The 72,089-nt window shown below is 37.2% G+C and overlaps 6 non-coding genes across 6 annotated transcripts; all 6 read left to right on the plus strand.

The window, feature by feature from the left end:
• Positions 1-31,281: 31,281 nt before the first annotated feature.
• MIR17 (microRNA mir-17) lies at positions 31,282-31,365 on the plus strand. The gene has a single exon (NR_032070.1). It is a non-coding gene; the product is annotated as a microRNA mir-17 (primary transcript).
• A 62-nt stretch (positions 31,366-31,427) lies between these two features.
• On the plus strand, positions 31,428-31,498 carry MIR18A (microRNA mir-18a). Its single transcript, NR_032071.1, has one exon. It is a non-coding gene; the product is annotated as a microRNA mir-18a (primary transcript).
• Positions 31,499-31,567: 69 nt separating this feature from the next.
• On the plus strand, positions 31,568-31,649 carry MIR19A (microRNA mir-19a). The gene has a single exon (NR_032072.1). It is a non-coding gene; the product is annotated as a microRNA mir-19a (primary transcript).
• Positions 31,650-31,741: 92 nt separating this feature from the next.
• On the plus strand, positions 31,742-31,812 carry MIR20A (microRNA mir-20a). Its single transcript, NR_032073.1, has one exon. It is a non-coding gene; the product is annotated as a microRNA mir-20a (primary transcript).
• Positions 31,813-31,868: 56 nt separating this feature from the next.
• MIR19B-1 (microRNA mir-19b-1) lies at positions 31,869-31,955 on the plus strand. Its single transcript, NR_032074.1, has one exon. It is a non-coding gene; the product is annotated as a microRNA mir-19b-1 (primary transcript).
• Positions 31,956-31,990: 35 nt separating this feature from the next.
• On the plus strand, positions 31,991-32,068 carry MIR92-1 (microRNA mir-92-1). The gene has a single exon (NR_032075.1). It is a non-coding gene; the product is annotated as a microRNA mir-92-1 (primary transcript).
• Positions 32,069-72,089: the final 40,021 nt, after the last annotated feature.

Raw genomic sequence — 72,089 nt, forward strand, 5'->3', positions numbered from 1 at the left:
ACCCCTGAGCATGCTAGGGCTACGATTTCTCTGAAAAGAAATCTATTTGAAACTGGTTAAACAATAAAATTGTGAAATGCAAAAATAAAATAATAGAAATGAATATGCTGTTGATCGTGGAACAAAAGGGGTTTAAACTGCGGGGGTCCACTTACATGCAGATTATTTTTCAATAAAAGTTACACCAGTGTGTCTGCCTCTCCTACCTCTCCTTTCCCCTCTTCCACCTCCTCCTCAGCCTAGTCAATGTGAAGACTAGGAAGATAAAGACCTTTATGATGACCCATTTCCATTTAATATGGCAAATACATTTTCTCTTCCTTTCGATTTTCTTAATAACATTTTTTCTCTAACTTACTTTACCATGAGAATACAGTATATAATACATATAGCATACAAATTATGTGTTCGTGGACTCTTCACGTTACCTTTAAGGAATTGGGGGAGTCAGGTTCTTCAGGGATTTTCACGTCTGTGGGACTCTGCATCCATAACTCCCATTTGTTCAAGGGCCAACAGTATTGTAATAAATTTTAAAATAAAGCCATATAAAAGTAAAACAAGCAAGGCTGGTACACACACACACACACACACACGCCCCTTTTCCTGGTCAGGATCAGGTAGAAGGGAGAGGGCCCGGGAGCTTCCCATGGCCAAGGGCACAGGTGCAACTCTGGCCAAGGAGGTGCCCAGCTGTGCCTAGCGAGGTCCAGTGCTGTTCTCTAAGAGAACCTGGCCCAGAAGCGAAGCTTGCCTCTGTGCCTGGGACCATGGATTCTCCTAACCATCCAGGCCTGCAAGCCCCACCTCTCAGAATCTTCAAGTCTTGTTCCGCCGGCTCATCCCTTGGGGCTGAAGACTGGTGGACTCTAGTTGTGTCCGAATACTGTGCTGGACCCGGATGCACACCACGCGCAAGCTGCACAGGTTTCCAGCTCTCCTCTCACCCTGCCCACCCCACTGAACCTTTTTTCACTGACCTGCTTTGAGTTGTTGAAATACTCTTTGATTTCTCCTGAAGTACTTGAACCCAGATTTTTTAAAAGAACTTTATAGCTTCCTTTTACTATTTCTTCCCTTCAGGTCATTTTCTACCCACCTGGTGTAGGCATGTGCAGGTATTCACACATCTCACCTCGGCAGGCTATTTCCCTGCAGATCCTCCAATGATGGTCTCTACAGTTTACCTTAATTTTGCTATTGTTTTTTTCAGGAGGTTGCAATGCAATGGTGTTTTCCATAGATGTAAAGAGATGAATGCTACTTATGGACTGTGTATGAACCTGCACCTAGGATCATGTCCTGGGAGACTTGGAATTTCTGCTGTCTTTCTCAGACTGCTGTGAGCCGGCTATAACTGGCCAATTGAACTCCAGCTTAAAACGAAAACTTCCCGATAACACACCTGCCACCAGATGTGTAGAACAAACTATCTTTGTTTGACTGATTCAATGCTTTCCTCCCCTAAACTTTTAAAAATGTTGAATGGCATAGAGTTCTGCTTTCCTTAGAAACAAATTTTAAGGCTGGGTGTGGTGGCTCATACCTGTAATCCCTGCACTTTGGGAGGCCAAGGCAGGCAGATCACCTGAGGTCAGGAGTTTGAGACCAGCTGAGACAGGAGAATTGCTTGAACGCAGGAGGTAGGGGTTGCAGTGAGCCGAGACCATGCCACTGCACTCCAGCCTCGGTGACAGATTGAGACTCTGAAAAAAGGAAAGAAAGAAAGAAGGAAGGAAGGAAGGAGAGAGACAGAGAGAGAGAGAGAGAGAGAAAGAAAGAGGAAGGAAGGAAAGAGAAAGAAAGAAAAAAGAAAGAAAGAAGGAAGGAAGGAAAGAAAGAAAGAGAGGGAGGGAGGGAGGGAGGGAAGGAAGAGAAAAGAAAAGAGGGAGGGAGGGAAGGAAAGAAGGAAGGAAAGAAGGAAGGAAGGAAGGAAGGGAGGGAGAGAAAGAAAGAGAAAAGAAGAAAGAAAGAAGAAAAAGAAAGAAGGAAAGAAGGAAAGAAAGAAACAAAAGGAAAGAAAGAAACTTTAAAATTATTGAGTTTTAAGAATTTCACATTCACTGGAATAACTAGAGACAGGCTTGTGTTGTTAAAATCAAGGTTTGGGGAGAAAAGAATCAAGGTTTGGAATCACTAGAGTGAACAGCCCTAGGCATTTTGATTTCACACTCCAATCTTTTATTCATTTACATTTTTAATTTTTATCAAACAAATAAAATTAAAATTTAAAATGTTCAGATTTTTAAATTTTTATTTTAATTTTATTCATTTGGTAAAAACAAATGCCATTCGCCAGTCATCACCATTATTGTCCTTTCTTAAAAGGTGTTTTAACCCCTCAGAAATAAGCTGGCTATAACCTCACAATAAAATCTAACACACTAAATCGTTAGACACCAAAATTTACAAAAGAACTCACTGGTGTTATGCTTATTTATTATTTATTTTTTTTACTATTTTTGCCGTAACCAATGCAAACATTGGTATGGAATGGCACCAGTGTGATGGGTGTTTATGAGCCACACTCTCCTAAATCACTTTGATGGCTGAATATGTAAAGCAAGAGCACTTTGGGGTGCACACTTCCATCCTTGCTCTCATCTGCCAGCCAACCTCACTGAGGGAAAGCTCCCTTTCCGTCTTTCCTAGATATTGGCATATATGCTACCCATGAATATGAAAAAGCTTAACAATTAGGCTACCTTCAGAGGTCTCTTCTTAAGTCTGCCTTCTAGAGGATGTGTGCTTAAGAGGAAAAGCATATTTATGGGAAATTGCTGTTAGGGTATTGTGGCTGCACCTCTTTCCATAATGGCAAGTTCTGGTTTGGGATAAGAAGAGTGTATGGCAGGGTAGCACGCCACTTGAGCAGTGCAAGTGGAAAGAAAAAGGTCTTATCTCTGGGATATTTCAACAACATGCCATGTGTTCAGGGGAGAAAGGTGACTAGATATCTAGTAATATTGTAACCCACCCCTATAGTAGAGATGTAGATCATAAATGATTCTTTTTCTTTCTTTATGCATGTTGACTTCATGAGCTGAATATTAAAATTAGTATGGTATAATGGAATTGGACAGATCTGACTCAGTCACTTGAACCTGTTGAGACTTTGTATAAAATTCTGTCACTTCTCTGAGCCTCTGTTTCATCTTTTGTGAATCAGTGATAGTAACCTTTATTTTACTAAGTCACTGTGAGAATTAAAACTGCTGTTATATGAAAGGATATTTTCTTGACATGAATATATTAGAGGAAATAGCTATATATATTTGCATAATTAACTAGACATGAGAATGAGTGTATTAGACCGTTTTCATGCTGCTGATAAAGACATACCAGAGACTGGGTAATCTATAAATAAAAGGAGGTTTAATAGACTCACAGTTCCACATGGCTGGGACAGCCTTGCAATTATGGCAGAAGGCAGAAGACACGTCTCACATGGCGGCAGACAAGAGACAATGAGAGCCAAGCAAAGGGGAAACCATCACATCTCATGAGACTTATTCACTAACAAGAGAACAGTATGGGGGAAACTGCCCCGATGATTCAATTTTCTCCCACCGGGTCCCTCCCACAACGTGTGGGAATTGTGGGAGCTACAATTCAAGACAAGATTTGGGTGGGCACACAGCCAAACCATATCAATGTGTTATAAACATTAGAAAGTATGAAGCAAGATACTTTTACCTGCACATGATATGATTGTATATCTGAATTGGAAGTATATAGAAGTCTTAGGAAACAGGCTTTCTTATCCTGGCCTTGATGAAAGAATTGGGTTTCACATTTTTCCTTGGCCAGAGACCATGAACAGTTATAGGCCAGAAGAAGAGGAACTCTCAGAGATGCAGGTAAATATGTGCATCCACAGATTTTAAAAGAGTTGAGTAAATTATAGTAGTTCCCGACTTCCCTTTACAGTTTAGGGGAAAAAAAATAAGGGAGGATGGCTCCTGCCTGTCTCTTTTACACCAGAATAATTGTTCCAGGGGCCATGACCCAGTAGCTTTCCTCTGGCTTCCCCTGGCCGCTGTGCACTATCACTTGGGAAAGGACTCATTTTCAGGTTTGTCAGAGACAACACTGTTCATTAAGCACTATCAGGGTTTTCTGGAATCTTAATGATATAAAGGTAAAGGTGGTGGCAAGAAGAACATGTGAGCCATAACGGCAGCCACAACAACCACATCCTTTGCTAAAGAAGCAGCAACATGTAGCGGACAGGAGTGCAGACTCTTCAGCCACACTGCCTGAGTGTGAATCTCAGCTCCACCGCTTCTCAACTGTATAGCCTCAGGAAAGTTAATTAATCTCTCTCAGTTTCCTTGTCTATAAAATATGGACTGTAACAATACTAAGACCTGCTTCATTTTTTTGAGAATTAAATGAGGTAATAGTTGCAAAGCACCTACAGAAATGTAAGCACTATGTGAATATTTGATAAATAATTTTTCTTAAAGAGTTACTCTTCTAAGAAAGCTATGCAATGATTGAGTGAATGAAATGCTTAAGCGTCTCTTATCTAATTGCCAAGGTCATTTTTGTTTTGTTTTGGTATTTGCATTAGCTTTTTTATTCCTAGGAGAACTATAAGAAAATCGTAAGTATGCTTTGAACTATGAGAAAGCTTAGCCTAACCTCCATCCAGTCTGGTTTTTCTACTGATTTCTCAAGTTTCTCATCTCAGAATAGAAATCATTGATATGTGTTATATTTGTTATAATTATTTTACATATGAATGATGTAATAGATAATCTTTATCAATAGTGCCCACAGCCAACTGAGGATGGATGCGGTTCCACAGAGATGCCTCTTCATTTAACTTCATTCTGTTCAACTTCATACTGAACAGAGAATTACCTTTTGATCCTCTCCCTCCTCCTCACTTGTACCTAGGTCACATAGTTGTCTATCTATTGACAGTAGCTATACTCATTCTTTTTTTTTTTTTTTTTTTTTTTTTGAGACAGAGTCTCACTCTGTCACCCAGGCTGGAGTGCAGTGGCGCCTCCCGGGTTCAAGTGATTCTCTTGCCTCAGCCTCCAGAGTAGCTTAAGATTACAGGCGCCCACCACCATGCCCGGCTAATTTTTTTTTTTTTTTTTTTTTTTTTTTTGTATTTTTAGTGGTGATGGGGTTTCACTATTTGGCCAGGCTGGTCTCCAACTCCTGACCTCAGGTGATCTAGCTGCCTCGGCCTTCCAAAATGCTGGGATTACAGGCGTGAGCCACTGCGCCCAGCCGCTATGCTCATTCTTAAAGCAAAAGCCTCATCATGCCTCTTCCTCCACGAGCAACCAAAGCTGTACAAAGCTCCCTGCATATTTCTGTTTTGTAGATTGCAGAACAAGGGTTAATCAAACTTTTCCAAGAGTCTAGTCTACCTGTTTGGATGATCCCCATGGGCCTATATCCATTTTTTTCCCCCATACGATTCCCTATAAATAAGAAAGATAAAACAGGTTATATACTGTTCCAAGAGAGCTGTTAGCTCCCTTCTCTCTACTATTGGTTGGAATAAGTATCAATCAAAAGAAAATAAAAAAGAAAAACTTCAACATAGGATATATGGAGGCTCCAAAACTTTTTTTTGCCTATTAAAGATTTTTTTAAGTTTTCATTATCTTAATTTCAAAAAAATAGTCAATTTCAACACAAAACAAGAAAATGGACATGTTTAAGAATAAATACAGTCCTTAACATGAAATACATTTAGGCTTTTAAAATAACTGCATTGTTTTTATTTTCCTCATTTCATCATGGGTTAGGAAACACTGTATCATCTGTTCAGAGACCAATGTGGGAGACACTGCTGTGGACCACATTATTGATAACACAATTTAAACACAGACAGCCTCACATCTCCTGAACACTCCCATCTTCATCCGTTCTGCCAGAGATACAAGTCTTACAAAGCGACCTCTATTTAAAAAAAAAAATAGTACAAGGAATCAGTATGCTGTTTTAAAGACTCAAATTAATCTAACTCTTTAGAAGACATCAGATATTGCCAACAAACTTACTAAATGCTATGGTAATCACTGTTTTATTGCATGCTTGAAAATAGGTCTCATAAAATTTTGACATGTAAATTAACAAACAAGGAAAATAGTATGCATTCATACACAAACAAATACAAAATGGCTAACTTGCATTCTAATTGTGTTCATGTTACATATTTTAAATACATTGACATATTACCGAAACACATTTGTGTGCATTTTATTCTGAAATCTCTGATGCAGGACCAAGGCCTGTTCCTCAAGTACAGGTTTATTGATTAGAATTGTTTCAGTTAGCTCATATCATATCTTTTGCATACACACCATACTTCTTTTTCCTTATTTATTTATTTATTTTTTGAGACAGGGTCTCATGCTGTCACCCAGGCTGCAGTGCAGTGGTGCAATCTCCACTCACTACAGCCTCAACTTTCCAAGCTCAATCGATCCTCCCTCCTCAGCCTCCTGAGAAGCTGGGACCATATGCACATGCAGCCACGCCCAGCTAATTTTTGTAGAGACAATATCTCCCTATGTTGCCCAGGCTGGTCTCAAACTCCTGGGCTCAAGGAGATGGCCTGACTCAGCTTCCCAAAGTTCTGGAACTATAGGCATGAGCCACCTTGCCCAGCCTACACACCATACTTCTAATGTATCTTCTGAGATTTCTAATATTGGCTTCCTTAAAAGTGAAAAAAATAAAAATAAAACTTTAGCAAAATAATGAGAATCTTTATGAGTTTTTGTTTTATTTTCCTCAAAGTCTTCTATAGTTTTTACACACACCTAATTTAACAGCATTTAAAAAAATCATATTGTCTTTAGAGAGTCTTTCTAAAACATTCAACTCAATTTTCCTAGAAAAAAAAATTTTCTTCCAACTCTTATTGCATCAGTTTATGTAACATTTAATGCAATTACATAATTCCAATAACAACTAAATTAAACCGGTTTGAGAGCAAACATAACTGACACTTGGCAAGACCCCAACTCTGATTGTGGGGAGCGGAAAGCTAATGCATACTGGAAGGAAGCCTACTAATTCTAGTGTATACTCTGTGGCCTTGGGTCCGGAAGTTTTGCGGAGGAAAAAGAGGAGTATGATTAATCTAGTAAGTACAAGAAAACATGTTTAAGCTAACTATTTTCTCATTTAATTTAATTAACTATTAGAAAAGTTAATCATGAAAACAATAGAAACATTTTAGCCTCGTCCTTCCTAAATGACACAGATAAAGTTATAACAATGATATTCTTTACAAACCACATAATTTTTTAAAAACAAAGGTATGAAACATCTTGGCTTAAACAAGAGATACTATAGGTCTAGGGCATCAGTATTAGAGCTGCCCTACTCCTTACTCAAGTATGCAAGCTAATCATAGGCAAACCATAAAGTAAACTAACATTGTGTCTTCCGTTCCCCACACCCCCAATTCCTCTTTGGAAAATCATTATTTGTATTTTCCTTCTCTCTTACGACTTCTTTTAATTCCATAATAAATATTTTAGAGCTGTTTCCTGGCTGGTCAAGTGCCCTTAATTTGTGACCTCCAAAATTCTTCCTCCTCAAAGTTCTCTCACATCAAAACTTAACTATTTGCTGTTGTAGTTCTTCAGATTCTGTTTTATGCTTGGTTAAAGTAGTTAAAAAGCTAAATTAACATGAATATTTCAATGGGGTTAATACCATGAATGTGTAACATATGCTCATAAGTTACTGTGTTACCCTACCAACAGATGAATTTTTGTAGGAATCTTAAGGAGATAATCTCTCACCCAAAAAAAGCTGTGATTAATAGTAGGGATTTTAACAGATGCTGTGGAAGACTTAGGAGTTACAAGAGAATTTTCGATGACTGTACTTTTTAGCTCTCTTTAAAAATTAATACTACAGAAGCCGACTAATCATTCTAATCATTAAGGCTCTTAAAGTTTTTGCATCAAAGACATAAAACCATTTTTACCAAAGAAGCAGGGTAAATTTACAAGTTGCAACCAGAAGTCAAAAATATCTTTATTTTGATCCAGAAAGTTAGTCTCTGCATGCACGCACATGTATGTGTGCTCCTGTGTGTGGATGTATATTTTTGGCATGCTTGTTAAAGTATAAGTTTCCGATGGAAAAGGAGCATGCTATATATAATTTCCAGAGGAGTACTGATCTCATTTTAGGTCCTGCCAAAGAGGTTATTCTTAATAGAATGGCTGGAGTCACACCCTGATTAATAGGCATCTGGGTAACTATAACCCACAAGCCACTGGCACCATGTTTCCCTCAAAAGTTAGAGTTTGCCTGAAACCCTTCCTTTCTCCACTCCCTACCCCAAACTCCAAAAATCAGAGGTAGGAAACCTTCAGTCCTAGGCCATGGCCATTTAGAGCAAGCACAGTTAAATCTTTGTTATGTCGGAGATAATGTCTACATTAATGGAGAATGTACATATCTTATCCCATGTATTCAGTAATTTGCAAGCATTCCTGAAGCTTTGTTTTCTTCCTTTAGCTTTCAAGTTTTGAACTGCATTTGTAATCTAAGAAAAAAATGATTCTACAAATTTTGACTGAGACCATATCACGTTTATGGTGTGTCATCATTACCTCTTTAAAGTGGATTGTTTTCAAAAGTTTTTTTCCATTGTTTAATTACTTTTAGAATTGCCTCCAGCTTCTTACTTTTCCAATTTAAAAATATTTTTCATTTGTCCTTGTCCATCAGAAACTTACAATTTAACAAGCATGCCAAAAATATGCATATGAGTATATACAGACTTTCTGGATCAAAATAAAATCAAGAGGGTTTTTTTTGGTAGTTTTAAATATAATATTTGAATCCATCCTGCTTCTTTGGTAGATAGTTTTGTGGTATGTCATCCATGCAAGGAATTAAAAGTCAGTCCTAGTAATTAGGCACCTACCAAAGTGTGCTTCTGAGCTATGTTACTTTCTAAGTTTTGAAGCCTTAGAGAAAGATTATATGTTTCCCTCAGTGTAAACCACTAAAGGGAATTATAAAATTGGTGTTTTCTAAAGCCTCTTTTAAAATGTATTGACACTGTGGTTGATGGCCTGCTTACTAATGGTTTGTAAGCAAGGTTTGCAAAGATAGCTGATTATATACACAGTTCATTTTAGAAGACTATTAAAGGCTTTTGATTGGTAAAAGTGCTATGTTTCTAAAAATACTTAATTAGGGGTCTATCAATACAAAAAGACAGTTAAAAGCCTTGTTAATTCAGATTTCTGCATCCTGTCAGGGTTGTTCTTGTCTCTGATTGTTTCATTGAATAAATACATTAACCCTTGGAAAATCAGAGGATCCAATAGAAATAACATACTGCGTAATTATGACAATTAACTGACATGTTTCCATTTTTCCATAGCTCGTTTAAGTAATAATAAATTAACATCTACCAGAAAAAGATTAGAATCTTAGACATAGTAGAGATTTTTCCTTCACGCACATGCATACACCACTTAAAATGAATTAACTTTAAGAAGATTTAACTTAAATAACATTCAGAATTTTTGTTCTTTTTTTTTATCCTTTATGCCCTTATTTGGCAAAGAGAGGAGCTGATGTGAAGGGTAATAGGGAGACTGGAGTAGAAATCACTTTGAGTAAAATAAAGTTGGGATTATGAAAAAGAGGAGTCAATAAACCAGAATCTTTAGGTTGTGAAGAATCTAAAAAAGATGACTACCTTATATTCTAGTTGAGAGAGGCAGCAAGTTAACAATGGATAAAAATATGAAATTAAGTGGAATATTTTAAGATAAGTGCTTAAAAATTGTAGAACAAGGAGAAGGTTGGGGACATTTGCACTTTTAAATGTATTCTACAAAGAACATGGGAAAACGGGACTTGGCTGCAATTATTGGGGTAGAGGTGGGGTGGGGGGGTGTTAGATAGAGACAGGTCCTGGTAAAAGAACCTCAAGAGATTTTTGGATGAGACCACTATGCTGTTAAATAAATAAGGAAAGAAATTAGTGTTCTCTGCTTTGGTCCTGCTTTCCCTTCACTCATCCACGGACAAACGCTGACATCTCTCTTAATCTCAGTTCTCTGTACAAACAATGCTGAAATGATAGAAAATCAGTGAAGATCCACTTTCGGTACATTTTTTTTTTAATGTATAGACACATACAAAGAATCCCTGTATTCAGCATCATCTCACTGCAAGGTATTGTGCTGGCTGTTTTTCCTATATAATACTTACACACATGTACATCATATGGATATTTCTCTTTGAAAACAAGCTATGTTATACATTTCTGTATCTTACTGAAATATTATTTGTTGAATGACATAAGATCTAAATTCATTCATTCATTCATTCATTCATTATTGAATATATTAGATTTAGCCAAAGGAAAAAAGAAAACAAAAAAAATGTCCTATCATGCTCCAAAGGAAGACACCACCATATTCAATATAGAGCAAGTGTATAAGTTTAGAGGTAATTTTAAAATTTGTTATTTACTCTCATAAATCTCAAACCAGGGAGAAAAGACTTTGTAAAAGAGTAAGTTTCTCTTCTCCTTTGTGCTAATTGCGTAACTAGATGCAAATGTATTTTGCTTCAAAAACACATAATTTGTTCAGTTCTGCATCTGCTGAATGTGTGTGTATGTGTGGTTGGGTATGTAGACATGAGCCTATATGGAGAGATCTCTAGTACTTTGATGGTAGAATGGACATGCTTATGGTGAAAATATTGCTATAGCATCTTTGATTACAATTTATTCATAGAAAATGGAATATTGTGAAACTGATTCAATATATATATGATTTAGCATCTATTCAACAATAAAAAGCTACATGTTGTAATCTTACAATGTATTTTAACTTTCCATTATTATTAGTAATAATAACTAATATTTATTGAGTCTTTGTATATACCTTTATGACACTCAACCACTTACATATATTATCTTTAATTCTTAGAAGTAATCAATGAAACACATATTAATAATCTGCTTTTATTTTATTTTATTTATTATTTTATTTATTTTTTTGCTTTTCAAGACAGAGTCTTGCTCTGTCACCCAGGCTGGAGTGTAATGGCACAATCTGGGCTCACTGCAACCTCCGCCTCCCGGGTTCAAGAAATTCTCCTGCCTCAGCCTCCTGAGTAGCTGGGATTACAGGTGTGTGCCACCACACCTGGCTAATTTTTTTGTATTTTTAGTGGATATGGGCTTTCCCCACGTTGGCCAGGCTGGTCTCGAACTCCTAACCTCGTGATCCACCCGCCTCAGCCTCCCAAAGTGCTGGGATTACAGGCGCGAGCCACCGCACCCAGCCTGTTATGCTTTTTAAAAATGAGGAAATTGAGAGGTAGAAGGTTGTCCAGGATTATAGTAAGTAAAAGATCTAAAACCCCTACACTGATCTCTATGGCTCTAAATTTTATTCATCAAACATTGTACTATGTTGTGCCTTCCCTGCTTTCACAAAGAGCTATGGAAATGCCAGCTATTTTATGAACCAGATATTTTAAGATGCGCCCGAGACTTCAGGAGAAACAGAAAGAGATTACTTAATTTATGTTATATTCTCAATTTTCTATTATCTAGAAATGGCAATGTGAGGAAAATCCTTGTCTTTTACTAGTAATCAGAACAATCACAACTTTGCTATTCTTTGGATATCTATTGGAACTGAAGAAAGTTAGATTTTTTTGAAATGAGTACATTTTTATTATTTTTTCTAAAGGATTACTGAAGGAGGGTTTGGTGTCTTGGAAATGTAAAGACTTAATTTTTCTTTAATATATTCATATGACAAATTTTGAATGACTAAGAATCCCATATAAAAGTAGTAATACCCTTCTACCTAGCTTGGCAGTTTTTAGATTTAAAAAACCACAAGATATTTCTGAAAAATGAAAATGAAAATGAAAAAGTATACAGAATGTTTTGAATCTCTAAGTCTCTAATTCTAGCTTAGCTGACATTATTCGAATGTCATCTAAAATGTATCAAATGTAATAGTGTCTACCTGTAAAGTACTGCTAAAATGTATCATTTAATCTTGTCTGAGACCAGTAATAGAAGCTGGAGGGAATCCAGCCTCTAGGGTCAAAGAAGGAATAGCACAAATAGAGGGGAGTTTTATGAAAGGTGGCCCCTGACGTCTCAGCTTAGAGTCCAGTCACTCTTAGTTTCTTATAACACCTTTAGTTTCAACTTCACATACCTGCTATTCCTTACTGATTTAGGACTGCCAGTGGTTAGTATACTCCCTGAAAAGGAAATACTTAAGAAACTCCTAGGTGGAACAGAATTTTACCTCTATATCGGTTTTTACCAGACACTGTTATGATTACTGGTGCTTTGCATTGACTTTTTTCATGCTGTCATCCTCACCTGATTTCCACTGTTCTACAGGGGAGGGCAGGCCTTTTGGCAGGGGGGCAAGGTTGGAGGACTCTTCTCATCCTAATATCACCTTTGCGTTCCCCATGGCCCCAATTTGATGAACTAGATATAATTCACAGATAATGATTATTGATTTCTGTTTTCATGCATGCATATAATATGTGGTTATCACTACCCGTGTGTCAGCTTCTTCAATTAGATAATGCATCCACTTAGCTTCACAAACACATACACGTGAATGAATGGTTATATTAACACAACATTCAGTTGGTCAATGATTACAGTATAATCTGCTACAATTTTGTAAGACTGTTCAGTGTTCTAATCAACTATGTTGATTAGAAATGCTCATTTCTATCCCATATCTACTTGGTCTTTTTTAAATTAGAAAAAAATTTTATGTAATTTATTTTTTATTGGCTCAGATATACATATTTTTTGGCTACAGGTGATAATTTGATACATTCATATAATCAGATCAGGCCAATTTGGGATATCCATCACCTTAAATATTTATATTTTCTTTACTCTAGGAGTGTTTGAATTAGTCCCCTGTATCTATTTTTGAAAGTACACTTGATTAATATTTTGTTTTGTTTTAAGATGAGGTCTTGCTTTGTTACCCAGGCTGGTCTCAAACTCCTGGCTTTAAGCCATTCTCCCACCTCGGTTTCTCAAAGTGCTGAGATTACAGGCATAAACCACCACATCTTGCCTTAGAATCCACTGATGTTAATTATAGTCACTCTACTCATCTATTGAACACCAGGTCTACCAGGTCTTAGTTCTGTGAAGTGTACATTTGTACCCATTAATGAAACTCTATTCATCCCTTCTTTTTTCTACCCTTCCTAGCTTCTGGTAACCACCAATCTACTCTCTATCTTCATGAGATTCACTTTTTTTTTTTTTTTTTTTTGAGATTGACTTTAGCTCTTGTTGCCCAGGCTGGAATGCAATGGCACGACCTCGGCTCACCACAACCTCCGCCTCCTGGGTTAAAGCGATTCTCCTGCCTCAGCCTCCTGAGTAGCTGGGATTACAGGCATGTGCCACCACACCCGGCCAATTTTGTATTTTTAATAGAGATGGCCAATTTTGTATTTTTAATAGAGATGTTGGTCAGGCTGGTCTGGAACTCCTGACCTCAGGTGATCCACCTGCCTTGGCCTCCCAAAGTGCTGAGATTACAGGCATGAGCCACTGCACCCAGCCAGAGATTCACTTTTTTAGCTCCCACATATGTGTAAGAAGATGCAATGTTTGTCTATTGTACTTGGCTTATTTCACTTAACATAATGACCTCCAGTTCCATCCGTGTTGCTGCAAATGACAAGATTTTAATCTTATTTAGGGTTGAATAATATTCCATTGTGTATATTTACAACATTTTCTTAATCTGTTTATCCGTTGATGGACACTTTGTTTAATTTCATATTTTGGCTATTGTGAATAGTGCTTATATTAGTCCATTTTCACATTGCTATAAAGATACTTCCTGAGACCGGGTAATTTATAAACAAAAGAAGTTTAATTGATTCACATTTCCACATGGCTGTCGAGGCCTCAGGAAACTTCAATTACAGCAGAAGGCGAAGGGGAAGCAAGGCACCTTCTGCACAAGCCGACAGGAGAGAGAGAGAACAGAAGGGAAACTGACACTTTTAAACCATCAGATCTCATAAGAACTCATTCACTATCACAAGAACAGCATGGGGAAAACTACCTCTATGATCCAATCACCTCCCACCAGCTTCCTTCCTTGACATGTGGGGATTACAATTCGAGATGAAATTTGGGTGGGTACACAGAGACAAACCATATCAGTGCTATAATAAATATGGGAATGCAAATCTCTTTGATATATTGATGTCTTTTCTTTTTTTCTTTTCTTTTTTTTTTTTTTTTTTAGACAGGGTTTCACTCTGTCTCCCAGGGTAGAGTGCAGTGGCATGAAAATGGTTCACTGCAGCCTCAACCTCTTGGGCTCAATTGATCCTCCTGCCTCAGCCTCCTGAGTAGCTAGGACTACAAGTGCATGCCACCACACCTAATTTTTGTATTTTGGGTAGAGATGGGGGTTTGCCATGTTGCCCAGGCTGGTCTTGAACTCGTGGGCTCATGCAATTCACCTGCCTCAGCCTCCCAAAGTGCTAAGATTGCAGGAATGAGCCACTGTGCCCAGCCTGATTTCTACCAACAGTGTATTTACATTTCCACCAACAGTGTATGAGGACTCCCCTTTCTCCACATCCTCACCAGCATCTGTTATTCCCTGACTTTCTGATAAAAGCCATTCTAATTGTGGTGAGATAATATCTCATTTTGGTTTTTATTTGCATTTCTGTGATTAGTGATGTTGAGCATGTTTTGTATACCTGGGGGGCCATTTCTTTGTCTTCTTTTGAGAAATGTCTATTCAAATCCTTTGCCTATTTTTTAATCAGATTATTTGTTTTTTGCTATTGAGTTGTTTGAGCTCCTTATGTATTCTGGTCATTAATCCCTTGTCAGATGGATAGTTTGTAAATATTTTCTCTATTCTGTGGGTTGTCTTTTCACTTTTTTCATTATTTCCTTTTCTGTGTGAAGCTTTTTAGCTTAATACATTCCCATTTATCTATTTTTGGCTTTGTAGTTTGTGCTTTTCAAGGTCTTAACACAAAAATTCTGTGTGTAGCCCAATGTCTTGTAGCATTGTTCCAATGTTTTCTTCTAGTAGTTTCATAGTTTCAGGTCTTAGATTTAAGTCTTTAATCCATTGTGATTTCATGTTGGTATATGGTGAGAGATAGGGGTCTAGTTTAATTCTACTGCATATGATTATTGTTTGCCTGGCACCATTTGTTGAAGAGAATCTTCTTTCCTCACTGAGTGTTCTTGGTGCCTTTGTCAAAAAATGAGTTGGCTATAACGTATGGACTTATATCTGGGTCCCGTATTATGTTCCATTGGTCTATGTGTCTGTTTTCATGCCAGCTATTTTTTTTACACCATGATAGTTTGGTTACCATAGCTTGGTAGTTTATTCTGAAGTCAGGTAGTGTGATGCCTCCAGCTTTGTTCTTTTTGCTCTGAATTGCTTTGGCTATCGGAGGTCTTAGGTGGTTCTATTTATGTTTTCGGATTATTTTTTTCCATTTCTGTGAAGAATGTCATCAGTATTCTGATACAAATTGCATTGAATCTGTAAATTGCTTTGGGTACTACTGTCATTTTAACAATATTAATGATTCTACCAATCAATGAGCATAAAGTATCCTTTTTTTTGTTTCTTCTTCAATTTTTTTCATCGATGTTTCATAGATTTCCTTGTTAAGATCTTTCACCTTTTTGGTTAAATTGCCTCCTAATATTTTATGTTCTTTGTAGCTATTGTAAAATGGGTTGCTTTCTTGATTCCTTTTACAGATTGATTACTGTTACTGTATTCAAAGACTGCTGATTTTTGTATGCTGATTTTTTTTTTTTTTTTTTTTTTTTGAGACAGTCTCACTCTATTGCTGAGCCCGGAGTGCAGTGGTGCAATCTCAGCTTGCTGCCACCTCTGCCTCCCACATTCAAGAGATTCTCCTGTCTCAGCCTCCCGAGTAGCTGAGACTACAGGCACATGCCACCACGCCCCTCTAATTTTTCTATTTTTAGTGGAGACAGGGTTTCACCATGTTGGCCAGGATGGTCTCAAACTCCTGGCCTCAAGTGATCTGCCTGCCTTGGCCTCCCAAAGTGCTGAGATTACAGATGTGAGCCACTGCACCCAGCCTTGATTGTATATACTGCAACTTTACTAAATTTATTTGTCAGTCCTAACCAATTTTTTGGTGAAGTCTCTAGGTTTCACTAAATACAAGATCAGGTCATTGCATTCAAAGCATATTTGACTTCTTCCTTTCCAATTTGGATGTTGTTTCTTTCTTTCTCTTGCTTAATTGCTTTAGGCAAGACTTCCAGTATTATGTTGAATAAAACTGGTGAAAGTGCATCCTTGTCTTGGTCCAGATCTTAGAGGAAAGGCTTTCAATTTTTCTCCATCCAGTATTATGTTGGCTATATGTTTGTCATATATAGCCTTTATTATTTTGAAGTATGTTCTGTCTATACAAAGTTTGTTAACAGTTTTTATTACAAAGGGATGATGAATTTTATTGAATGCCTTTTCTTCATCTATCAAAATGATCATATGGTTTTTGTTCTCTGTTCTGTTAATGTGATGTATCACGTTTACAGATTTGATTATAGTGAATTATCCTTGCATCCATTGGATGCATCCCATTTGATCATGTAAATGGTCTTTTTAATGTGTTGAATTTGGTTTGCTGCAATTTTATTGAGAATTTTTGCATCTATGTTCATTAGGGATATTGGCCTGTAGTATTATGTTTTTTTGTGTCCTTGGGTTTTTTTGTGTGTTTTATATATATACATGTGTGTATATATATGTATATATGTGTGTATATATGTATATATATGTGTGTATATATACGTATATATGTGTATATATATGTGTGTATATATATGTATATATATGTGTGTGTATATATACACATATATATGTGTGTGTGTTATATATATATATGTATATATATGTGTGTGTGTGTATATATATATATATATCAGAGTAATGCTGGCCTCATAGAATATATTTGGAAGTATTCTCTCCTGTTAAATTTTTTTTGATGAGTTTGAGGAGAATTGCTATTATATCTTCTTTAAATATTTGGTAGAATTCAGTAGTGATGCCATCACATCCTAGGCTTTCCTTTCTTGGGAGACTTTTTATTATCACTTTGATCTCATTACTCATTACTGGTTTGTTAAATTTTTCTGTTTCTTCAGGTTTTAATCTTGATAGGTTTTATGTGTTTAAGAATTTATCCAAGTCTTCTAGGTCTTTTAATTTGTTGACATATGATTGTTTGTAGTGGTCTCATAATTCTTTATATTTTTGTGGTTTCAGTTGTCGTTTCTCCTTTTTTTGTCTTATTTCACTTATTTTTGTTTATTTCTCTCTCTTTTCTTTTTTAGTTAGTCTAGCTAAAAGTTTATGGATTTTTTCTTTTCAAAAAACCAACTTTTTATATCATTAATTTGTGTTTTTTATCTCAATTTTATTTATTTCTGCTCTGATCTTTATTATTTCTTTCATTCAATTTTGGGGCTTGGTTCATTCTTGTTTTTCTAATTCCTTGAGGTACATCATTAGGTCATTTATTTGAAGACTTTCAACTTTTTTAATGTAGGCATTTATTGCTATAAACTTCCATCACAGTACTGCTTTTGCTGTACCCCATTGATTTTGGTATGTTATATTTTCATTTTCATTGGTTCCAAGAAATTTTTAAATTTTCTTCTTAATTTCTTCGTTGACCCATTGGTCATCTGGGAGCATGTTGTTTAATTTCTGTGTGTTTGTGTAGTTTCCAAGATTACTTTTGTTATTGATTGTTAGTTTTACTTCTTTGCAGTAAAAAAAAAAAAAGCTACTTGATATCATTTCTACTTTTTAAAATTTATTGAGACTTGTTTTGTGGCCTAAAATATGTTCCACTCTGGAGAATGTTTCATGTGCTTATGGAAAGAATGTGTATTCTACGGAAGTTCGGACAAATGTTCTATGAATATCTAGTTTGTCTAGTGTGAGGTTTTAACTCTGATGTTTCATTGTTGATTTTCTGTCTAGGTACTCTGTCCATTACTAAGAGTGGGAAGTTGAACTCCACTACTATGACTGTATTGCAGTCTATATCTCCCTTTAGGTCTATTAATGCTTGTTTTATATACTTGGGAGCTCCAGTGTTGGGTACATAGACATTTATAATTGTTATACCCTTTTACTGTATTGACACTTTTATCATTATATAGTGAATGTCTTCATCTCTTTTTATAATCTTTGACTTATAGTCTATTTTATCTGATACAAACAGAGCTACTCTTGGTCTTTTTTGTTTCCACTTGCCTGGAAAAACTTTTTCCATCATTTCTCTATGTGTTAGTCTATGTGTTTCTCTACAGGTAAGGTAGGTTTCTTGTAGGCAGCATATAGTTGGGTCCACTTCTTTATCCATTCAGCTACTCTATGCCTTTTAGTTGGAGAATTGAGTCTATTCACATTCAGTGTAATAAATAAGGACTTGCTACTGCCATTTCGTTGCTTATTTTCTGATTGTTTTGTAATTCCTCTCTTCCTTCTTTTCTTGCTATCGTCCTTTATGGTTAAGTGATTCCCTCTAGTAGCACTGTTTAATTCATTGCTTTTTATTTTTAGTGTATCTATTACAGGTTTTTGCACTGTAATTACCATGAGGCTTACAAAAACATCTTATAGATAAAACAAGTTATTTTAAAGAGATGACAACTTATCTTACATTACACACACACCACAAAACAAACAAACAAAAGCTTTTAAAGAAAACTCTACACTTTAACTTCATCCTTTTCACTTTTTGACTTTCACTTGTCTCAATTTGCATATTTTATAATGCCTATCTCTCTTAACTTGTTTCTGTAGCTATTATTGTTTTTGATAGATTTGTCTTTTAGGTCTAATATTAGAGTTCTGAGTCGATTGCACACAACAACTATAGTATTGGAATATTCTGGGGTTGTCTCTGTACTTAATTTTACCAGTGGGTTTTAAACCTTCAAAATTATTTTTGGGCATTAGTATTTTTTTTCCTTTTAGATTGTAAAACTCCCTGTAGCATTTCTTTTTAATATTGCTCCAGTGGTGATGAATTATTGTAGCTTTTGTTTGTCTGGGGAAGACTTTACCTCTCCTTCATAGTTGAAAAATAGATTTGCTGGACAAAGTATTCTTGGCTGGCAGGTTTGTTTTTTTTTTCTTTCAGTGCATTGAAAGTGTCATTCTTCCTGGCCTGTGTGGTTTCCCTTAAGAAGTCTATTGCCAGATGAATTGGAATTCCTTTCTATATTATTTGCTTCTATTATCTTGCTGCTTTTAGAATAATTTATTTGCCTTTGACATTTGAGAGTTTGATTATTACATGCCTTGGGGTAGTCTTATTTGGCGTACTGTTTGGTGTACCTGTTTGGTGTACTCTGAACTTCCTGTACCTGTATATTTATATCTTTCTTAAGTTTTGGAATGTTTTCTGTTATTATTATTTTTAAATTAAGCTTTCTACCCCTTGCTCTTGCTCAGCTCCTTCTTGAACACCAACAATTCTTTGACTTGGTGTTTTGAGGTAATTTTCTTTATCTTATAAGCAATCTACATTCCTTTTCATTCTATTTTCTTCTCTTCTGATTGTATAATTTCAAATAGCCTTCATTTAAGTTCACTTATTCTTTCCTCTGCTTGATCCACTCTGCTGTTGAGATCCTCCAATGTGTTATTCAGTTCAGTGAATGTACTTCTCAGTTCCAAGATTTCTGGGTCTTGTAATTATTATTATTTCAACCTGTTTGTTAAATTTCTCTAATATATTTCTGAATTGTTTTTCTACATTATCTTGGATATCACTAAGTTTTTCATACTGCTGTAAATTTTTTATACTGCTATAAATTTTTATACTGCTATAATTCTTGGTGAGAGAGCTCACATATTGCTCTCTTGTTAGGGTCAGTCACTGGCTCTTGCTTTGTCCATTTGGGAAGGTCATAGTTCCCTATTTGCTATCATTTCTTATGTCTTTGCATTGAAAAATTAGTTATTTATTTCAGTCTTCTGGTCTGTCTTGTTTTGATTTTTTAACAAATAAATAGCGTCTTGCTCTATCATTCAGGCAGGAGTTCAGTGGTACAATCATGGTTCACTGCCAACTCAGCTTCCTGGGCTCAAGTAATCCTTCCACCCCAGCCTCAAGAGGAGCTGAGACTACAGGCACGTGCCACTACACCTGGCTAATTTTCATTTTTTGTAGAGGCAGGGTCTCGCTATATTGCCCAAGATGATCTTGAACTCCTGGGTTCAAGTGATCCTCCTGCTTTGGCCTCTTAAAGTGCTGGGATTACGGGCATGAGCCACTGTGCCCAGCCTTGTTTGTTTTTCATTGAATATGTTTGCTTAGAGATTCTTCATAATTTACCTATTGAGTTTCTTATGTTTTCCCACACTAAGTCACTACCTCCTTTTTGGTGCTAAATGGTGCCTAAAGCCCAGGTTTGTCTCAGCTCTGGCAAATAATCAGAACACTGCCCATTCAGAGTGGGAAAGATCCCAGAGGGGATATCTGTGTAGTGTTGAAAGACTTGCTAGGGGTTTGTGCCCAGGGGACCTGTGGAACATACCCACTTCAGCATGGTGCTGCCGAACAGCCATTCTAATTTGGCGTCTCCTTTGGCTGAGCTACACAGCAGAGTTTCCAGGGGTGGAGATGCTAGTCTAGCTTCCACCCTTTGCCACTGGCTGTCCTTAGAGATATATCTCTCTTCAGGCAATCATGATGCTTCCTGTGGTTTGAGGCATGGACAGGTCTCCCGCCAAAGAAAAGATGGTGGGGAAGCTGCTTGTCCACCTCAATTTCACTTTTTCTAGTGTAGAAAACATGAGTCAAGGACAAGTTTTTGCACACTGGTGCCAGTCAGCTTGGGATAAGGAGTGTTGCATATGCATATGTGAAAATCTGATTCTCTCACAGTCTGGTTGGAGAGTTGTTGTTGTTGTTGTTGTTGTTGGTTTTTTGCTTGTTTTTACTTTTTTTTGTGTGACCCCAGGAACTGACTCATCTTCATATTTGAGTTCTGGGATATTCCTGGTGACAGTTTCAGTGCTGTATATTTGTTTTTGGTTTTCCATGGGGGAAAGCAAAGCTGGCTTGTGTCTACACCACCATTTTTGAAGCTGGAAGTTTCCTGTTTTAGTTTTTATGTCAGGGATATGTGATACAATATATAGTGCCCTAGAAATTTAATGAATCAACCTATATCTAGCCCACACAGCTGAAATTCCCCATTGGCCTACCTGTGAAGTAGTCACTCTGATATTAGAACAACTCAAATGACACATGGACAATGGAGGAAGGCAGTGTCTAATGCTCTTTAAGACAGAAAACTTTCTGCTTAGGGCCAGAGATGCTTTGGAAATCACTGAGCCTTCCCAGATAAAATGTGTTTTCTTAAGACCCACTCATGACACCAGTAATTTGTTCAGAGCTTCATCTTTGTTTCTGTTTCTCTGATTCGGAGTGTTTATATCCTGTTTATATCTTTCTGCTTCCCTGCCATTTTGATTATACCCCTTACCCCCAGCCATTATTAATATTTTATTCCTTGGTCTCAACTCCCTCCTGATTTTGTAACTCAAAAGCCTGACAATCTTAACAGATTCTTATATCAGTATCTCAGTCATCTGTTTATTCTGGTATTTTCTGATCTCTGGCATCCCACTGGTTCTTACCAAGGCTTCAAAGCTTCAAAGCTTACCAAGGCTTACCAAGCTTTGTATAATACTACATGAATGTAAATTAAACCCAAATGTGTCTCCCATTTCAGATAAGATTATAAGACATATTTATTAAATATGTCTCTAAGGATACATTAATAGAATGGTAATTGCACTCATAATTCTTTAGATAGGATTTTCATACTCATTAATTATTTCAACAAACAATTTTTGAGTACACACTTTGTGGCAATTATTTTAAGTGAACATGTATTAGATTTTAAAATAGTCCAATGTTTTTTTTACCAATATTAGGCACTAATCTTTCTTGAACACTGATTATTAAAATAACCAACTGCTACAGCTAATGTTCAATGAGGATCTAAACAATGTATATTAAAACATCCAGCTCACCTGGATAATGTAAGATGTCAGTCATCTCTTAACCATGTAGTACTGCAAAAGAGAATTCCCTTGGCTAATGTTAGAGATTAGTCTTTTCTTAAATATTTGGCATCATAAAAGCCACCTCTTCTGACTGCTGGGCATTAGTAAGTAGTTTCTTAAATATTAACTGTGATGATTTGTCCATTCTGCTAACGATTCCTTAATTGCAAAGAACACATAAAAGCCAGCAACAGCAAATATGTAAGAATTTAACTACATTGCCCTTGTGTGTATCTCATTAATCCCTGCCCTTCTGTTTACCTTGGGTTCTTACACTGATTTCTTCCTGCTTGCTGTTATTGCTGTTAGTACTATTTTGAAACTGAGAAGTAACACACACAGAAAAAAAGGCATAAAGTACACCAATTATAAGTGTGTAATGGTGACTTTCATTTACATCTATGTAACCACTTAGAGCAAAATATAGAATATTTCCAGCACCCACCTTCCTAGGCTATTTTCTATACCCTATTCCCATCCTTCGGGCTCCATCTTCCTCCTTGTTTCAATATCCTGCTTGGGTTTTTATGACTCATATGCTTCAGTTTTCCTCATCCTTTCCTATCTTGACTTGGCTTTAAATACTTCATTGGATAAATTTTACTTGTGGCTCTTAATAACAGCTACCATGACATCGCAGCCAGAGAAGGAGAACAATTTGCTCTAAATATCTTGCAAGCAAATGTTAACACTGGGCACATGTAAGCATGTATGGCTAAATCAAATATTGGCTTTTTAATTTATACCCACATAATTTTGGAAAATTCTTACAAACAAATATGTCAGACATAGCTGGTCTTCCTACTAACACAATGCCATTATGCATATATTCTCAGAGAACAAAGAAAATCATTCACATTCTCAAGGATGGTTTCTGTGACTTGGGTGGGTACTGATTTCTCCCCGGACAATTGCAGTACAGAGCTCCCACTTATTCTCCATAATGTTAATTGGTCCTTACAGTTTTATCATTTCAGACATGATTTGTCAGTACTGTTCAAATTCAGTCTTGGTTTTACCTGGTCAAAACTTTGTAATATACTTATTTGTTTTGAACATGAGTATGTGAAAAATAAGCTGGTATATTAAAATTTACTGTCTGCATAGGGGAAAGGCTTAATTAACTGGTATTTAGGGGAACTAAGGTGCACTGGTTTGCAAAATTTATCAAACGTGTATTTCCTTCACTGTAGTCTCATGTAAATAATACTTCTGAGTTTTTATAATTTTATCAGTTTATTTATTCTTTGCACACTTTTAGAAATACAGCAATTGAACCTTCATAAATATTCCTTCTGAACACGTTGCTATCCAACTTTTAAAGTGCCCCCAGAAAGGCAAATTATTAAAGACATAAATAACCAATCACAATTTACACAAAATAAAAATAAATTTTCATCATCTTGATATACATAGAAATTATTAGGCTTGATGGTTAAGATGAATATTGGTACTTAAGTATAGTTTTGTGAAATAGTATGACAACTGTCAAATCTGTGTTATTTTGAGCAATCTTAAGGACCAAATTATATAATCAATATCTTAAGTTGTTTCTAGAACTATTATCTAGCAGAATAAAGCCAGATAATAGGCTGAATCAACTTGTTTCTTCTGGGAAAAACTGAAGGTAAATCCTACATTTGAAAGCAAGAATATTAAAACAAACAAACAAGCAAACAAACAAACAAGAAAAACCTAAGAAGAGTTTAGCAAATTGAATGAAATTAACTAAAATCAGTAGTATTTGGCAATTTCTCTGCCCTGGACACTTCTTGTTGTTGTCTTTCATTATTTAAAAAAAATTTGTGGATGAGCCAGGTGATCTCTACGTAGCCCTTTTTCACTGCTAAGTGATTGAGAACAAATTCAATTTATCATATCTAAACATGTCCACTCCAGAGAATTTTTTTCAAACATATCACAATCCATGTGAGGAATAATTTTTCCACGATTAAGTATATTTGTTAGTTAAATTAAACTTCAACCCCAGATAGCAAAGATATAACAGTACTCTAATTACCAATGTGTCTTCCCAAACAAGGTTACTACAGTTTAAGGCATTAAGTTTTCAGAATTATTTCTGAAGGTTTTCTGTCTCTCTTTTTTTTAAACTTTATGCCCATAACTCCTTGATGAAGGAGTTGCAATATCCTGGGCCAGTTTCTCATTGCTTCCTTATGTGTTAATTAATAACATACATATGCAATAGAGATAAAAACAGGCACAAACATTTATCAAGATTAATCAGCTAATAGTAATGATTAATCAAACATTTTTATTTCATTCAAGAACTAAGTACCAGAGCTTGTCAGTCGTGATTCATATAAGTATGACCAGGGAATTTTTTGAAAAGGATTTTGGCCTCACTTCTTACCACCTAAATTAGAATATCTGCAAGTAAGGGTCACACATTTGCATGTTTCAAAGGCTCTTGGTTGATTGTAAAGTACAGCTGGGCTGGGAACCACTGAGTTAAGAACAAGAAATTGAAAATAAGCCATTTCCAATTTTGATGTTTCATTCTTCTAGTGAAAACAAATGAAAAACTAGTGAAACACTTTACCACGATGTACCGTAACAATATATTGCCTTTAAATGTTTAAATTCAAAATGTGTTAGTTTTATAAAAGCCATACCACTTTACATATACTGATAGACATCAATGCATAGCAATCTTCCTTAAGGGTAGAGACTGTATCCTCTTTATTGTGACAAATAATACCTATTCTGTCTATTTTTCTTAATTAAATAATAATTATACCCATCTGGTTCTACAGAGTACCACAGTAACAACTTCAAAGATATGAAAACACAGTAATTTTTTCAAATTGCTTCTTTATACAAAACCACACACGTTCATTTTTCCCTCTATAATTTATAATTTCTTAATTCCAAAACCTTAAGTCTATCAGGTTAAATGACTATGGTCTTTGTGTTCACTATAAATTTATTGTCATTAGTAGCATCTTGGAATGCCATTTGTAGTGAATAATTCATATATTCATGTTATGCAGGATTATCTACTACCATAAACAAAATGCAGATGTTCTAAATTCTAAATTAAGGATGTAAAATAACCTGCCATCAGAATAACAGTTGGATTAGACATTGGAACAAGTAAAAAAAAAAAAAAAGATTGAAGACATGAAATCTTCAGCTTATTTGTGAAAGATTCGTGGTAATCAATAATATTCTGGAGTTCCTAAACTTTTCATGGACACGGGTTCTGTCTTATCCCTCCTTATATCTTTGACCAGTGCAAGCATAGCAGACACATAATACATAATTGCTAAAGTGGACCGAACAGTTTCAATGGAAAACATAATTAATATGGGAGGACTAGACTGTGTCTTTTCAGACATTTATAGATATATATTGTAAAAAATCCCAAATTTCATCATTGAATGTGTGTCATTGATTACTGTTTGCTACATTACAAGAGTCCAAAATGTTCTCGGTTTATAACCAGTTCACTTTCTGAACTCAAAGTGGTGTTTAAATTTGTATTCCTTTTCCGTAAAATACAAATGCTGTGGGAAAATAATACATACTTATAGGCATCTATGTTAAAAATGCCAATTCGCAAAAATATGAAATAATTGCTTAGCCAATTTTTAGACCCTCTGAATTACTATTTAAATTATATATAAATACAGGTTTAAAATAACACTAGAAGTTGTCTTTAACTTAGATTCTTGCATCATTCCTATGTTTTCACATCTATAATGTGAATGTGATTATTGTTTTATTAGTTTCTTAAACCCTATAATTACGCTAAAACATAACATTTTAACTGAATTTATCTTTCAAAAATTCAACATATTTAACTCAGTTGATACTGACATAGTTAAACAATAAAAGGTAGGAAATAAAATCCTCAATATTATTTACAAGGTCAATAACTTTTCAGATCTTCTTAATTCATAACATCTATAAGACCGAAACACATGGGTAAAAAGTAAAAAATACAGATATTCTCTATTACTTTCTATATATCATGTAAACTGAGGGCTATATAGAACTCTGACGTTGAACTGAGCTTTTCATTTTATCTAAAACGTTCTGAATGTTCTGGATTGTGTAAAACAGTACTGTGTTTTAGCTGACTTGAGAAGGCTGTGTGTCTCACTTTGGCATTTCAGATTGCTTTATTTTTACATTCCTTGGTTGCAGAAGGCATTTGTTAGCAGTTCACATATTTTTGTGATCTTCAAAATCATAACCACAAAAATCTTCCCTTTAGTTATCAAGTATACCCAAGTGTGGCCCCTAAAATCGGGGAAGATAGGTTTCTCACTAGTAGTGACTTCCAAAAAACATCAAGTTGGCTAAGCTTCAAATTCATTTGGGATTAAAACGTTTTCAATTATTGTAATTATACTTAAGATAATTTATTAATTTTGAAAGGAAGTATGAGCGAAACCCTTAAAAATAAAATGCAACCTACTAATTCTGAAACTTTCTGGAATTTCCAAGTCAGTAGGTTTAAATGAATTTGCGTCTTCCAAAATCCTGATTACCATAAAAAATGTGTATACATTAAGAATTATTTCTTATACTGTAGTCACAGAAAATAGTTGCTTGTATGTCAGATTTCCATAGAAATATAGTGAGATATCTAAAAACAGCTTTTTAAAGCTAGTAGTATTTCAATGTTGACTTTAATTGGAAGGAAACTATGAGATGAATAACTCCTGCTAAGAAACCTGTATATAGGTGGGATTTCCCATGATTCAGAGAGTGTGATGAACAATCTTACTCACAACATCCCCCCGCCTCAACCATTCTAATTTGAAACAGAAGATAAAGTTTTAAAGAAAAAGGTCTTGACATATTAGTCAATGCCGACCAAAAGTAACGTAAAATTAGACTTGTAATAAAATTAGCAGTGTTTTCCTCTTTGAAACGTTCATAAATGACTATATTACAGAAATATTAGATATTGTAAAATTTCAGATTTGGCCTTTTATTTTGATTTACGAAGAAAGGAATGTCTAGAAACTAGACTCAATAAAAAAAAGAGTAGCAAAACTTTAATCCACTATTTTTTATGTCATCACTAGTTTGACAATTGGATTTAAGCAAAGCATGATAAAATGAGTCAAAAAGACAGTAAATGACAATACTGTCAAGGTTTGAATGTCAAAAATTTTAACATTGGGGCATTAAAGACATCCTTTGGTAATGTGTGTTTTACAGTTGACTTGTACAATCACGAACCAGTGATATGTGCTTTGCAGTAGCTACTTACTAGATTTAAACCAATTTATAATTGCTGTATTTCTCGTAAATGTTATGAATCCTCACTTTTAACAATTATGTTTCTGAGAATTCCGGAATTTCCTGAACCACAATGTGAAGAAGGAGGTGCTCCTGATTGGGCTTCTTTTCTCAGCTTTGTGGTTGTTTATGAGGTTCTTTCCGAGCTATGCTATTTCTACTGGAGAACCCAGAGTTCTTACTAAATGCAGCTGGGCATGAGAGGGGAGGCTCAGGTACTGCAGCTGTGAAACCTCTGCTCGGGCATGCGTTTTGGTTTACACGCGGCCAGGTTAAGGAAACACATTGCCACGAAGTGTGCATTCACAAGAGTGTCGGGTGTAATGTATTTATTTCTGGGTCTCAAACGATCTTTGCAGCGAGTAATTCTGTTTCGATGTTAAAGTCACTGGATTTTACTTCTCTGGTTCCGGTTGGCCTGGAGCAGGCCCCTAATTACCTCGGAAACCCACCAAGGGCCGGTAAAGTAATAAACTGTGATCGCATCGCGTACACGTCGAGTCCCAGGGAGAGCAGGGCTCCCAGGAAGCCCCGGGAAGCGTGCGCTTCCAGGAGGGTGTGCGGCGCGCGGGGGTCTGCACGCGCGCAGAGCTTGTTAACGGAGGGCGTGCCGGAGGCGTGGCGCGAGGTGTTCGGGCGAGGCGCTCCGCGAGGCAGGCGGCGGTGGGCGGGCCACGGGGGAGCGCGGCCCGGGGAAGGCTGCGCGGCGCCGCCAGCGGCTCCCGGCTCCCGCTCTCCCGGCCGCCAAGAACGGGCCGCCGTGGGCGGGGCCTGCGGTGATTGGCGGGCGGGCGGGGAGGTCGGAAGTACTTTGTTTTTTATGCTAATGAGGGAGTGGGGCTTGTCCGTATTTACGTTGAGGCGGGAGCCGCCGCCCTTCATTCACCCACATGGTCCTTCGAGGTGCCGCCGCCGCCGCCCGACCTGCGCCTTCGCGCCACTTCGCGCCCTCGGGCGAGGCCGAGGGGGTGGGGACGACTCCCGCAGCGCCGCCGGGGCTCGCGCTCCTCCGCGAAGCTCTCCTCGCGGGGCGGGCCGGCCGGCCGCACCCCCGGCCTGGGGCCTCCGGTCGTAGTAAAGCGCAGGCGGGCGGGTAGGCGGGAGCAGGAGCCCGGAGCAGGAGCCCGCGGCCGGCCAGGCGAAGATGGTGGCGGCTACTCCTCCTGGTGAGTCTGCCCGCCCCTCCGGCGACGGAGGGAAACCTGTTGTGTGCGGCCCGGGTCTGGCGGGCGGGGCGGAGCGGCCCGGGGCGGACTGGCCCGGGGCAGCGTGGCGGCGGCGGCGTGGCCGGGGCGGGTCTCGGCCGTTGGCCGCCCCGGCGTGTGGCAGCCGCATCTGGCTGCCCCCTCGCTCGCCCGCGGGCCGGCCGAGGGCAGGGCAGGGCCGGGGCGGGAGGGTGGGAGGGGGCGGCGTGCGCGTGGCGGCCGCGCCCGGGACCCGCGCAGACCCTGCCTGGGCCGACCCGAAGGCGGGTGGGCGGACGGCGAACACAATGGCCCCTCGGGGAGAGGACGTGCGAGGCCCGTGCCTTCTCCGGGGCCCGGGGCGCGCGCGGGGCGTGGGGTCTCTGGGTAGGAAAGTTTCTCCCGAGGGCGAGAGTTAAAGCGCCTCCAGAACAAAGCGGCGGCGGCGGCGGCACATGGGGCAGGCCGCGGGCCGGGAGGGGGCGCGCCCACGAGGTACCTGCGCGCCAGCGGGCGGCGTGGCGTGGGCGGGAGCCCGCGGTTCCCCAAACTTTGTACGCGCGAGGGTGGGCGGAGGGGCGCCGAGATCGGCGCGGCCTGGGCGCCACCCCCGCTCCGCGTGGGCTTTGTTAGCCCGCGTGGGCAGCCTCGGGGCGGGGCCCGCAACTTCCCCGCCGTGGCCCTCGGAGGAGGCCGCAGTCGGCCTCAGCTGCGGCGTGGAGCAGCCTGCGCCCGGCCGCTTGCTGGGAGTGTGGCGCGGGAGGGCCGGCCCGGCTCGGCGGGAGCGGCGTCCCCGCCGCCATGTTCCTGCGGGGCGGGCTGCACGGGGGTGAGGGCGGGGGACATGGCGGCGACTGCGCGCCGCCGCCGATTGTTCCCGGCTTAGGCCTCGGGCCGCGTGCGACGGGCACCGCGGCCGCGGAGCCCCCGCCCCTCTGGGCCGGGCTCGGGGGGGCTGGGGGACACAAAGGAGGGGCGGCGCGCCCGCGTCCCCGCCGCACTCGGGCCTCGGCGCCGCCGGTCGCCGCGCGGCTGCCGCCGGGAAACGGGTTGGGGGGGTTGCCGCGTCCGGCGGGGCCTGACTCTGACCCGCCGCCCCCTGGCGGCTACGCGGAGAATCGCAGGGCCGCGCTCCCCCTTGTGCGACATGTGCTGCCGGCCCGGGCTCCATGAGCGTGGCGGGCACTTTGCAGTCTCGGGTGTTCCTGCCTGGTCTTCTGTTCCTAAACTGCAGCAAAGGGAAAAGGAACTGAAAAAGGCAGGCTCGTCGTTGCAATATCACCAAAAGAGAAAATTAACGGCATGCCATCAGGACCACAGCAGTTGAAGAAACAACTCTTTATCCCGGCTTGCAGCCACGAGGTCTTGATTGGGGGAGGGGTGGTGAAGAATAGTCTGTGGGCTGCTTTTTTTTTTTTCCTTTTACTGGAGCTGTACAGTGGAGTCGGTGATTGCTGCTGATCATAATCAAGTATTTTAGGAGCTTATTTAGACATGTATCTGATAGTTAAGGATTTTTCAACTTTATTCTCTTACGCATTTTTCAACTGTACATTATTGGGCTTTTAAATCCTGCTGGTATTGCTCGACTCTTACTCTCACAAATGGATGGAATTAATTGCTGTTAGGAGGTTGGAAAATAGCAAATATAGATTTGGACGGTGGTAGTAATTTTGAGCAAATAATGTTTTATCTTTTTTTTCCTTATTTTTCCCTACTCCAGTCATACACGTGGACCTAACTGCACCAGTAGCTTTTCTGAGAATACTTGCTGAAAAGGAAGTTTTCTGGAATGGGTAAGTGTATTCTGATTTTCTTGAACTTTTCTTAAAAACAAATTTTTCTTGCTATTAAAGTTGAATAAATAGGATTGGTTTCTTAGAGAGTAAAAGTAGGTGTTTCTTACTTTAGACAATGTACCTTTTCTGAAAAACTAACTCATTAAGTACGGATTTGCTAATTTTAAGGTGGTAAAATTACAGTGTAAATATTCCTGTACATTTTTGGAAACTGGCTTATGCAGTTTACGAAATATAATTTTAGACCCTCTTTTAAGTTGGGTGATAAAGTAGATATAACCTGAGATGATAGATTTAAACAGGATATTTACGTTCTGCTACAATTGACTGATAACACTTAAAATGTAGTCTGAACAGTAATTTTGTTAATCATTTCGACAAGTATTTGCTAAGTGGAAGCCAGAAGAGGAGGAAAATGTTTTGCCACGTGGATGTGAAGATTTCCTCTAAAAGGTACACATGGACTAAATTGCCTTTAAATGTTTCAAAATTAGTTCTCATTTATTTGCAGTCTCATTTTGTTTTGTTTTTTTTCTCTATGTGTCAATCCATTTGGGAGAGGCCAGCCATTGGAAGAGCCACCACTTCCAGTGCTAGTTGGATGGTTGGTTATGATTGCCTTCTGTAAAGAATTCTTAAGGCATAAATACGTGTCTAAATGGACCTCATGTCTTTGAGATAATTAAACTAATTTTCTCTTCCCCATTAGGGATTATGCTGAATTTGTATGGTTTATAGTTGTTAGAGTTTGAGGTGTTAATTCTAATTATCTATTTCAAATTTAGCAGGAAAAAAGAGAACATCACCTTGTAAAACGGAAGATTGTGACCAGTCAGAATAATGTCAAAGTGCTTACAGTGCAGGTAGTGATATGTGCATCTACTGCAGTGAAGGCACTTGTAGCATTATGGTGACAGCTGCCTCGGGAAGCCAAGTTGGGCTTTAAAGTGCAGGGCCTGCTGATGTTGAGTGCTTTTTGTTCTAAGGTGCATCTAGTGCAGATAGTGAAGTAGATTAGCATCTACTGCCCTAAGTGCTCCTTCTGGCATAAGAAGTTATGTATTCATCCAATAATTCAAGCCAAGCAAGTATATAGGTGTTTTAATAGTTTTTGTTTGCAGTCCTCTGTTAGTTTTGCATAGTTGCACTACAAGAAGAATGTAGTTGTGCAAATCTATGCAAAACTGATGGTGGCCTGCTATTTCCTTCAAATGAATGATTTTTACTAATTTTGTGTACTTTTATTGTGTCGATGTAGAATCTGCCTGGTGTATCTGATGTGACAGCTTCTGTAGCACTAAAGTGCTTATAGTGCAGGTAGTGTTTAGTTATCTACTGCATTATGAGCACTTAAAGTACTGCTAGCTGTAGAACTCCAGCTTCGGCCTGTCGCCCAATCAAACTGTCCTGTTACTGAACACTGTTCTATGGTTAGTTTTGCAGGTTTGCATCCAGCTGTGTGATATTCTGCTGTGCAAATCCATGCAAAACTGACTGTGGTAGTGAAAAGTCTGTAGAAAAGTAAGGGAAACTCAAACCCCTTTCTACACAGGTTGGGATCGGTTGCAATGCTGTGTTTCTGTATGGTATTGCACTTGTCCCGGCCTGTTGAGTTTGGTGGGGATTGTGACCAGAAGATTTTGAAAATTAAATATTACTGAAGATTTCGACTTCCACTGTTAAATGTACAAGATACATGAAATATTAAAGAAAATGTGTAACTTTTTGTTTAAATACATCTTGTCTTGTTTTCATTCAAAAACATTTCACTTTTGGGGTTGCGTGTCAGATTTGGCAGTATAAATTCTGGCTATATTTTTGTTGTTAGATTTATTTGGCTGTTAAGTATTGCAATGTGACTAAACATACTGTATACCTAATGATCATCTGTAAAGTTAGAATATACCTTTTTGCTATCTTTGGAGTTAGTGTTATTCCAGGATATTTTACTTAATCTAAAAGTTAATTTATGTTGCTCATATATTACTCAAGTATTTAAATTTAGAGAGAATGCCTCTCTGTTTAAAGCAATGTGTAAAGATGGGTTTTTTAAAGCATGGAATTTAGGGTGGGGGTACAATTTGTTTCTATTAAGCAAGTACTAGTTTACCAATACATAAGTAACTGAAGTGTAACTGTTAAATGCTTGTATACTAGTTTTTCTTTCTGATTGTCAGTGATTTATAAGCTATAAATGACCAAGGTCCTCAGACTGTAAAAAAATGAGAGTTAGAAAAAGAACAAATGCTAAATAGAGTAACAGTTAAATGTATGTGTACCCTCTTCCCAAATGCCAAGAGTGCAGCGGTGGGGTGAGATTCAGATATTCATTTATTTCTAAGTCTGTAGTTAACATTTATGTTCCCTACTCCCTACGTAAGCCAGACTTTGGCAACAGTGATAGTTGATTCCAGGCTTATTTGACTTAAAGTCACTGAAGTGGAAACTAAGAAGTGGCAGTTAGTGTTTTATCCAACATTTCTGCCTTCTCTCTCTTCTTCATGTGTTTTTGTCTCTAGCCTATGTGTATATGTATAGAATAATGTGGGATACCTGAATAATAGATTTAAAAGGACAAAGTGGTAAATTGGACCCAAGCTGAAGTACAGGCAAACTTGATGTTTGAAAGATAAGTTTTGAGAAATGTCATTGTATTTTGGAGTAAAAGAGGCTATCTTAGTAATAAGAAATAAACTTCCATAACACTAAGTTAGACCACCCAATAAATCTAGATATCAGCTTTTAAAAGTATTGTGTGAAGTCTAACAAAAGTTTTCACCTCTAATGTGTTCTTTAAGAAATTTAAGGAACTTAATCTTGGATTCCTGAATAGAAAGGTAAGAATTCCATCATTCTGGAGTTGATAAAAAGATAAATTTTCAGGATGTGAAATGAACAGTGATTTATAAAATGGAAATCAAATTGTACATTAGCAGAGTTCTTAAGCTTTTTGAATTGAAGGAGACCTAATAATTGTGTCTTTTTGGTTATTTAGTGACAAGCGTGGCTTTAAAACTACGCTTAAAAAGTTCCCGCTGGACGCGGTGGCTCACACCTACAATCCTAGCACTTGGGGAGGCTGAGGCGGACGGATTACCTGAGGTCAGGAGTTCGAGACCAACCTGGCTGACATGGTGAAACGCCGTCTCTACTAAAAATATAAAAAATTAGCCGGGTGCAGTGGCGTGCACCTGTAATCCCAGCTACTCTGGAGGCTGAGGCAGGAGAATCACCTGAACCTGGGAGGTGGAGGTTTCAGTGAGCTGAGATCCTGCCACTGCACTCCAGCCTGGGTGCAAGACCAAGACTTCAACGCAAAAAAAAAAAAAAAAGTTTCATAATACAGCATGGTCTGGTAGTTTGCATAATGGTGTGCTGTGGTTATAAGTGAGGAAAGTATTTTGTTTTACATTTGTCAGACTATATCATTTTATTTTAAAGCTTTTGGGGAGATACACTAGCAGTTTTTTTAAAAAATGGAACAGTGTGATAGGAAGCCTGCTGGATGATTCCTTAAATATTCTAAAATGTAAGTCAAATATGTTTTAATAACAAAGACTTAAATGTCTTTTCTCCCTAGAGACTGAAACTAGTATTCATTGTGTTCAGAACTTAATTGGGCTTGAACTGAGATTTAAATCTAATAAGCAAGTTAATAAATGTGTATGTTTTGTTGTGGGTTTGGTAGTGATCTGTGGTTCTATAGGGTTTAATAGGAATTGCTTTTGATTTGTTTCTGGCTTTAGAATGTGAGGCAAATTTTACATTCTTGGTTCTATTAAGATTTTCTTAGGCATGCTAACATGCCAACAAAAAGCCATGTAAGTATTGTATAAAAAGATTCACATTGTTAATTTAGCCATTTTGAAATTCAGATGAGTGAGCAAGTTGATAATGGCCTCATCTCTGACCTGAGAAAAAACAGCTTTGACCCTTGTTCTTAAAATGCTTTAACCTTGAAGTTGCTTGAGACTTAAGAGGTCATGTTGCTTTAGGTTTAATAAATAGCCTTAACTATTTGGAGGGGAAAAAATGGGTCAACATTTTTTTTTTTTTTGGCGTTTGCATGTACAACTTTCTATTTTTAGCCTATATTTGGAAAGAAAGCACTTAACATTTTAGGAATTCTTTTTAAAGCTGCTTGCAAAGTATTGGTGATTTTACTGAAAACTTTTGAGATCTTCATTTTACAGGCAGACCTGTCTAACTACAAGCCAGACTTGGGTTTTCTCCTGTAGTTTGAAGACACACTGACTCCTGACAAAATGCGGCCTGCAACTTCCTGGAGAACAACTCAGTGTCACATTAAAGTTTATTATGTATTTAATGATACACTGTTTAATTGACAGTTCTGCATAGTTTGTCTAACTTTAGAGAATTAAGAGCCTCTCAACTGAGCAGTAAAGGTAAGGAGAGCTCAATCTACACAGAGCCAGTTTTTAGTGTTTGATGGAAATAAGATCATCATGCCCACTTGAGACTTCAGATTATTCTTTAGCTTAGTGGTTGTATGAGTTACATTCTTACTAAAGTCGAAATTAATGTAGTTTTCTGCCTTGATACATTTCATATGTGGTATTAGTTTTAAAGGGTCATTAGGAAAATGCACATATTCCATGAATTTTAAGACCCATAGAAAAGTTGAAGAATGCTTAATTTTCTTATCCAGTAATGTAAACACAGACACAACATTGAGATGTGCCTAGTTCTGTATTTACAGTTTGGTCTGGCTGTTTGAGTTCTAGCGCATTTAATGTTAATAAATAAAATACTGCATTTTAAAGCTGTTAAGAAATTGTCCAGAACGAGAATATTGAAATAAAAACTTCAAGGTTATTATCGCAGTTTTTATGGCGTTTCTGTTTTGTCACTACAGATGGTCTAAAGGTTACTTATTAATTAATTGGGGAAGTGGAGACAAGGACCAAAGTTTATCTGGATTTTCTTATTTAATCTTCATTACCTGTGAAATATGTATTTGTATTCTTACTTTACATATATATGAGATCAGAAGTTCATTTTCAAGCAGAATGGAAAGGTGGTAAATGGACTCTGAATTAAAATATGTCAGTATTTTAAAAGGTTATCTTCTGCCTAGTATTTTTATGGAATCTGACAAGTTCTCAGATCACACTTGTTTCCTTAAATCTTGATAAGTCTGAAGCATCTTCATTTTGTTTATATTATACACATGTTAGTAAGGTGGGAGTTCTTTTTTGTGTGTGTTTTTTGGCCAGTTGATAACATGAAAGTTTAAGAGAGGAGGCCAAAGTATATAAAAAGTCTTAAACTCCTGCTTCTCATAAATGTCCAATACTTGTTGGCTCCTGGGTTGAGTGTTTATTAATGGATCTGTACTAACTCTAAAACATTAAATAAGAATGGTATGTTCTGACCAGCCCTCAAAGTTCAGCCATTTCTAAAAGTTCAAAAAATCATTGTAAATATTTTTTAAATGAGGTACGAGATTGTATCTGTCTATGGCCAGTAACACAAGAAATCTAGGCTCATGCAGAGTTTTAGCATAGTTGACCCTCAGTATCAGTGGAGGGATTGGTAGGACCCTCAGTGCATACCAAATTCTTCAGATGCTCAAGTCCCTTATGTAAAGTGGTGCAGTGTTTGCATGTAAATCTATACATGTCTTCGTGTATGCTTTAAGCTGTCTATATATTGCTTAAATAATCTGATAAAATGCCTTACATATTATTCATGTAGATTCAGTATAGTATTTGCGTGTGGCAAATTCAGGTTTGGCTTTTGGGGACTTAGTGAGATTTTTTTTCCTGAGTATTTTCAGTCTGTTTGTGGTTGGATGCAGGAACCACAGATACATAGGGCTAACTTAAGTAAGTGCCGACATAAATGCGTTAGTCATAGAGGTAAATAACAAAGACCTGAGTTTGGTAGTAAGTTCCCCGAAATGAAATGTTAGTATACTCCTAAGTGATTAGTAATTAGATCTCAGGTTGAATATACATCCTTAATAACTGCATGTTTACTTTTAAGACCTAGATTTGTCAGTATATTAGTAGAGGTGAGCATGTACTAATTGTTCACACTTGTTTATAAAAGCATATATACTGTGAAGTTTTTAGTACATTTAATGTTGATTTCAACTTACATAGACTGAAAAAGATTGAAAAACTTCGACGACATCAGTTCTGCACTTATTGAGATGTACTGATCCAGATGGAATACCACACTGTTCAGCAGGTTGGGGTAACTAGATGAGACTAGTGAATGTTCCAAGAGTAGATGAAAATTGGGGTCCTGTAAGGTGGTGCTAGGAATTCTAAAGTGATTATGCATTTACCAAGAAAAGGTTCTTAACCAGTTGTCTTAAAATTATTAAGACATAAAGACCTGGAATCTTTAATCTAGCTGCATTATATTAGAGTCTTTGGGGCAGCATGCTGCGCAGACAAGTATTTTGAGAAACACCTGTTAATTTTGCTGTATATACTTAAGAATATATCTACTACCCTGAATTGTTGGAAATGCTGAGCCATAGGAATGCAGAAGAACATCAAAACACCTTAGAATTTATATGCAGGAAAGAGACCAGTAAACTATTTTTATGGTTCATGCAGTCATTACTCAGTTTTATAGCTGACTGACAAAATATGTGCCCCAACCCCACATTTATTTCTAAATCCACAGGCTTTTCCTTACTCTTCAATTTCAGTAACTTCCCTTTTTCTTCTCCAATGATACTTTGTTTTGGTAACAGCACCTAACAGGCCAGGTGTGTAGTTGTCTTTGTGCTATACCTGTATTTCCTTGGTTGGCTACTGTCACGGCCACCATCATTCTGAACAAGTAAGGTGCACAAGGTACAAGCCATGTCTTTAGACATAGGTTATCTTCAGCATTTAGATTCTCCTCTAAGGCTTTCATCTAAAACTCCCTTGGTTCTGTGTTTAAAACTTAGTCCACAGTTTTCTAGTCTTACCCTCAGAATAATTGTCAAAATTGTACTTTCTCATACTCTTAAGATTGCATCTAAATTTCAAGTTGGAAAAGATGTTTATGCCATATTCTGAGTGTCTTGTGTTTATAACCTATGATTCTGCCCTTGACTGCACTTAAGAATACTCCTTTTAAAATACGAAACTTGATTGAGACCCCAGCTCATTAACTGATGTCTTAATACAACTGCCTTTCCACTTAAGTGTTTTGGCTCCCCCAGTTCCCGTCATTTATCCTCTCCAGGCAGACTTCCACTTCAGACTGCATTTGCTCTTCCCTTAGTTTGGGAACTCCCCACTCCGGATACCTATGACTTAGTCTTGTTTCCTTGTAGTCCTTGTACACAGATGTCAGACTGGCTCTCCCTTAAACTGCATACTCTGTTCCTGTTCTCTGCATCATCATCCTGAATTAGTGGCATCACCTGGGATATTGGAAGTGCAGGTCCTTCCCACCCCCTTCCAAACCTGAATTGGGAGCTTCGTTTTTTAATCCCCCCAATTAATTTCTAAGATACAAGGCCTCCAAGGGCAAAGATTTGAAGATGTGTGGTTCATGGATGCTTATTCAACATCTAAAATGGTACCTGGTGTGTAGAAGGCACTGAATAGACTGAACAGGTAAGTGGAAATGCCCGTGGGTGAATGTTACTTCTAGAATGAGACAGGGTCTGAAAGAAGCAAAACAAGACTAGTATGGGGGCAAAGTGCATTATTGACGATGTGGTAAAAAGTCATTAGAGCAACATTGGTGGAGCAAGAAAACAGAGTAAGTAAAAAGGATTTGCTGTGTACAGTAATCCCAGCAAAAATGAAGGAAAGCCTAGAAGTGAGGGATCAAGAAAAAAACCAACTGAAAGATGCTCCGTTTGTGTGGATATGTAATTTTCATCTGTTGGAAGTAAATGTAAAACGCAGCTTCTAAATCTCAGCAACTGACAGCAGCAATAGGGTGAACGTGAAAGCACTCAACAAAGTTAACAAAAGTGCTGAGAAGTTGTGCTTAGTGACAGATTAGTTTTCAACATGATGTTGCGTGGATGTGAGAAGGCTCTGCTAATAATTATAGTCAGGTGTTTTTTTTTTTTCGGTTTGGTTTGTTCTCTGTATTACTTTGAAATTTAGACTATCAAGTACCAGAATACTATAGTTTTCTAACTCAGGTTCACTCCCTGCAGAAGGTTCAGGAGTACAAGAAGCCCTGCACTGAATCGTGGTGCCTCAATTAAATTTTGAGTTGTCCCTTTGGCTTCCTGAGACAAAACAACGTGTTAAACCAGTTACTTCGAGTGTGTGACATGAGAAGATGGATGATGGTAAAGAGAAGTTGAGAAAGGCACCTCAGATTAATTTTAGGAAACAAATGTAAACTAAAACTTGAATTCTATTCTTTTTGAGTCATGTAATACTTGGTTAATTGGTTGAGAAGCTTAAAGAACTATTTAAGAAGTCTTACAGTGTAATGTTTAGGACGGAGAATTCTGGGTTCAAGTACCAGTTTCCTCCATTAATAGCTTAGGCAACTTAAGTGTGTTGTCTTTCCCCAAAAATTGTAAGCTTAGGTAGGCTTTCCCATCTTGATCAAAAAGGTAGCTATCACGTTCACATCCAGCTGGAAAATAAACCTTTCCTCAATCTTCAAAGTGAATTTTCAGCTCCATTCTGCCCACCTCAACTCGGTCTGAGGAACAAGATTACATTCAGGCTTGAGCCTTGTGTACCATGTCTGTTGACAGTACCACTGAAAGTCTGTTCCCTTCCTGAAGCACACAGGATACCTAGGCAGGTTGGTGGCATGGATAACTGAAAGATGAGAATACAATATTAACATTTGGGGGCACATAGATTTTAGTGAGGGTAGAGATGGAAGAGAGGAAGGGAGAGGATTTTCATTAAGTTGATAACTTGAGCACAAGTCTAAGGCAAACATTGTCAGACCTCTGCTCTTCAACCGCACTTGGCAGGGCTGATGCAGCTGCTGCTTATAGGTCTTGGCTAAAATATTACTTCCTCAAAGCCTTTTCTGACTGCCCTCCCCTATTCAGTTAATCTCTGCCATGTTTTATTCAAAGTACTTAACTACAATTTGTAGTTATGTGTATTTGGATATTTTGTTATTTTGAATTCATTACATTACTGCTTTTAACAAATTGCCACACATTTTTTTTTGTTGTTTGAGACAGTCTTGCTCTGTCACCCAGGCTGGAGTTCAGTGACCCAACCAGCTCACTGCAACCTCTGCCTCCTGGGTTCAAGCAATTCTCCTGCCTCAGCCTCCCCAGTAGCTGGGATTACAGATATGCATGCACCACCACGCCTGGCTAATTTTTGTATTTTTAGTAGAGATGGGGTTTCACCATGTTGGCCAGGCTGGTCTCAAACTCCTGACCTTGTGATCTGCCCACCTTGGGCTCCCAAAGGCTGCAAACTTTTAATGGCTTGAAATCTTACAGTTCTGTAGGTCAGGAGTCTTGACACAGGTCCCACTAGGTTACAATTAAGGTGTCAGCAGGGCTGTATTAGTCCCTGGAGTCTTTAGGGGAGGCAAGGTTTTTTTTTTTTTTATCTTTTCAAGCTTCTGAAGACTCTGCCTTTGGCTCACGGTCTCTTAATCCATCTTCATACCTAGCAGCAGCAGGTGGCGTCTGCATCACACTGGACCTCTCTTACCTCCCTCTTTCACTTTTAAGGACCCTTGTGATTAATATTGAGCCCATCCAAATATTTAGAAATAATTTATTTTAAGGTCAGCTCATTGGCAGTCTTAATTCCCCTTGTAACATTTCACATTTGCAGGTTCTAGGATTAGGACTTGGATATTGTTGGAGGTCATTCTGCCTGTCTTAGGGAATTGTGTTGGTTTTGGACATGGTTATAGTTCCAGGCATACATAACTGCTTAGAGTTGTTTTCAGACAGCGTAAGTGAAATGAATGAGCTAAGGAAAATACTTAATCCAATAAGAAAAAATAGAAAATACTCGGGCTGTCTCAATGTTTTCCTACGGTATTTAAGTGCCAGTTTATGGAGGTTTTAAAGAAAAGATTTTCTCAGACGAGAAGAGCTTATAATATACTTCTTGCAAACATTCTAGAAAATGTAGGTCCTTATCAGTCAACCTTCAGAATGGGGAAACCACAAAATAAGTGAAATTTTGTTAACCTATGTAAGTAAACATTAAAGAATTGCTTTTAGAAATGACACAATGTGAAGAGACCATCAGGGTCTAAAACCTCAAAATTAGCCAGAACTGGAAAATGGGCTTTTAAATACAGGTAAAAAGTAAATAAGCAATTTATCCTCTACTTTGTTAGAGTACAGAAATAGTATTTCAAAGCAACCACTAGCAGAATAAAAGACTATACTTAACTTTGAAATCACCAGGAAAAAGGCTAGGAAAACAGCCCACAAAGCAAAAGACAAAAAGGAGGAGACAGAAATAAGAACATTTTTAATTAAAATTAAGCACAGAAAAATTTTAAGTAGTTTGTATTCAAGTCAGTTTTACTTAAATTTTATAACATGCAAGCCCTGGTTATTTTTAGTGATTGGAAATGTAGACAACTGGTGGTTTGCCCCTAGTCAGTGGGAAGTCCTGGCCCTTGATACTCTGGCCCAGCAGTAAGAGCTTCTATTAAACCTCTGCTCCTTGAACAAGGAACAAATCTTACTTTGTATTCCCCAAAATGACTGCAAAGTAGGCATTCAATAGATAGCTGTTGAATGGATTGGAGATTTCTCCTAAACATCATGTTACAATTCAACTGTTCTTTGATGTACTGCAGTAGACATTTTCATGCCATTCTTAAATTTCTCAGTCTCCTGATGCCAAATTTTGTTTAGAGGTAGAGGCTGAAGGTTATGCTTGCTTTGGTGGAGAGTATAAAGACAATAGTGTGTGTGTAGCGGGGAATGAGGCAGTGGATATAAAGAAAAGGTTATTTGCACATCCATAATAATATGTAACGGTGGCAATGAATGGTTGGCTGGGGTGGGATAGTGGTTCTGGTCAGCTCCGGGAACTTTGTTGGTTGGTCATAGTGTGATAAAAGAGTTCAGAACAGATCTCAAATTAGGTTTTGTTTGTTTTTGTCTTTATAATTTAGGAAATTAGAAATGAGTCCTACCTCAGGACCGCAATCTGTCTTTTTCACTTTTTGGCTGTTATGTTCTTCACCAGATCACTCTTTGGGAAGTAAGCTGCAGAGTGAACTGATGGATGTCTATGAAAATAAACATGCATGACCCTGTAACAAAGCATATGTGTCCTCAAGAAGATTGCAGGTGATTTTCAGATGAGTCTCATGTCTGCACAGTGAGAATTCATAAAATGAAGTGTTAACCAATACTCAGAAAGTGAGTTCAGAGGGGGAAATAACTGCTGCAGTACTGTGTGTGCTTGATACACATTATGACAGGTAGGTAATTAGAAGAGTCTTGTTACTGCATCTAGTGTAGCATACATAAATACAGTAATTAGGTTGTTTTTTTTAAAAAAGCAATTTTGTCACAGAACGATCCTTAGTATGACGAATCCAATATTTAATATTTTTTCCACCCCAAAATGGAATGTACAGTTTAGTACCAAGTGAAACCATTCAGTCTTGGTTGATTAATATTACTATCAGAATAAATTATTGGTTTTCTTGTTTATATAGGAGTTGAGGCATCTCACTGCTGTAAAGTACTGTGCCTTCTTAAAATGATGATGGAATATTGGAATATCAAAGACCCTAAATACATTTTATTCATTTTAAAGACATGTAATCCTGCTGATATTTAAAGTCTAATATTTTAATCAGAGGTCTGTCTCCAAAAGGATGTCATCTAAAAGTAATTTTCATATTTTGTATAGGGTTATTGCTTTGTATTGATTTGGTTTATTAAAAAATTAGGGACAACAATCCATTTAGCAGTCATGTAATTCAATTTTAAATTATAGGTTTCTTAAAACACATCTGATTCTGGATAATGATAGGATCTAGGATATGGAAGTAGTGATGAGCCTTAAAATGAAAAAAGACTACCAATAAAGTGTTAAAGTTTGATAATTCAATGAGGTTACATTGCAGCAATTAAGCAGGCATGTTATATAATGCCTATTGTTGAGAATGAGTTAGCCATGACCTTTGCCCACTTTTAAAAAAATACAATGCTAAGCACAGAGCACATGCTACAAAGATGCTGAAGAAAATTATGAGATTAATGATTGGTTTTTACACATTAACCATGTTGTAACAGCCTAAGTGCTACTGACGCTGTTCTGTCTTAGACTCATCAAATAATTGGACCAAGTTTGAGGAAATCAATTTCTACTAAATAGTTAACCATAAGGTATATTTGTATTAGCAAACAAAATGCTTTCAAAATGTTCCACTTTTGAAACTGTTTGAGTCTTTTATGTTGACTCAATGACTTTGTTTACAAAGGGAAACTGAAGTGGAGTTAAGCAATTATCTGGCAAATTTGATCACTGTACACAATCACAGGGAATACAACAAATAATATTTTAGAAAAGTTGTTTGATGACATCACAGCTTCACTCTTCATAGATCTTTAGTAGTTTTGGGGTTTTTATTTTTTGAGGAATTGTTGGAATTGCAATAATGCATGTTTGCTTGCTTCCATTTTTTCCCCTCCCCCCCATATTTGTATCTCTAAATAATATGTACATGGTTAAGAATTTAGTAATTATTAACCCTATCTATTCTTACAACACTTTAAGAATTTGTAGACCTATCTAGGTAGTCAGAATACATTTTGAGTTTCAGTTGGATGTTTTACATTCATATGGAAAACTCAGGGGCAAAAGTAATTATTTTAAATAATGGCATACTTTGAAACAATTGCTCAAGGCCAAATTATTTTCTAGCAGATTTATTAAGTTACTGCCCCCTAAACTTAACTGCCTATTTATTGGTCTATATTCATAACAGTGTCTCTTATTTCCTAGTCACCTCAAATTAAAAGGAATTTGTAAGGTACTTATCTTGAAGCCATATTAGTTTGAGCATTAAATAAAGGTCTTTCAAATATTTTTTAATCTCATGAATCCATGCCCAAAGAACAGTAAGGATGTGTATGTAGCAATATATTTTTAAATATTACCTGAAGATTTTCCCCAGATACCTCCCTTTACCTCATGTCCTTTCTTCCATTTTTTCAGTTCTTATTCAGTCTCATAAAAGGAAGAAAAACAAGGAATTTGCTTGGCTTTTGGATTTCAACTGTTTCCCTTACTGGAAAATGAAAAACATGTGCATAAACAATACAGTAAATTTAAATGATTGCATAAGGATCTCTATATGCCTGAAAGTCATGCTTGAAAAGTCCTCCAGTTTGAACAAGAGACAACATAGCAGTGACATTCATGGCCTGATGTCCAAAGACCAGCATAGAAAAAAAAAAGCCATTACCCTTGCCCTGAATATGTGGGCTGAAATTCATTGTAACTGTGTACAGGAGATTAGAGACAGAAGGCAATAAGAAAGCACTGGAAGTGCTTGGTCCAGAATCATTTAATAGTGTATGGATTAGAAAAGGAGGTGGTAGTTAGATGGGATTAAGAAACCGTGTTTGTTGCTAACAAGAACCCTAAATTCTGCCACAATACAGTGAGAGGAGACCATGGTTTGATCCCTATTGACAGTAATAGTGGATACTGCTAAGGAAAACCCAGCTAATTATGCCGCCGCCTCCTCTGAATCACTGCTGTCCCTACTGGTTTAGTTCCTTAGCAGAAACAAAGTAGTAATAGACGAATAAATCTGCCCTGCTGCAGAACTGCATTAGAGAACATGAAGGTAATTTTATTGGGTGAAAACCTGGAGAATGGTTTTTTTATAACCTTAAAAAATCTTATTGAGTGGCCTGAGTAATTTTGTTACGATTTACTCAGCCCTCCATCCTTCCTGTAGGACTTGTGAATGTCCTTGTTAACTATTTAAAGATGATAATGGTAGCTAACAATTTTGTCAAGCATTGAGTATTCATTTAATCCTAACTCCAGTCTGAGGTAATTGCTATGATAATTATTCCCATTTTACAGATAAGGAAACTGAGGCAGAGAGAGATGTAGCGGACCAAGTTCACAAAGCTGATAAAACAGAGGAACCAGGATTTAAATCTAGGTAGTTTGGCTCTAGCACAAGTTCTCTTAACTGCTGTATTGCCTTTCAGTCCAGCTTATACATTTTGATAACTATGCTAACAAAATCCAAGGAAATAGCAACAAAATATTAACATTAGTTATCACTGAACAGAAAAATTTGGAGTTTTAGTATTTTGAGTTTATACCTTTCCCAAATGTTATAGAATAATCACATTCCTGTTACGATCAGAAAAAAATACTTTAAAATGAGCATAATTTTTATGAAAACTAGGGAGAGAATTACATAAAATATTCTCACAAGAAAGACTGGGAGAAATACATGCAAAAAGGTCTGTTGCAGTGTTACCTGTGTAGTGAAATTTTCAGTCATTTTTTCTTCTGTACTTTATTTTTTGGTATTTGATTTTAAACCTGTAGTTTTTTTTTTAAATGCTAAAAAATATACAATCATCTTTATATAATCACTGATTTCTGGAGAAATTATTTACCAAAATGATTCAGAAAACATGGAAACTGTTAAGTGAGTTACCAAAAAATATTTTAAGATGTAATTAAATGATTCTATCGAAGACATTAGGCCTAGAGAATCTGGGGTATTTAATTATTTTAAATTTCTGAAGTATGAGCCAATTCAAATGATGTTATAAACTCTTGAAAAAGTAAAAACTTCCTAATGCATTTCCTTAAATTAGCATTAAAATCTGAGAAATAAGCAAAAATATAATGGTCATCTCACTTATGACAGATGCAAAAGAACTACATAAAAAATGCAAATAACAGAAATAATAGTAATAGTATATACTAAAATAGCTGTTGTCCCCACCGTGAGTTAGCTCTGCTTTGCTAGTGTTAAGAAACTCAATTAAATAGAATGCAGAAATAATTGGCATAATTATTGCTAACATCCAAAAATATTGTCTTTGAAAACCCAAAGAATTATTAGAAAAATTAATACTGATAGAGACCACAGTGAGGTAATTTAACACAAAAATTAAATGTAAAAACCAATGTTTTCCTTGATACTAACAAATATAAGTTGCTCAATAAAACAAAAAGACTGCAAAATATTAAGTTATAAAGCACCTAGAAGAAAATCTTGAGACATATGCAGAGTGAAAGGTAAAAAATTTATACTTCACTTTTTCATAAACTTTTAATGAAATTCAAAAAAGGTGCATAAATAGAGTTTATGCATTCTAGCCAGGTTTTTTTGTGTGTGTGAGAAAACAGTACTATGTCAGCCTTCCCATACTATGTTATTCTGCTAACATTGCTACAATAAAAAGTCAGTGGAATTTACTTTTGGTCTTGGAAAAAAATAATTCTAGTATCTCTCTGGAAGAACAAACAGGTGAGAAGATGAGTAGATGTTAAATAACATAAGGACTAGACTAGCTATTGAATGTTTTCTGAAGCTACACTAATAAAATGGAATGCCCTGGCAATAATCAAGATAAATCAATGGGACAAAATGAATAGGCCTCAAACAGCCATCATTGTATATTAAGCCCCAAAATAATTTTAAAATACCAGAACCAAAATTAAAATACACTAACGAAAATGTGAAGTAAATGTGAGAAGTAGCATTATTAATTTTAATACATAAAGCCATCATAATTAATAAAAATCAACGTTCTCTTAAGTGAATAGGCAAAACAGGTGTGGATATACAAGGAAAATGAAATACAGATGGCAGATACAGAGTGCGTTGGTTGAAAATGGCAGAATTAGTGTCAGATAAAATGTTGAGGCATACTTACATGACCAGATACCTAGCGGTTATTACTCGTTGGTAGAGGGAACATGTTTTGAAAATTCTTCAATATATACTACTACATTTTCTATATGTTTTTGTGGCACAGACTGCTGTCAATATCCACTTCTCCCATTCTTCATTTAGGAACAGGATCAACAAAGGTTTACCTGGGCACAGGGCTATCCAGCTAGACTACAGGTTCCTTTGCAGTAGAGTGGCTATGTGACTTGTTGCTAAAGCGAATTTTAAAAAAGTGATTAGGGATGTGTGCGGTGTGGCTCATGCCTGTAATCCCAGCACTTGGGGAGGCCGATGTGGGAGGACTGGCTTGAGCTCAGGAGTTTGAGACCAGCATGGGCAACATGGCAAGACTCCATCTCTACAAAAAATAGTTAGCTAAGTGTGGTGGTGTGTGCCTGTGGTCCCAGCTGCTTGGGAGGCTGAGGTGGGAGGATTGCTTGAGCCTGGGGAGGTTGAACCTGGAGTGAGCCCTGTTCATGCCACTGCACTCCAGCATGGGTGACAGAGCAAGACCCTCTCTCAAAAAAAAAAAAAAAAAAAAAAAAAAAAGCAACTTCCAGGTCACTTCATTTGAAGTAATGTTCTTGTCTTCCTCGATTTCTTTTTCACTGTTTTTTGAAATATGGACCTGGTGCTAGGGAGTTGGCTTTAACTATGCAGAGGAGCAGAGAGGAACTTGGGAGGAACTTGGGAGGTTGGGAGAACAACAGGGTGAAAGGAACCTTGATTCCTAGATGACCTTTTGGAGCAGAGCCTCCTACCTTAAATAAATTTGCCTTGATAATCAAATCTGAGTCAAATACCTACATGGAAGTAGTTTAGAACTTATCACAGGAGCAGGAATAAGGGAGAAGGAATGTGAAATAGGAAAAGTTATCAAGTTACAGTCACTGCTATAGTTGTCTGGTGTTCCATCCAATGAAACCCTCTGACAACCCTTATAGGTAGCCAGAACTACCTAGGGCTGAAAAGGGGATATCATTTTTTCCATTGGTTCTCATCTCCCTACTGGTGAAAATGGTTCCCCGGTGCTAACTACCCCACACTTTGGATTGCACACATACATTTGTACCTTTTGAGTTTCCTTGAGCAGAGAGATACACAGCACAAATCCAAGGTTAGGCATTGTCTGGGTGCAGTGTAAAGCCTGGTCATTTCGTCTAGAACACGTTGCCTAAGAAGGGGCTGGAATAAGGGGTGTGATCATGGAGATTTAAAATGGTGCACAATGGTGTTTAACACAGCACACTTTCTGCTTCCACCACTCAGATCTGCTCGTATCCTGCATTCATTTACAGAGTTCCCTTCGAGTTGTGGCTGGCCACAATCTTGGCAAGCACTTAATATTAAGAAGCGCATAATATTAATATTATGTTCCTATTACTGTAGCTAATCCTACCTCTGTCATTGACATTCAACATTTCCTTCCTCTGCCATGTTTTTAAAATCTCTAGATCTCCCTCTCTCTCAGCTAGCATCTCAGCTGATCTTGGTTGCTTGCTTGATGGAATCATCCAGGCCCTCATCCCTGAGAGACCCCTTACTTGCCATATCCTACTTGGCCTGCAGTTGCTATGATTGCCCATTTGTCCTGATCAGTGGGCATAAAGGCACAAAGTAACAGCCTTGTGAATCCCCTGCACTCAATATATTCTCTTCACTCTCCTCGTTGTACACCAGCTACCATAGCTTGTGGTGATCAGAATTACATTCAGCATTACAATAACTTTCTTTTTTGGCCAATTTGTTCCCAGCATTAAGGAGCCAGGTTACTAGGTGGTAACTGTAGCATCAAGTTCACTGTAACCGTTGTGTCCTGATAGAAGCATTTCTCATCCCACCCCACTTCCAGACCAGGACCTCAAATATGGCTGACATAAAGTTTCAAAGTCAAAAGCGCAAATTCTGCAAATGGGTCACAGGGAGTAATGGTTTGAGGGGTCAGTCCTACTTTCACCCTTTGATAAAATCTTGCTTTCACCTCATGTTCTGAGGATTTCTTGGTGAAATCCTACTTTCACCTCATGTTCTGAGCAATGTGTATTCTAGTTTCAGAGTTACAGCACCATATATTAGCCATTGATTTAGCACACATGCTTCATGTTGGAGTATCCCAACCCATCAAGGGTTGTGCCTTGAGCTGGAACTTATCTGGGCCTTAAACAGGTTATTATGTTTATTTTTACCATCATGATTAGATTTCTCAGTGAGGTGTAGTATTTAAGACCATTGGACAATGTATCAGTGGTCCTAACTTCTTTGCTGTAAAGTAAGTCTCTTGGTTTGAGTAATGAATGAGGTATGATGCTGAATCTGATGTTCTGTAAGACTTGACATGGTGAAACTGTGGGCAGAGACAGCAAACTCCTATCTAAGGAAGGTGTCTGCTTGAGGACATATTGTTGCTCCGTTAAGAGTTAAAGTCTGAGTCAAGGCAATCAGCTTGTCTCCCAAGTGGTCGGCTAGTCTCTTGGTATATCAGAGGGGACCAGTACACCTCCTGGAGGCAGTCTGCCTACATCTAGACTATTATGTGAGAGAAATACACACTTACTTATTGTTTGAATCGCTGTTATTTATTACAGTGTATAACAAACTAATGCAGACATTATTACCTGAAATGAGGTGCTGCTATAACATAAACTTACAATATGAGGTAATGACTGATTGATTGGAAAGTAGTTAGTAAAGAAACAGATGTGGCAGGTTTGACAGTGATTGTCAGATAAGAATTAGTCACTTTGCAAGCAGAAGTGAAAGGGAATATAGTTAAAATGGAGGCTTTCTTATATATAGTATAAATTCATATTTTTCTAATTTGACAGTATTAGGGGGCTTTCAGGTTTGGCAAAGCCAACTTTTTCTGTTTCTCCCAAACCACAGGAGACAACATTGTCCCTCAGGCAAGAGCCTCCTATATATGTTCCCAGCCAGAAAGTGGGAGCCAGCCCTACAACAATAGACTGAGGGCATTCCATTCTCACCTAAGTCTTCTTTTTTTAGGTGGCCTTGAGGTAGCCACTCTAAATTAAGGGAGAGCTGGGTATACTGAATGTAACAACCAGAAAATAGAGTCTGAAAACTTAAGAACTGTAACAACATGTGATCTTTGACTGAAGCCTCTTTAACATGGACATGAGTGGAAACAAGGAGACGAGGAGCCTACTAAATTTGGGGGAACATTGTTTGCCAAGGAAATCACAAACATGGTGCCTGACCCAGCAGTCTCCAACTGGAAACTGTACCAGCAGAAAGCATACTGCAAAAGCCATGCAGTCACCAACAGGGTAACTCCCAACCACTCACTTCAGATGTGTGCCACTTACCATCTTATGCCTCCCCACTCTAATAAATTCATCTTTTATGGCCTGCACTGCAGAAATGGAGGTTACCCTTTAAATATTTTTCTCCTGCCAGTTGGTACAGTGTTAAACTCTGTCAATAGAAGGTGCTGGAAAGAGATTGCAGAAGGAAAGGGTTTTCTTTCCAGCTTTGGTGTGCTCAACTGGCAGGCTCTTGTAGCACGTGTGGCTTCTCCATTGCTTGGTTCCTACGGAGTATGGCAATCAGCAGTACTGAGAGGCAGCAGCTTCCTCAGGCAGGTTCATAGTGATGTTCCTATAGCAAGACACCACCTCATGAACAGCTATTTTTAGCACCCTAGAGGGTGGATTTCTGGTAAATTTCACTGAGTCAACCCTGCAGTGGCTTCTCTGACATTCAATGAGCCATGGTCTCTCCACTGAGGTCTACATTTCAGTCCCTGGGGGCTTCTTCCTTGGAGTTCTATCTCAGCCCTAAGGATAGTGACTGCTCGTTATATAAACAATTCCTATTATTTAGTTCTCTTTTATTCTTATTAGCCAAATTCTCGTGATTACAAATCCCTGTTATAGTTAGTAATTTATAGTAAACTTTCCTTGTTCAAATTACTCTGTGGTTTCTCTTCTGATTAGACCCAGACTGATATAAGGTGACACCACAGTAGAAAATGGATAATGGGCAAAAATGACTCACAAGGGGTAAACCCACTGGCCATGGGGGTGGGGCACAGTAGATAAAGGAGTTCCTTCCAGAGATCAGAACCAGAGCCTAACCAAGGAATTTACTTTATTCTTGGGAAGGAAGCCTTTTGAATTCCTGCCAAACAATGTCATAGTGATTACTATGTTTCCTAGTCTTTCTTTCCAGAATTGTAGTGTTTATTCCATTTCTTTATCCTACTCCACCATTTTGCATTGAGATATATGGGATTGTAAGTAACTTGTATATTAGATAATAAACCACTAATTTCTGAAGAGCTAGTTTTAGAACAGGTGGAGAGAAATAAAGATCTCAGATTTTGATCTGGGAACAATAACTGGATAAGCTTTAATTGCATTTTTAGGAGAGAACCTGCTGTGTTCTTTGTATGGGAAGATGGTGCATGTGGATCCTTGGCGGCTCAAGGCCAAAGGCAGAGACTTCTAGTCTTTCTCTAATATACTTTCCCTGTTTTCCTTTAATAGTAAAGCTTCTCAAGTTCTTGCTGAGTGTTTGCCCAGCAAGACACTATAGTTTCCAAGTTTTCTGTGTGGATATGTAAGGCTGGGTTCTTGACAATGCAATGTAAGGGGAACTGATATATGCAATATCCCAGTCTTGCTCCCTGCTCTCTTTTTTCTCCTTTCCTTAGTTTTGGGTAGACACAGTGCTGGTGAGCCAGTTTTTAATATGTAGTCAAGAGGAAGCTCTTGAGGGGTTCAAAGAGCCCCACATAGAAAACCTGGGTTCCTTACTGTACCCTTGGGAAGCAGAGTCTCCTGCTTGCCCTGAATCCCCTGCCTTCCTCTGGACCGATATGTGAGAGAATAAAATTCTTTTTTTTTTTTTTTTTTCCTTCGAGCTATTGTATTCTTGGTCTTTTTGTTATATCAGCTTAACCTGTTCCCTAACTAAAACAGTCTTCTTTCTCATATTCCTTTCAAATAAAGTATTTTATTTATGACATGCAACTTTTACAGGATTTCTTTCCCTTGAGCCTCCTCCTCCCATTTTTTTGCAGAGAGAAGAGTTTGCAGAAATCTTTGGCTTCATCTCATTACTCTTTACTGTCATTGCCTGCAGGCAGAGCCCATAATGTAAATGTAAAATTGTGTTTTGCATAAGTTCCCTTGAGTATGTAATTATAATGCATTCCAGGGTGCGCCTAAATAAGAAGACTCTGCTTCTCCATCCTAAGATTGCTTTTGGTGTCAATCACATGGTAAGATATAGACAGAGGCAATAGCAGTAGTAACTAACACTAAATGAGGCAGAGTACAGAATAAAACATTATCCATTTTCATTGCTGATGATCTGGGGAGGATTCAGATAATATAGAGGCCCTAAGGGTGGAGTGGGAAAATTCTAATATAATTTGGAGGTGTGCAAAATATTTCATAATGAAATAGCATTTTTGTTCATCTTCAAAAGCACTGTGACTTAGTTCTGTTTTATACTGAACACGGACAATTTACACAACATCAGTATTTTCTGTTATATCACAAATACTGAACAAAGTGTCAGATACTAGTTTCGGTTATTATGTAACCACTAACAACTAACTGTATAACACGTATAAAAATCCTTTATATAAATATGCTAAAACCATTTTTAATATAAACATCTATATACTAAAATTTTAAAATATGCATACAAAAACAGTGATTATAAAAGTGATTGTTGATCAACTATTTTATTGACCCAATTAAAAAATATGTATTTCAAAACTATTATATGAAGCAAAGGTTGAAAATAGATTATCTTAATTGTATTTTAAAACACATATCACAAGATGTGGAGAAATTTGGATTTAGAACCTTTATATAGGAGAAAGTAGTTTGTGAATAATTTAGAAAAATTATTTGCACAACTAAAATAAATACCTTTAAATTCTAAAATAAATACATTTAATTGCTGACATTAACTTAATGCCTTTTGTAAACATATTTTAGAAAAGTAAAGGGTTATAATTAATACTAGAATTGGGAATCAAATTAAGGAAAAAATTAGAAATAAAACATATTTTAAATGTTTAAACCACTTCGACAATTTTTGCCATATCCATTTAACACCTAAAATAATCATTTTATTATATTTCATTTCATTTTTACTTAAATATATTTGATTTTTTAGAAAATAGCGTCATGGCTTTACTTGACATAAATACTCAACACATATCATTTTCTTTAAATAGAAAGGACAGACACATTTATATACATTCAAATAAATACCTACTTAAGTAAAAATGTTCTTAGATGTGCTATCTATAAAATCATCTCACATGGCCCACATACCACACTTTGATTCATGATTGAGATGGCATTGCAGTATATAAAATCTTCTAGTATTCAGGGCATCAATAAATTTAAAATCTATACTTAAAGTCTCATTGCAGCAAAAGTGTGTTCATGCCCTACTCAGTCCATCAGTCAGTGCTAACAATAAGTATGTAATAGGTCTCTTTTTCATCATTTTCAGATACTAACACTCTAGAGCAAACCAATACAACTCATACTGTGTACAGAAGTATGCTGTTATTCATAAGGTTAACTTCACTCCCTAAATAAATGCTCAGAAATCACATTTATCATAGTTAAAGAGATAAAGGCAAATGGTAAGGGCTACCAATAAACTCCATCTCTAAAATTTAATATGTTCAGTAGCAATTATGTTATTAAAAATACTTTTTTATGCCCAACTTTTCAGGAATGTTATATTTGCCCAACACAATTTAATAATATACTTTACAATTATCTTTGTGAGAAAATAATTATCAGCATGGTCTTTAACACATTTTTTAGGTTTTTGTGATTATGTTTGTGCTTTTCAGGTATTTGTAAATTACACTTGCACACAAGAATTCTCAAAAATTCAAATCCATTTGTTGGTCAGTAAGTACAACAATAAGAATGCCAGCTTATTCCACAAAATATAGTTTACCATTTTATTTGACTATTACACATCTTAGGGAAGTGATTTGGATTTAGAGAGAAAATATTGAGGTAGGGTTTTTCTATCATACAATGTCTTGGATTACCATCTGCTTACAAACATGATTATGGACCCAAATGCTGAGAGGAACTGAGCTTCAAACTCATAGAATTCTTGGAGTTTTGCCCAGATCAAATGTGCTTGATGAGTTTGGACACTATACATGCTTTTAACATACTAAAGCTGAATGATAAAACCTCAGTACTCCATAAATCTGAATACTTTGTGAACCCACAGGAGTTGTTCAGGGTACGGTATGACTTCTATTGGACAAGTCTGTGCCCAAAAACTCCTCTATGTTCTGTCAACCCATGCTTTCCCAGTGCACTGAAAGGGATTTGTTTGGCCACATTTGGAGGTGTATTCATTTTCTACTGCTAGGTAATGGATGACTACAAATTGAGCAACATGTAACAACATCCATTTAGCTCAGTTCTGTGGGTCAGAAGTCCAGGCAATTCAAGGCTGGATTCTGCTCAGGTTAACATCAGGGTGTCAGCCAGCTGCGTTTTCACATGGAGTTGAGTGTTCTTTTCCTAATTCGTTGTTGTCACTGGGATAATTTAGGTCTTTGCTGTTGTGGCATCAAAATCCCTGTTTCCCTGCTGGCTATCAGCTGGGACCAGCTCTAAGCTCCTAGAGACTACTCTCACTTCCTTACCAAGAGGTCCCTTCCGTCTCAGCAACTAAAATGCCCTTTGAATCTCTCCAACTTCCCCTTTAAATCTCTCCAACTTCCCCTGCTATGACCAGCCAGAGAAAACTGTTTTAAAGGGTCATTTGATGAGGTCTCAACCTCCAAGAGGATCTCTCCATCTCAGGGTTAATGGTATCATTTAACCTAACCTAATCATGTAAAAGACATCAAATTTACAGTTCTGAGGATTATGTAGTGTGAGTACACCTGGGACAGGGAATACTGGGGGACATCTTAGAGTCCTGCCTATGATAGAGACCTGTTATTTTCACTTTCAGCTTTTCACATTTCTTTGGTTCTGTCTTCACATTCAACCTTTCGTTTTTCTCTATTTTTTCCCCAAAAGAAACTCAGAAAAACTCCAATTGTCACAAAATTAGTCTACATGTAAGAGTGTAAAGGAATACACATATACATAAAAGATGCGTGTTTCTGAGCCTGCAAACATGTTTCAAGGTGATACCAAATAAACTTTGATGCTATTCATCTGGCTCATTGCATACATGGCTTCAACAAAACCATCACTTTATGAAGAAGCATTTTTGTGACATGAGAATAGCTGACTATAGTTATAATAATGAGGATATTATGAATTCAATGAAATGTCTTCCTAATAACAGGCCTCCTGTGTAAGCAAGTAACAGGTTTATTTCAATGCTAATATTTATTTATTTGTAGACGTTCTTTCTACAAATTAAATTTTTTGGGTTCTATGAGAGTAGTATGCAAATAGTGAAAAACTGAAATAATTATTGGTGATTTGCTTGTGTCCACCTATCCTGAAATGCCTTAACTCCCCTTCCTTACCTTAGTACCAATTGGATTCTTATAGTAACTAACTCTGAGCCAAAAGCTTTGATTTATCAAAGCATCGATGAAAAAAAATACTTATCAAGAACATAAATAAGGACTTTGGAGGAGCTCACTAAACACCCAGAAATTTATTACCAAATTCCAAATGGCTAATTTTAAACCAGGATAAAGACCAATGAGTGAAAATAAGATATGCAGTGACACAGTGTATTTTAGTGGGAAGAATAATAAAAAGACCTCTGGATAAGCTATTTTATTAACTTATCTGAATCTCAGTTGTTTTTCACTATAAGAGCAGGGTCATGTCCCAACTTCATTGAGTTGTGAGAATTATTTATTAAATGTGTATAGTTTGTAATGTGTTCAGTAAATACCTGTCTTGTCTGAAAGTGAATAAATTATAAATTAATACATTCTTAACTTACTTTAAAATGGGAGAAGCCACAGTTTAAAAGGAAAGAGAACGTGACATAGACTTAGTTTGATTTTTAAAAATTTGTAGATTCAGCTACAAATACACAAAAACTGCAACAGAGATAGGATAGCTAAAATAATACTGGAATACTTAAATAACACTAGAGTAACTTTATGGTTTTGAAACAGAGGGCATTTAACCATGGACTTAGTTTAGGTGGTGGAATAGTTGAGAGAAGTCAGATGGGATGGTATGTCAACCCAGAAATTAGCAACAGCGGGGGGTGGGGCACCATCTCCCTACAATGGAGGAAGAAAGGGAGAATGGAGAATGGAGTGTTCCTGAAACCCAGGTGATAGGGTCATGAAGGAAATGCAGCTACTGGCCAGAGATTCTACCCAAGGCAGAGGGAGGAGTACCCTCGCTCCTTGCTTCCAACAAAAGGTAGATGACGTAGGATCCTGATGAAGAGACCACCAAATTTAGAAGAGCAAAAAGGCAACGAGCATTTCTGAGGGCAAACAGGCCATGAACCAGCATTTTAATTGGTGGAACTAAGAGAAAACTAATGGACCAGCAATTCAGATTTTAGGTAATACTGTATTGATTAATTTCTTCCACTTGTCTTAAGTCCATTCTCAGAGCTTCAGAACCACCAACAACAAAAAGAGAGCTGTCAAAGATGGAGACTTATTCCTTAAACTGCTCTCTAACAAGGCTGTAGAGGGTGGCGGGGAGTTTGGGGAAGTATAACTGGTGGCCCAAGTTTGGCAGGCTGAGGAACAGTGATCAGAAATATGGGCCTTGCTCTTCCTGGCCACAGGGTGGTGGTATAAGGTATGAAACCACTATTGTCTTACTTTCACTTTTTTCAAATACTGGTTAATTTGCCTGTCTTCATCACTGCATGTTTGGTATTTTGGAATGTAGAAGAGTATGTTTTCCAAAGGTGATCACAATAATCTATATCCCATCCTTTGTGCTCTTATTATGGTGCAATGTTGACACTTGTCCATCAGTAGGTGTACAGGTCTATATTTTCTCTTTGAATCTGGGTAGGTCAGTGGCCATGGAAAAGGTGACACTGTGTGACTTTTGAGATAAAAGGGATGAGGCTTCTGCTTGATTCTCTTAAGGTGGAACCAAGCCACCATGCGCTGAGGAAGCTAAGTATCCACATGAAGAACCCGTGTGCTAGGATTCTGGTCATGACCGCAGCAGAGGTCCTACTGAGAGTCAGCATCAACTAAATGTTAATAACTGAGCCTTCAGATGATGCCAGCCATCAGTTTTCAAGCTGTTTCAGCTAACTCCAACAGGAGCATGGATAACGTGTCCCCACCAAGCCCTGCCCAAATTGCACATTTATGAACAGAATGAATGTCATTGATTTAAGTCACTAGTTTTAGAGTAGCCTGTGACTCAACAATAGATAACCAGAACACAGGAGGGTTAAACTTACAATTTAGTCAACCTTTACCACACATGACAAGTCACATGCTCATCAGAATAAGAAAAATGTGCTTCTCTAGAGATCCTGGACATACAATTTTACAGAGTAGCTGGATTTGATTTTGTGTTGCTGGCCTCTGGGGAAGTGTAAGCAGATTTTCAGTTATAAGTGGGATAATGGTATTTACTATATTAGGCAGAGGAAATGTGGGAATTGTTTGTGCATGTCTAAAATGATGCTAAAACTGGATCTTTCCTGTCTCCGTTCTGACAGAGCCATCAGTGATCAATATCAGGATATCTTAATGAGAGCAGACGATCCCAACTTCATGTTCATGCATTCAACATGGAGTGCCTATTACATGACACTTGTTAGTCCATGTGCTGAGGATGGAGCAATAAACAAACCTGTTTAAGCTTTCTGCCCTCATGAAGCTGACATATGCAGAATTAGAAAGAAAAGGGCTCTACTGAGTAAAATTGGTTAAGTGATTTTACTGGACAGAATTGTTATTATGTATATTGGCCAGAAGAGGCCAGGTAACAAATATGCACAGACGGTACAGAAGTGGGACATGTGTAGGATGTCATGGATCATGTCTAATAAGAGCCAAGAAACCTCAGCAGAAAAAAACGAAGATAGCAGCCAGGTGCAGTGGTTTACACCTGGGATCCAGTGCGTTGGGAGGCCAAGGCAGGAGGATTGCCTGAGGCTAGGAGTTCAAGACCTGCCTGGGCAACACAGCAAGTCCCTCTTTCTACAAAAAAAGAAAAAGAATGAAGATGAACACATATAGGCCTAAAGTTATTGAAACAATGGCAGAAGACAATGTGAAATAGACATCTGCCTGAACAGGGCACTGTAGGAGACAGTCTGTCATGGACTCCCTGAAGAGAAAAAGGGTGAAGGCAGAGAGCCGAAGGACACACCCTCTTTCCTCCCACTTCTCCTCACCTCGGCTTCCCTATGGCATACCTCCGGAGAGAGAGGCTCCAAGCTTAGGATAAAAGAACTTTTGATGATAAATCAAGTTTGAAATTGTGTTTAATATTTTATACTGGACATTCCAATTTTTAAGTCAAAACTGTGTTTACCATTAACTGAAGAACTTTTTGTTTTCTGAGTAACCACAAAAATCATGGGCCTGCCCAAGTATTCTTTCAGGATAAGGGAAGAAAACCTAAACTGATTACATTTAAACCAGGGTACAAGATGCAACTTAATCTTCACTGTGATCACAGTCCTTGTGTTGTGCTTGCTTTGGGAGGCCAAGGCAGGCGGATCAGTAGATCAGGAGATCGAGACCATCCTGGCTAACACGGTGAAACCCCATCTCTACTAAAAATACAAAAAAATTAGCTGGGCGTGGTGGCGGGCGCCTGTAGTCCCAGCTATTCGGGAGGCTGAGGCAGGAGAATGGCGTGAACCCGGAAGGTGGAGCTTGCAGTGAGCCGAGATTGCACCACTGCACTCCAGCCTGGGAGACAAAGCGAGACTCCGTCTCAAAAAAAAAAAAGGGTGTGTTTTTCCTAGGTAGACTGTGGATACATCTGTACTTTTCCTACTTGATTTCTGGTAAGAGAACTCCATTTAAATGTGGGGAATGAGTGAGACAGACAGAGATCATCCCAATCATCTCTGGTCATGACAGTGGATATCTGACCAGTCTGAGTGAGAATGATGGGTAGTGGCATAAGCATTTGACACAAGAATTCACGAGACTCTGCTTCCACAACTGTTGGGGAAGTGTTAGGTCTTTCAGTTGAGGTTCCTGAGCTGTGGGTGGTCATGTTTTCCACAATGTGGAGATGGCAGAGAAGTTTACATGTAGAAAAAACCAGAGTCAAGCAGACCAATAGTGAGCCTCAACATGGACAAAACCAGGAGCAGACTGCACTATTAATATGTTTTCATCCTGTTGTAAGTTGGAAAAATAACAATAACTAAAATTAATTTAAATTTAAAATATGCAAATATTATAATTTGATTATGCTTAAGTACATACACATGACTTGACTGAATTCAACTAAACTATTTTAATAAAATTTAATGACTGTTTATAGAATGACAATTTCAAATAAAGTACTTGGAAAGACAATATAATAATTTTTTTGTTATCGTTTCTATTTTTTTTTTAAGAAAAGAGGTTAAATTGGCTCACAGTTTTGCAGGCTTTACAGAAATCATGGCACCAACATCTGCTCCACTTCTGGGGAGGCCTCAGGAAGCTTACGTCACAGTGGAAGGCAAAGGGGGAGACTATTAGCAGAAAGTTTTGATATTTATATAAATATAAAAGGATGTTCAATTTGTTTGAGATATATGGCAAATCTCCTTGAGATACCATAAACATGTACTCAATCATTTTGGAATGGTTGATAATTTTACTTAGCTAAATATAAAATTGTCAACTTTCAGAACAAATATTATTTTTGAATATGATATATGCTTCTGGTTTGTGAATATTAGTGTTCAATGAATAATTATACTCCCTATAGTAAATGCTTTTACTATTGTCTCTGGAATATTGATTCCTCCATAAGAAATATCTTAAATTCCTTCTTAGTGATTAAATTAGTATGATTCATGTTACTTATGTACTAAAGCATAATATTTTAGAAAATTGGTATACTACTATCAATTTTTACTATACAGACTTTGCAATAAAGAAGTAGTGACAAATAGCAAACTTCTGAGGGCCACATTTATTCTTCTAATATCAATAATAGTGTCTCCTCAGAATCACCTTCTTGAATTTTGGTTTAAATATTATGTTTTCAAATTTACATCATGCCACTACAAGAAATCGCTGCTTGAAAACTTGCTTTTGCAGTTGTTTTAAGAATTTTGTAATACGTTGTCTTTCCTGCAACTTAATATACTACTTGAGGCAAGTACTGAGAAAAGAAAAGGAAAGAGAGGAAGGAAGAGAAGGGGGAAAGATAAGAGAGAGGGATGGAGGAAGAAAGGGAGAGAGGTAAAAAAGTGAAAGAAGGAGAAAAAGAAAAGAGAGAACATTGTATTTGAGGAAGTAGTAGCCTTCCTCCTTTCTGAAAATGAACCAATGCCTATTTACTTGCCTGTCTCCTCAGTGGGTCTAGGAATTCTTTGACGGCAGGGAGTGTATCTTTTTCACTTGCATTTTTCTGATGTGGAGCGTAGAAGTTTTCCATGGTAGATGTTCAAGAACATTTGGTAAATAAATGAATGAACAAGTCATGTTTCTTTTTTTGCCCTGGCAAAAAGGTGGACACTTTGCCTTCCTCTTCCTTCTGGGACGCTGATTTTCCATTTGGACTTTTTCAACCTATTGGTTATGTTTAATATGGTGGAAATTACACAGGCACTGAAGCCAGATTGCCTGTGTTGAGATCCTGACTCCATTTAAGGATAATCATTCAGTATTATTTTTGTCATTTTACCATTGCTCAACATTCCTTCCAGATAGTCAAACTCTTGTACTCGTTAGCCAACAGGCAAATCAAATTTCTGTTTTTCTACTCTCATTTTGTTCCCATTTCTTGGAATGTCTCTCTGTTTCTCTTGTATTTATCCAAGTTATATATTATATATATTCATATTATATGTATGTGTGTGTGTGTATATATATATGTGTATATATATGTGTGTGTATATATATGTATATATGTGTGTGTGTGTATATATATATATGTATGTATGTGTATATATATATATATATATGTATATACTTCAGAGCCCTCACAGGCCTATCCCCTCTAGTACAAAACTTCCCTGCTACATCAAGGGTTCTTCAAACTGGTTGGCACTAATTACAAAGTTTAACACCTGCACTTTTTCTGTAATTTTCATTTGGGTGCTATAGGTGTCAGTGTTGTCTCTACAACTAGTCTGTAATTTTCATTAAGGTAGAAATCAAATCTCTACTCCTCTGTATGACACAAGAAGCCTGGGCTCTCTATTCCACCTGTAAAGTCTACTTCAATACTTTATTGTTTTTCCATTTGAAATTGTATTGATGGGTAACTTGTTATATGTTGCAAAACTTTCACAAGTATTGGTTACCTATAAGCTAATTTTTTTAATAAGAATAATTGTTACTGCAAAATGACACCGTAAGTTAAACATTTTAAAACAAGATGTTTCAAATGACACATTTAAAATATATTAAATCAGAAGACCATCTTTGAGATGGCATCCAGTTTTAAACATACTAAGTACTTTTGAATATAGACTGTTAGCAACAAACTGATAGTTCTAAGAAAGTTTCTGAAGGAAGATTTATTTTTCATGTAATTCAAGCTAGAATTAGAAAACCTAAAATGTTAAATTTCCCAGAAACTTGATTTGAGTCCACAAAGGAAAACATAAGTTCATACAGTATTATTAAAACTGCAAAAATCTCTTTAAATGTTAAAATTCTTTGGTTTGCCTACAGGTATGTAAATTTCAAAATAAAGATTGCATAAGTTTTCATGCCTTTCTCCTGGACAGGCTTGTGAACCCAGGCTACCTCTTCTTGCAAACCTTGTCTAATGCCATCATGTTTCATTTTGATGTTCTCTAAGCACAGCAACTGGGACATTTCTTTCAGATGTCACCACATCTATAAAGTTCATTTTCTTAGCAAAAAAATAAGAGTAGTGTTTGGCAGTAGTTCGTATCTGGACACTCTTGGAGAATTTCAGGTTTCTCTTTGGCCATAGCTACCACAGATAAGAATAATGGCCTGCCCTTCTTTGTAGGAAATTCCCCAGAAGTATGGTGACATTCTTGTTACACTTGTCAAATACCATGAAAGACAAACTGGATGAGGTGAATTCTATTGCAGGGACTCTGCCCTAAGGTTTAACATTTGAAGGTTTAGGTTTGCTAAGTTTGTTGTTTTCCCTCTATCTTTCAGCCCCTGGTAGAAAGCATGTATCTCCTTATTCTTCAGACAAAGCTACCTAAAAAATTTTCCACCAAGACAGTCAAGGGATTCTGCATCTCTCATGGGAGCCAAGAGGGCCCATTAGGCCTCAGGTGTCACATGGATTGGCTATGAGTCCTAAATGAAGCACCAGCTAGAATTTGGGGGAACTGATAACAGTCATAATTGTCATTAGCAACACTACTGTATTAGAAAGGGCCTTGGAGAGCCATATCCCATAGACATGGATCCATTTTTTTTAAATCATAAAAAAGTTCTCAAACTTATAAGTATTTATTTAAAAATATGCATAATCTGCTTTATTTCCTGTTATGTAAAATATCAAATGTTATTTTCTGATTTCTGCTAATTAAAATTTTCAAATAGCATAACTATATGTTACTCAATATGTGCTAGAAATTTTTTGATTTTTATATGGTTTTTAATGTACTTATCAGTATTCTTTTATCATGAAATATTTCCATCTATTTTCCAAACAGAACTTACTGAAATGCAAGCCAATATATTTTTTCCTCAATGGATAAATCACATTGCTTTAAAATATAAATAATACATATTGTCTACATGTTATTCAACATTTTTTCCTTCACAGAATTGTGTTTCTTACAGATATTTATTTCTTGTTCTGTGAGTCAATTAGCTGGGTATTGCCACTTTTGAACAGTTGGTGGCTCCAATGCTTTGCAACTGTCTTGCAAGTGTGATACCAAAAATAAGTAGCTCTCTTCTAACTCTTCATTGCAGAAGTTGATAATGACAAAATACATTTGAGTAAATATAGTGTATTTTATCAGAAATTAAAAGTTTTATCAGATATAAATTGAGAAGGAAAGTTTTAATACTAACGTATGCTTCAGACTAGGTAATATGAATACATATTACAACCCTCACTGTGTGCGCTTAAAAGATCTAAAGCGTTCCAATAGAAATATAATGTGAGCCACATACATAATTTTAAATTTTCTAGTAGCCACAGTAAAAAATAAAAAGGAATGGGTGATTAATATTAATAATATATTTAATATGGTATGCCTCAAATATTATTTCAATGACATAATGTAAAAATTACTGATGAGATGTTTTATATGCTTTTCTTTTGTTAGTCTTAAGTCTTCAACACCCAATGTGAATTTAATACTTATAGCATGTGTCCATTGGACTGGAAGTGCTCAATAGCTGCTGCAGCTAGTGGCTACAATACTGGCGAGCTCAGATCTAAAGTAGCAAGTGGCAACCCTTCTATTCACATTAGATGGATCCTATTAATATTTGATGGAGAGTAATTTTTATAAGTGAAATTCTGTAAAGAAACTCTTTGCACCAATTTTGGTTCTAAACTTGAAATTCTTTTCCCATAGAAAATCATCCAGAAGGCTTGCTTTACAATTTTGATGACATAGGAATGAAACATGTGGCTTAGCTAGCAGCATATTAGTATTGCAGTATTAGCTTTTCAAGAGCTTTGCATTACTAAAGAATTCTTAGATCTCTGTAGAGCCATTTTTATCTTAATATTTTAGACATATCATACAATTTATCCTATGCTTGACTTCCATTTCTGGTTCTTTCCTTTCACATTTCCAGAATTTAACTTACCATATTTTTTATTTATGAATTACAAAGTGTACTAGCATTAGTGATTACCCTTTACTGGCTGCTGTTATCATCTAGATTGTAAAGAACATGGCTTCTGGAATCAGACTACCTGGGTTTGAATCCTGGCTCCACCATTGACAAGCCGTGTGACCTTGGACCACTTACATACTTGTGCATTCTTCAACATCTAAAAAATGTAGAAAATATAATATTTGATTCCTGGGTTTTAGTGAAGATAAACCAAATGTATTAATGCCAAATATCTAGTACATGATAAACACAGTAAACACCAACCTGCACATGTGTAGATTCTGTAATAGGTACTATTGTCCTCCTATCAATTTTGTCATATTTAATAAAATAAAATGACTTGACACCAGGCCTTTATTTTTATTGCAGAGTGAGTCATTTCATTGAAAGTTGTTTCTTATTTACATAGTTAACTTAATAAAATGGAGTCTAGGTTGTCTTTCCTCAGAGTAGAGGGTAGAATCTTCTGAATATTTCACTAAGAAAGTGCTGAAAAGCACAGGAACTAAGATGCATGGCTCTGAACAGCTTTCTGGAAAATGCTGTTTGAGACCAAATACATGATTTCCTCTAAAGCTGTTCATTTGTTATTATATAGTATCTATTCTGTTGCTAAGAAAGGCAAAAAATGAACCATTTTATAGTGTAGCTGGTCTGTACAGCTATACAACATATTTATCGGGTAATGGTTGTGATATGGTTGTGGTACTGGAATGTCAGAGAAAACAAAGCATTTAAAAAGTTTAAGCACAGCAAAGTAGTTTTGAGTCTTGGAGCATAGTCTCCAGTTGCTGCTTAATCTCATCAAAATCGAACACGTTTTTGAAGCTAGTTAAGAATGTTTATTACTTTCTCAATTGTAAACCAGCTTTCACATTAAGAAAATTTAGAACATCTGGAAAAACAAGTAATCTGTACCATCTGCCAAACTCTAATTTAGGAACAATGATCTGGGAAGGAAAAAAATGAAAACCAATAAGTTGGTAACGATTCCAAAAACAACTACTAGAAGAATATGTGTGTAATCATCAGAATCTGGGATTTTCAACTGATAAGCCTTTACCCTCTGTGGCCACAGATGTTAGATATACTATGAACAGTAAAAATGTGGAATAAGTTAGGGACAAGAAACATATTATGAAGTATATCAGGTACACTAACTTAGGATAAAATTATAAATATATACCATATTCATGTTTTAATTCTCCATTTCATTAAAATATTAATGAATAGATTATATATCTCTACATCCAACAATGTGGAGGCACCTGAGATCTTTTAACTTTCTTGTGATATATTTGCATCTCTTTTGTATTTAACCATCACGTTCTTTGAAGTGGCAATTTTCATGTTGTAGCTCACAGAAGTCTTTGCAGAATGAATGGCCTATGAAGTTGAAGCTTGAATTAGGCTGAAGGTAGTGTAGTAAGAAAGAGAAAGTGTAAATCTCAGAAAACTTTGGGAGGGAGAATTGACGACAATGATTGACTACATATATTAAAAGAGAAATGAGTATCAGATATAGTGTGGTGAAAAGTGTGAAAACCAAGACATTTGGATAAGATCGTTTTCTTTTTTTTTTAATGATGACAGCATTGCTATTTGGAGAGTAAAAGTCTGATGGATTCAGCTGTTGAAGAGGCTTCTAGGGAAGTGAAGCAGGCAGGCAGGTAAAAATGAACATATTATAAGCAGAAAGAGCCAAGGCACTGTTTGAAAACATACTTTTATTTTTATTTTTATTTTTTTTGTGAGCCCTAACTACGGGCTATGGACTCCCCACAATAGAACTTCATGGCTGTGAGGACAGATAAATTCTGTGAATACATTGAAAGTTTGTTTGATCAATGTTTTCTGCTTGTAATTAAAATCTTATGGTAAGAAACAAAGTTTTAATTTTCAAAATAATTTATGTATAGATGTTTTTACTGTGCAGGCACTACCACAGTTTTACCTTGAGTTTTACAGATTAACCAGAAAAAGAAATGAGAGTAAAAATGTTAAAGTGATTTTTCTTTGATGAAACTTTAACATATTAAATATAGTATTTTATCCAAGGTCTTAATAATTGTTGTGAGAATCAGAAATATAAAATGAAAAGTTTCATGGCCCAAGTCGACTTTCTCCATATTTCAGTGAAAATTAACCAAAAAATTAAAAATAGTCTTCTCAGCTTTTCTTTAAGGGAGAGAGAAGTGGGGAAGAGAGAGAAGTGGTGGGGTGGGGGGGCGTGGGGGAGAGGAGGGGAGGGAGAGAGAGGGAAGGAAGAGAGAGGGGAAGGGAAAGGAGAGAAAGAGAGAGAGAGAGAGAGAGAGAGAGAGGGAGAGTGTGTATGTCTTTCCCTCTTCAATGATTCCTTGATGAGAGGAATTCCAGTTTCCATTACGTGTTACTGGACCTTAAAACAAAACAACCATTTGTAAACTTTCTGATAGTCTGAGAACAAATAGTTGTATTCTAAACCAAACACATTCCCTCTTGTGCTAAATTCCTTGATGATACACAAATGAACTCTTCATTGATTCTGTATACAAGGACTTTAGCAGAGGTAATAAATCAAGACACATGAACTATAATAGCCAATAATGAGGTGATAAATGCCATAGAAGAGAAGTGATATGAGAATTGAGGAGAGGATCATGGCTTTCATATAGGACAAGCTGGTTTAATGAACATAATTTGAGACATGTTTAGGGACTGGGAATAAAGGTCTAGGAACAAACGGCTTAGGCAAAGGCACAAAGATGAGAAGAAGACATGATTCAGTTTGGCTTGAATGAAGTTCATATAAAAGGGAACAGTGGAAAACAATTCTAAAGAGCTAGGTTTGGACTCAGTTCAAGAAGGACCTGGAATGGTAGGTTGAGTAATGGACAATGGTGTGTCATTGGGCAGAGTGAAAGTGGTTAGGGGCACAGGAAAATCTCCCCCTCCCTCCCCGCCCCCCACCGGCTCTTAAAGAAGAGCTGAGAAGATTATTTTTTAAATTTTCGTTAGTTTTCACTGAAATATGGAGAAAGTCAACTTCGTCCATGGAACTTTTTATTTTACATTTCTGATTCTCACAGATAAAATATTATATTTAATAATGTTAAAGTTTCATCAAGAAAAATCACTTAAATATTTTTACTCTCATTTATTTTTCTGGTTAATCTGTAAACCTAGATCTGTGTTCTAGATCTGGTTCTGACACTTGCTGGCTTTGTGATCTCAGGCAATTCATTTAACCTATTTGAGTCTTGATTTCTTTCATGTGTAACAGGGATTATAATTGTACCTACAAGCTGTAATGTGGATCAAATGAAAAAATGAGTGTTGAAACACTTACCACAGACTGTGGTATATATAGTAAGTGGTAAAACAAAATGCTATTACTAATAGATAGAATAAAATAGTCTTAACTTTTACATTATGCAAAATTGTCTTAATTCCTAAATTACCCAAATCAGGAGGCAAAACCATCCCCATCATTCTCTTGCAGAGCTAAACTTATTTTCTATTTTATACCTGAGGTTGTCTGTCTTATTTTGATTTATATATAGTTTTGGGACTGTCTTTATATACTTGTAGAATATGAAGACTAAAAAATTAATTATATATGATATTTTAAAAATCTACCTAAATAAGTGAGAATAAGTGCCTTAATTCATTTTGAGCAATTAAATTTTTTCTGCTTATTCTTTTTCAAGAGCCCTTGTTTAAAATCAATAACTATCTCTCTTATTAAAGTTTGTAGAATTTCACAGCTGCAAGAGACATAACAGACCATTTAGCCCAGTCTCTCTAGGGAAACTGGAAGCTCTGAGAGCTTGGCGAATGGCTCGAGATTACAAAGTACTGAAAATGGAGGAAAATTTTGATTATATCCAAGGTTGATAATTTTCCCTCCCCATCATTATTTTTTTTGAAGATTTTTTAGTCGTGGTAATAAAGTGCAAGGGACAATATTTTATTTTACTTATAGCACTGTCCAAATTAACATACAAACAGCACACAAATGTCAATAACACTTATCCTTTGGTCTCTTTGGCTCTTCTAGAATAATTGTTGATATGCACTATTTATATTTCCACCACTGGCTGTCTAGACTGACTTGGTTCTACCTCCTCTCTGTCACCTACCTCACTGACTCCTAGGAAGCCAAGTTGCTGGAGGAGGGGGAAATGCTGAGGCTGAGTGAATAGGAGCAAGGGACATGAGCAGTGGAGGAAACCATAGGCAAGAAAGGCAGAGAGGGGAGTTCACATTGTTTAATAATCTGAAGGGCCTGGTGGGCTTCCACTTAACTACTACTGCCCACTGACTTCAGCTCCTGAAATCGAATTAAGGCATACTAGTTAATTTGGATATAAGGGTTCATCTTTAACAGAAATATACTAATCTGCACAATGAGCAGTCATAAGCTCCCACTAAAATCTCTTGTGATGGGGAGGGAAGGCAAGTGCTAGCCTTCTTTTTAGTGCATTTTTCTTCCACTCATCTTTGTATATGCTGCCTTTTCTTCCTATAGTATTGGGAAAGGTGGATTTTTTAAAAGACAGTGTAGAATTTTATTTGCATAAAATGTCCATTTTCAGATTTTAACTGTAAATTTGGAAAATACTTGAAAGTATAAAAAAAGTGATAAACTAGAAATAACCAATTAGCATTTTTAGTATATTTTAATCACCCCTTTTTTCTATGCAGTTGATAGTGCAGCAGCTATTATACTTTATGTACACTTCTTTTTCTTTTCTATTTTTTTTTTTTTTTTTTGAGATGGAGTCAGCTACATTGAGAAGTCCTCCCACCTCATCCTCCTGACTAGCTGGGACTGTATATGTTTCTAATCTTAGTTTTCTCATCTGACAGCCCTCAAGTTTTTAGAAACTTCAAAATGTAATTTTTATTGACTACATTCCTTTCCATCATATTGATGATGTGGTATGTGGACTGTTTTTATAAGTGCTGTGAGTGAAAACATGAGTCTGGACTTTCCAAACCCTATGATTTTCAACATTCCCCCTTATATAAATGACTTATTGTAAGGAGATATATGTTCTTAATTTAAACATTTCTATTTAACTGCATTTTGAAATATCAAGAACACAGGTTAAGCAATCACACAAGAAACACAGCTTACTTCTCAGGCTTCATGCTTTGTGAAGGTGTTGCAGCCTTTCTTCGAGTATTCTGATTAGGACATCTGTAACCCTTTGTGGTCCGTATTTGTTTTTGTGCCTTTCTAGTTTTCAGAATTGTACCTTTTTTTGAGGGCAGGGACTATATTTGATCCAGCTCTGCATCCCTAATTCTGTGCTTGGAATAGAGCTTGGCAGGTATATAAGTGCTTTGATGTTTCAATGTATCATTGAAGTGATTCAGGGCATACTGAGAGTTGATACAGAAGTCAGTGGGGTTTGCTCTGAATGAACGGTTTAGGTAATCCTTCTTGGATTCTGAGGAAACATTCACTATATTAAATGTGTGAGCAGAGGTGATATTGGGGAGAGCTAATATGATTGTTTTTCCATATTTTCTGCATGTAACATCTCCAAAGTGAGAATAAGGACAAGAGAATGCGAGGAATGTGTTTTGAATTCTGAAGTTTGTAATATATATTACACCTTTTTTCTTAGAGAGGAATATGCTAATTAGTGAAAGCCAAGGCAGTTTAAAAACATATGTTCCTTTGTAGACAAAGTTTCTTGCTAGGCTTGGTGGCTCATGCCTGTAATCCCAGCACTTTGGGAGCCTGAGGTGGGAACATTACTTGAGTTCAGTAGTTCAAGACCAGCCTGGGCAACATAGGGAGACCTAGTCTCTACTAAAAAAAAAAAAAAAAAAAAAATTATCTGGTGTAGTGGTGCAGGCCTGTAGTCCCAGTGACTTGGGAGGCTGAGGGAGAAGGATCACTTGAGCCTGGGAGATGAAGGCTGCTGTGAGCTGAGATCATGCCACTGCACTCTAGCCTGGGTGACAGAGCAAGACTCTGTCTCAGAAAAAAAGAAAGTTTCTTAAAGTATCATTGTGTCTATTTACATTGATATGGATTTAAGAAAATAAAGCAGGCTGGTAGAATGTGTATACTGTAGATATTTCTCTGCAGAATATTTAAGCTTTATTCTTCATAAAGAGCAATAGAGATCATTCTATGTTTGATTTCCATGATTAGTGTGCCATGGGCCAGGTAATCAATATTTTGATTTGCATAATACATAACAATGCTCAATAAATATCAGTCAGAGTGAATGCAGTGATTTATATTTAGAAGTGAATAATGAATCCAGATATGGTTTTAATTTTTAAATTGTACTTTTATCAACATAATTATTTCTTTAGCTTGTTCATCCAGTTTTGTTGTATTAACAATAATTCAGTGGCTATTAGACTAGTAGAAAATATAACTTTAATAGTTTAAGCCTGGTTATCTGCTCTCACATTCTTGAAGATCAAATATAAGACATGGTATCATTGTTACATTATCATCAGTCAACCTTCATAGTTGTACTCAAGTGGAATGAATAGGAGTATAAGTATTCATCCCCATTAGTGTACTTCCTAACAAAGTGGTCTACATCTGAGTGTCCTATATGCATTTGTGAGCTTTTCAAGATGCTGCCCCTGGCCTTTCTTTCAAGCACTAATTTAGAAAACATTTACTGAGTTCCTGTTATGCGCTAGATCCTGTGCAGAATCTGGAGCAGCTTAAGATTTTCTTAAGGAAACAAACCTGTAATGGCATGTTTACCTAAATAATGACATATAATTCATCAGTACATAGTAACTGGCACAATAACATGTGATAGGAACCCAGAGGTGGAAGAGAATAGTGTGGAGTTGCATGGCTGGAAAATTCCTTGTGATGAGTAAGCAACTTGAGTGGAGCTTTTAACGAAAGAGAGGTGGAGAGCAAGAAGGAATTATTCCAGGCTTAAGTGATGCTTCAAGTTGAAATGAGCAAGGTACATTTTAGGGAAGATAAGTGGTGGATTTTTCTGCCTCCAGAAGAAACAGAGAGTTTATGTAGGAAGAAGAGTGAATTTAAATAAAAGTAAAGGGAACTCAATACATTTAAATGTTGAGCTTTCATGAGAATTTTATGAGAATAGCCCGGATCCCAAACCAAGAATCTGATTTTGGATAAGACCCAGGAATCTGCATTCTAATACTCCAAGTGAATATGTTACTGGCATTCCATGAACTATATTTGAAGAAATACAGAGGTAGATGCTAGACTCTGGTTTGCCACCAATATACATTACACTAATATATACATATGTATATAATATATAGTATATAATATATATTGTATATAATAAACTAGAAATAACCAATTAGCATTTTTCAGTATATTTATAATATACTAAATATATTATGTAGCATATATATATTAATATAAAAGCCTGATGCAAATGGACTGACATGGGCCTAGGATGGAGAATGATTTAGACCAGAAAGACAGTGTAGGCGATGACCCCACTCTGGGGCTAGTGCAATCCACTGGTAATTTAAAGAGAAAGGGTGGGGAAGTTGGAATGAAGAAGATGAATATGAGAGAAGTGTGGATAACTTGATAAGTCATGTAATTTATATTACGTAGAGGTAATAAAGGAGAAAGAATATGAACATTCTGGTTTAGCACGGATGATTTTATTAACAAAAAGAACAGACCTCAGGCTCTTGTATTTGTCAATAAGTTTAACAATGGATAAGGGAGAGTGTGAACTGGGGAGAAGATAATAACATCCCTTTGTTAAAAATAGAGTTTGAGATGATGGTAGAATACCCAAATTAAAAAGCAGATGGGGTAGATAAGAGGCCAGACCTAGAGAGAAACATCTCTGGATATTTAGCACAGATGCTAGAGGTGAAGGCATAAGCCTTCAGTATTCATTTTCTAGGGCTGCCAAACCCACAAACTTGGGGGCTTAATACAGAATTGTATTCTTTCAAGTTTCCAGAAATATCCATAGGTCTGAAATCAAAATGTCAGCAGGGTTGGTTCCTCCTGGAGGCTCTGAGGGAAGAGCCATCTCATTCCTCTTTTTTAAAAATTTTATTTTAAGTTCTGGGATTACATGTGCATGATGTGCAGATCTGTTACACAGGCAAACGTGTGCCATGGTGGTTTACTGCACCTATCAACCCATCACCTAGTTATCCTCAGCAAACTAACACAGGGACAGAAAACCAAATACCACATCAGGCTCATTCCTCTCTTAATGTCAGGTGGTTGACAGCAATCCTTGGCATTTTTTTGGGTTGCAGCTGAATCACTCTAATCTTTGCCTCCATCTCATATCTCCTCCTTCTCTGTCTGCGTCTCCTCTTATAAGGACACCAGTCATTGGATTTAAATCTCGGATGATTTCATCTTAAGATCCTTAATTAATAACACCTGCAAAGATCCAAGCTCCAAATAAAGTAATATTCTGATATTCAAAATGCATGGGTGGACATGAATTTTGAGGGGAAACTATTCAACCCAGGACACCTTCCTAGGAAGAATAACTAGAAAAGCAAGACCTAGGGCATAAGTCTTGGGAAATTTGGAGGCAGGGGAAAGGTGGAAAATAGGCAAAATAATAGACAAAGAAATGTTGGAGAGCTAGGAGAAGACTGAGGACGGTGAATTTTCAGGAAAGCTGAAGGGGACAGAAACTTTACGAGAGTGTTTAGCAATGTCAGACTCAGCAGATATATGAAAAAAGTTGGCCGTGTGGTTTTGGACTAATCTGATATACAGAGATCAGGAAAGTAGCTAGGTCATTTGGAAATATTGGCAGGAAAAGGAAAGTAAGGAAAAACTAGGATGCTATATAGGAAACACAGCCCAGATGAAATGATACATATTTTCCTAAGATAAGAA

The sequence above is a fragment of the Pan troglodytes genome, chromosome 14 (assembly GCF_028858775.2).
Source record: "Pan troglodytes isolate AG18354 chromosome 14, NHGRI_mPanTro3-v2.0_pri, whole genome shotgun sequence".
Taxonomy (NCBI): domain Eukaryota; kingdom Metazoa; phylum Chordata; class Mammalia; order Primates; family Hominidae; genus Pan; species Pan troglodytes.